This window comes from Mixophyes fleayi, chromosome 4 (assembly GCF_038048845.1).
Source record: "Mixophyes fleayi isolate aMixFle1 chromosome 4, aMixFle1.hap1, whole genome shotgun sequence".
NCBI lineage: Eukaryota > Metazoa > Chordata > Amphibia > Anura > Limnodynastidae > Mixophyes > Mixophyes fleayi.
This window is the reverse complement of record NC_134405.1, coordinates 13,922,506-13,994,594: the sequence shown is the minus strand read 5'-3', so window position 1 is coordinate 13,994,594 and position 72,089 is coordinate 13,922,506. Positions and strand designations below refer to the sequence as shown.

Genomic DNA, 72,089 nt, shown 5'->3' with positions numbered 1-72,089 from the left:
GCCGGAGTAACACCCTTGGGACACCATGTCTGACCGTCTCTAGGTGCCCAGGAGACCAAGGTTAATGAGGAGAAGGTGAAGCAAGCTGTTTGCTGAGTAGTTCTGTCCAGGACAGTATATGGAGCAGCAGTGTGCTTGTTGCTGAGACTTATAGTGCCACTTAACCCAGCTGAGTGGGAAGCAAAAGAAGAAAAGGTTCAACGTGTGAGGTGTAATTATAATGCAGTCTGTATATTGCCTTTCCTGAGGATTTGGGGAAGCAAAGAGAGGCAGATTGTGCAATGTGACGTCTGTATATTGCCCTTCCGGAGGATTAGGGGGAGCAAAGAAAGGCAGATCGTCCACGTTGGAGAGAAAGGGGGGAAGGCAACCCCGCTGGTCAAATGCCACCCCTGCATATATTGCTGATATGTGACTTGGGGGAGATGTATTTGTTGGGAGGGGCCCACGAGAGCCACCTGTCTCTTTTTGACCCAGGAGGGAGGAGACATGGGCAGGCATGGGCAGGTGCTACATTGCTTTGGCATAAAGCCATATTTAAATGTACATTGAAAGAAAACAGGACACCTGTGACTCACATGTTTACATCCATTGGGGGTGTTGTGGGGTATGCAATGTGAAATGTGTTTTATATTGATACTGCCATTGTATTGCTATGTATGTATTCACTTTACACTGTGATTTTTCATGCAATAGTGATGTAGGAAAGTTTACATGTGTGTGGTCATATGTGAGTTAGGTGTGAGTGAGATTAGCTAGGCAGCCCCACTAGGTGTAGTTTAGGGTGCCCAGCTAATCGGGGGAGAATGTAACACCCCCCTAGTGGTGTTTTAGTTAAACCTTTACCTCAGTGAATAGAGGAGGGGTCACCTAGAGGGTAAGATAGAAGTTTCTGAAAAGTTACATAAACTGGTTACCATGGTGATAACCCAGCCCAGCCTGTGAGACTAAGTGAGAGGAAGGAGGGGCTGTCATTAAGGGGGGATAGGAACTGAGAAGGGAGACAGAAGAGGGGAGTTGTAGCTGGGGACCTGGGGTGGAAGCTCCCAGGCTCCCCCAGCATTGCCTGGAAGTCTGAGCATGGTGACTGAGCCAGGGCAAGGAATGTGTGCCCTGGATGAGGGGGAGAACTCCATGCCACTATAGAGAACCCAAGAGAGAGGGGGACACTTTGCATGGAAGAGGCCCTGGAGTGAGGGCTGCTACAAGAGGCATGGTAGCTGTTGTGTCAGATCCTGAGGCTGAGAGAACACAGAGTGACGTGTCAGAGCACAGGAGACATCATCCCCGCAGAGGAGGGGTGAGCTGCAGTTGAGAGGTACACAGAGTGTGTCAGAGCTGCATGGTGGAGAAGCTGCCTGCCTATTAGCATCCATGCATGTGCCCCTGCAGAAAGGGTGATCTGCAGTGAGTATGGAGTGTAAGAGACATGTAAATTATGTTATTTAACATCTGGATGACATTAAGAACTGTGCAGGAGGAGTGATAAGATATTTGCAACCATATTCGTATTGCTCATTAAGAACTGTGCTGGAGAGAGTAAGGAGATGTATATATTCTGCAACCATTATGATTATCGTGCTGGAGGAAGAGTGTAAATAAAAGTTCAGTTTGTTATAGAGATGGTCTGGCGCCCAAATTATTGTGACTTCTATTACACTGCACCAAAGTGACATTACCTGTGTCCCACTAACTACAAAGAAACACCTGCATGTGCAGGGACCCCCTGATCATTTACACCCATGCCCATCAGCTAGCCAGGGCTTGAGAAGGAGGTGCACTGTGTACCCTTTGCACCCCATACTACACACAGTGACAGGGGGTTACATAAATAATTAAAGTTCAATACATTACATAGTACTGGCATTCAATTTCATTTCCTCCTGTTGTACTGCCTGTAGAATTTGTTTGAGATTTATGAAACTGCTAAGTGCTGTTTTTGCACAAAGCTGCACAAGTGCGGGCACGTTCTTCCATTGCTGCCAATAGGAGAATGTGCAACTTTGCGCAAAGAAGGCACATTTCTGCTTCATAACTCTTGCCCTTGCCTAATTGGCGTTTTTAAAGTGGCAATGCCACTGCAGTATAATGCTATCTAAGGGTTATGGTCACGGGCCGGGTCCTGGTGTTGCCGCTTTAAAACCGTAAATGTCAGTGTCGCCTCTGTAGTCACAATTTATTTAAGCCGTGTCTAAAAAGCTTACCCCACCCCTGTAGACTGTATAAATTGATTTTGCAAATATTGTTTTATGTTTGCAGGAGAATAGGTTCCTGCAACAGGACAAGGACATTTTCAGAAAAAGTATTTGTACATGGTTTACCATGTATGTTGTTTATCACTGTTGTTAAACCTACAACAGACATTCCTTTGTTCTGTCCCTCAAGTCATGCAGCATTTCCATCTATTGTTACAGTTTGTGGAAGAAGGTAAATTGCTGTTTGAAAACTATAAAATGCAAATACAACATTATTACTATGATTAGGATTTTTTATTCTTTTAACTGGCATGCATGATTTTCCTGATGAACAAATTGATAAAAATAAAATGTATGGCCCCTCTTTCAAAATAAGAAAATGATAGTGCACAATTCAGAGTAAAGTAATCTCAAATAAATATTTGTTTTCTTGTTTCTAAAGCAATGATTTTTGTTCCCTACATGGTAGAAGGCAGACTTACAATGTCGGATTTTTAACTGGCTGGCTCTTGTCTTGTGGACTTGTATAAGCAGCTCAGTGCACCTTGTATTATGCCTTATGTTATACTTTTGCCTTCCAATCATGCCTAATGTCACTGTCTCATCTGTGTCTCTAAACACACCCATCTGATATCTCTACTGTCCTTACAGCTTCCTATTCCCTGGCTCATACTTTACATCTTTTCCTCCTCGTTTCTCTCCTTCTACCGCTGCACTCTCTCGCTTCACTCATCTTTCCTGCTCTCACCATTTCCTCAATTCACTTGTTAGCCCTTACCATGCTTGATTTCTGTATTACTTTTAACTGTCTATTCCACACCTTCTTTAGCTTTATCATGATTTGCTCCTTTCTCTTCTGTCCTCTCCCTCTATCCCCCTGCTAACCATGCCCAACCTTTCCATATTCTTCCTCCTCCTCACTCCTCCCTTCCCCCTCCCTATTTCACTCCTCTCTTCTGTGCCCCTGATCTGCCCCCTCCACCATCTTTCCCTCTCTCCTCGTTTTCCCCCACTCACACCCTTTCCCTCTTGTCCCTTTCGCTGCTCTTCTCTCAGCGTCAGTCTGCTCCTACCTACCACCCCCCTCTCTTTCCCCCCAGGTAATCTTCTCCCTCACGTCACTCCTACCTTCTGCCTCTCCCATTCATAAACCAGCTTATCTGCCCCATCTCCCCTCCTCCTCCACCTCTTTCTCCCCTGCTCCTCGTCTCCTGTCTGCTGACAAATCCCCTTATTTCTGCTTCTCGTCCAATTCCAACCCTCTCTCCCTGTCATGCCCCTCGCTCCATACCCTTGCAGTTGAGCAACCTCAACAATCTCATCCACATCTCTCCTTTTCCCTCTCTTCCTCTATCCTGTGGTCTCTGGAATGCCAGGTCAGTTTGTAACAAATTGACCTCTATCCATGATCTCTTTATCTTTAGATCCTTCAACCTGTTTGCCATCGCTGAAACCTGGCTATCCCCTGAGGAACTAACTCTCCTGCTGCTCTCTCTTTTGGGGGCTTGTCCTTCTCCCACACACCCAGACCTGGGGACCGGCGAGCTGGTGGCATCGGCATACTTCTCTCCTCCTGATGCTCTTTTCAGGTTCTTCTCCCTCTTTTTCCTCCTTTGAGGTTCACTATATCCGCCTATTCCACCCAGTCCACCCCCTTGTTGCTGTTATTTACCATCCTCCCAGTCCTGTCTTCCAATTACTCGATCACTTTGCCACCTGGCTCCCTCACTTTCTCTCCTCTGACCTTCCCTCATTCAACTTGGAGGACTAGAATATCCCTATAGACAATCCCTCAGACCCTGCTGCCTTCAAACTTCTCTCCCTCTCCTCCTCCCTTGGTCTCTCTCAATGGACCTCCTCTCCCTCCCACCGCAGTGGCCACTCCCTTGATCTGTTTTTTTCACACCTCGGTATTGTCTCCGACCTTATTTATTTACATTTTCCTCTCTCGGACCACCATCTCCTCTCTTATAGCATCTCTCCACCCCTCTCACCTTCCCCATCCCCCAAAGGTTACTCTCACTAGGCATAATCTTGACACAGTTGATCCTACCACTTTCTCCTCCTCCCTGGGCTTGACCCTCTCCCCCATCACCACTCTTTCTTGCCCCAATGAGGCTCACTTCCCAATCCTCTAACCCGTCGGCTTTGTGCCACCTTCAACTCCCTCCTCTCCCCCCCACGCTCTGCTGTCGACTTTGCTACCCACTTCACCTCCAAGATTGAGTCTATACGTCATGACATCTCCCAGCAGTCCCTTCTTATCCCACCCTCTCCCCGATTCCCTGCCCACTCTGTTCCCCTTCCCACTCTCCTCTGCGACTGCTATCTCATTTCTCCCCTCTTGCTAGCTCACCCTCCTTCTCTTCCTTCACTCTGGTATCTGAAGATGAAGTCCATACCCTTCTCTCTTCCTCACCCCCCCCCACTTGCCCACAGGACCCAATCCCCTCCCACCTATTCCACTTCCTCTCTCTTGAAGCCTACTCCCACCTTGCCCGCCTCCTCAACCTATCCCTCTCTGGTATATTTCTCTCTTTTAAATATGCTCTTGTCTCCCCCATACTCAAGAAACCGTCCCTTGATCCCGCCTCTCTCTCTAATTACTGCCCTATTTTGCCATTTCCTTTTGTCTCCAAACTCCTTGAAGGGGTTGTCTACAACTGTCTCACCTTCTTTCTCTCTTCTCACTCACTCCTTGACCTGCTCCAATCCAGTTTTCGCCCCCTCCACTCCATTGAAATTGCCCTCACTAAGGTCACTAATGACCTCCTCCTCGCTAAATCCAAAAGACACTACTCCCTTCTTATTCTTCTTGACCTCTCTGCTGCCTTCGATACCGTTGACCACGCACTCCTTTTGCAAACTCTCAATTCCATAGGCCTCTGTAACACTGTCCTCTCCTGGTTTTCCTCTTACTTCACCAACCGCTCCTTCTCAGTCTCTACACGACTCCACATCCCCGCCTCTTCCCTTACCTGTTGGCGTTCCTCAAGGTTCCGCTCTTGGCCCCCTGCTTTTCTCCCTCTACACCTCCTCCCTAGGTGTCCTCATCCGCTCGTTTGGCCTCCAGTACCACCTCTATGCTGATGATACCTAAATCTATCTTTCATCCCCTGACCTCTCCCCTTCCCTTCTGTCTCGTTTCTCCTGCTGTTTCTCGGCCATCTCATCATGGATGTCCCTGTTAAAACTTCCTTAAACTCAACATTTCCAAGACTAAGCTTATTGTCTTCCCCCCATCCAGGACTCTCCCACCTCCCCCCTCCATCTCTATTTCTGTTAATAACACTACCCTCGTTTCTGCCCCTCAAGTCTGATGCCTTTGGGTCATCCTTGATTCCTCCCTTTCTTTCAAGCTTCACATTCTATCCCTCTCAAAATCCTGTTACTTCCACCTTCGGAATATATCCAAGATACACCCCTTTTTCAGCAAACTACGAAAACCCTCGTTCACTCGCTTGTAATCTCTCACCTTGAATACTGTAACCTACTTCTCTGTGGCCTTCCTGATTCTCACCATGACTCTCTTAAGTCTATCCTCAATGCTGCTGCACACCTCATTTTTCTCTTCTGCCGCTCTATCTCTGCTGTCTCCCTCCGTCACTTCATTGGCTCCCCATGGCCTATAGAATTAAATTTAAACTCCTCACCCTCACCTTTAAAGCTCTTAGACAGTCCTTCCCTCCCTACATCTCCAATCTCATCTCTACTTACACTCCTACCTGCCCCCCTCCGCTCTGCCTGTGCCTCACTGATCACCTCTTCACACTCCCGTCTCCAGGACTTTGCCCGGGCTGCTCCCCAGCTGTGGAATGATCTTCCACGTTCCATCAGGTTAGCATCTACTCTCAAAAGCTTCAAGTGTGCCCTTAAGTCTCATTTCTGTATTCAAGTCTATCAGTCCTCCTCCTAACTCCCTTGTCCTGGCTCTCTCCCCCAGTTAGTACCACCCTATTTGTGTCTCCCCCTTTCCTTTAGGATGTAAGCTCTCATGAGCAGGGCCCTATTTCCTTGTGTGCTCCTTCTACTATTCCATCACCCTCTGTACCCCTTGGCCTGCTTCCATAGCCCTATTTTCTTAAACTTTGGCCTACTTCTTGCTGATTTCTACCATCACTTTCACTCATTATCTCAGTAATAATTTGATTTGCACTACTATGCTCCCTGTGTCTGGGTATATATTTTTGTTCATTTTTTGTTCTTTCTGTATCATGTTGTGTCATGGCTCATTGTTTTCTGTATGTCATGTACGGCGCTGCAGTCCCTTTGTGGCACCTTATAAATTAAAGATAATAATAATACACAAGAGCTTCCCCTTTAGCAACTCCCTTTCTCGAGGAACGATATATTCACCGATACTCAGTTGTCCCCAGGACTTAATCTTGTCTCATAATACCTTAACACGAGTAGGGGAACACCACGGAGGACTTGGTAATGAGATGTAAAGTAGAGATCTCTATGTCAACAAGGATGCAGTATACGCCTGGACCAGGTTAAGCAAATATAGTGAGTAGCAATAGGATGTGGTACCAACTTTCACCATAATAACAGCTTGACAGTGTAGAGTAGAGAATGGACATAAAGCCAGTTGTGGTTAGAGTGTAGATGGCGATGGAGAGCAACACACAGTGCAAGAGAAAGTGCATAGTCAAGGTTACATAAATCTGCAATGAGCATCACAACTGACACAGGAAAGTCCAATAGAGCAGATAGAGGGCACCATGATCCTGCGGCTGCAAAGTCGTATCACAGAAAATAGGCATAGTCAAACACCAGGCAAAAGGTTCAGTCCCGCAATCAATATACATACCAAGGCTGACATCCTAAGGTATGCAATACTGCAGCACCGAAAACAAAAAGAGCAATTACCTGATGATCCTAAGACTTACTTTCTATTTTAGCAATAGTCAATAATCTATAATATAAATGTCTAGTGGCGTGTGTTAGTCTGTCTGTGTGTGTGTGGAAAAAATAAAACCAAGCTGCAGCGCCACCTGCTGGGCGGAGTTATACACTGACCTACTAAATTCTTAGTGTGTGTGGAAAAAAAAAATCAGAAAGGGCTGAAATTTGGTATACTAAGATGTTTTTAATTTGTTAATTGTTAAAAGTGTTTATAAAGATTTAAAAATATATATATATATTTCTTGAAGGAGAAGTGACAGTTGGGAGTGGTTGGTGGTTGCCGGGGGTGACAGTGGGGAGTGGTTGGTGGTTGAGGCCTGGGCTATGGCCCAAATGCATGACAAGAACCTTTTTAACACCTTAAGTAGCTTGATTTGACTAGATTGCATGAGTATCATGCACGGGTTAACTTGTTTAAAATACATTTGTTCCCATTCCATTAATCCTCTAATTGTAATAAATATAGCAATTTATTTTTGCTTAACTTTCTAACAGATGTTTACAATTCACGAGGACTGAATAATTTAAATGTGCAATTTTGCTATAAATAAATTATTTATTTTTCTTAGGAACCTACAATACTAAAGGCTATGAATAATGCACGTAAATGGGTGAAAGAAAATAAACATACATAGGTAGGAGAAGTTTTTGAACCATCTATACTTTCAATGGCGAAGAGCCATACAGAATATTGCGTCACAAACTACCAAAAAGATATGAATTTTGGAAACGAGGGAGAAGACTGCCGGGAGCCATTTGCGTTCACATTTACAGAGCAAAATGATATTAAAAAGTTCCTTCAGGAGACAAAGGACAAACAAGGACTACTTGTTCATACCGCATTATGGGTGCTAAATAAATATTAAAATAAAGAAATCACTTATTAAAATAATTATTTTTATTTTATTTTGTAAATAGATATTCCTGTTTTTGAACAGATGTTTTGTACAAGGTTAAATATAATTTTTTTAAGCTGCATTTAATTTGTTACATACCACACCCGAATATTAAATTATAGTTTCTTCAAAGTTTATAACTATTGAGTGTATGCATGAGTCAATTCCATTAAATATAAATTCCCGTTCTTATATTTAAGTTATATTATGGTGTACAGCAGTGACAGACAATCTCATGTCTTTCAGAAGCAGCATTTCAGGCACATAAGCACTTCAAAAGGCCATAAGTTCTTGATGCAGAGAAGGCGTTTGATAGGCTGCATTGGCTCTATATGAAAGAAGTTTTACTCAAATTTAGTATTCAGTGTAATATATTACACTCTATATTAGCTCTATATCAGGGACCGTCTGTGAGAGTATTTAGTAATGGTTTCCTATCCTCCCCCTTCCCTATTACTAATGGAACAAGGGAGGGGTGTCCCCTTTCTCCCCTAATGTTTGTCATGGCAAAAGAACCTCTAGCACATACAATCAGACATGCTTCTCATTTCCCAGGCATTACCTTTCACTCTTATGCACACAAACTCTGCTTATTTGCAGATGACGTATTTTTATTTGTTACCCATCCGGAGACCTTGTTGTCAGCCTTGAAATGCATCTTAGACGATTACAGTTCGGCCTCCTTTTATAAATTGAATTTCACTAAATCCGAGGCCCTTCCTATTAATATACCACAATCCTCACTATCGTTCTTGCAAAAGAAGTTTCCATTTGTCTGGGTAAAGGATTCTCTGCCATATTTGGGTATACATATTCCTCCTACCTTATCTACAGTATTTGAAATTAACTTTGCCCCGATTTTTCTACATCTTTCCTCCCTAACCAAGAATTGGCTAAACTTTGAGGTCTCCTGGCTGGGTCGTATAGCGGTCTTTAAAATTATGTTATTACCCAAACTAATGTATATTTTTCGCACTATTCCCTATATTATACCTCAACGATTGATGGCCCGTTTTCATATGCTAATGATGTCATATGTGTGGCGGCAGAAACGCCCTTCTCTCCCATAAACGAATGACCTTATCTAAACAACGTGGGGGATTGATGCTTCCTAACTTAACTTACTACCAAGAGGCTTGCATATTGAGCCACCTGCAGGATTCGGTGATTCCTCATACCTCTAAGCCATGGGTGGGTATGGAGAGAGCCCTATGCCCTAGCTATCCTCTGCTGGACCTTCTCTGGACTCCCAGGTCCACCCGCCCTACTGCTATATACAAACTACGATCTATCTCAGATGCCATGCAGGTGTGGGATAGGATTATTGGGTTCCATACCGATTTTGCACTTCCATCTCGCAATCTCTCTCTTCAAGCAGTATGTCAACTCATCTCAGAATTAAACCTGGCCGGTTGGAGAGACAGGGGGATTTCTTCCTTGTCAGACTTATTTGCCCAGGGCCTTTTCCTTCCTTTTTCTCTCCTTCAAGACCGTTATAGACTGCCATCCTCGGAGACATATAGGTACCTGCAACTTAGACACTGGGTTAAAACTGTCTCTAAGACCCCCTACTCCCTCATCTCACTCCCATCGTCTGTTTTAGATAGACTGACAAAGGGTAGTAGTAGAGGCGGAATAACGTTCTGGTACCAATATATCTACTCCCTGATTCCCCCTACCAAAACCCTGCACAAACCCGGTGGGGAACGGATGTGAATTTAACTTTTACTGAGCAACAATGGGAAAAAGTTTATGTAACCTATCATTGTATGTCAAAATGCATTAACCACACTGAGATGCAGGTCAAACTTATCAACAGGCTGTACCTTCCCCCGGAGCGGTTACACAAGTTCTGGCCAAGTCAATCAAAGTTCTGCTGGCGCCATTGTGACCAAGTAGCCGATATTTTTCATGTTTTCTGGGCATGCCCGGTGCTTCAGCCGCTCTGGAGCGAGGTATTTGCCTTGATCTCAACTGTTTTAAACACCCCTGTTGCTCCTGACCCAGCTCTAGCTCTTCTTCATGTATACCCGACCTCCATTCCAAAGCAGATTATCTTCTGGGTCACATATTGATAGCCAATAGAGCGACAATTGCACAAAATTTGAAGTCTCATGTTTCTCCAACCATTACCCAAATCATCTCTAAGATACAGTATAGCTTTGAGATGGAAACAACAGATGTGCCCTACTCCTCATCTGCATCAGCCCCCATCATGAGATGATTTAGGTGGCACGAGTACATCACAGAAGGACCTGGGGATCCTCAGGATACCCTTGATTACCCACTAGCCCAATCTCCAGCTGCTCTTATAGAATCCCCCAGCCTACCGAACAGTCCTTATCTCCTGGTAACCCTCCCATGATGGAAGCGTCTTCAGACTGTCAAAATGAAGACTAATATGTCTTGTTGTTGATACTGTGAGTCTTATTTCAACTGAGTAACTTTCCCCCTGCGTGGGGAATCCTTGTGTTTTTCCCTTTGTATGTCTTTTCTCCCTTCCCTTTTTTTTTTCTGTACCCCATATACTTTTGAAAATGTTGAATAAAAATATTGATGCAAAAAAACAGGCCATAAGTTGACATATATCCTTTATATGTAGTGGGGGGGGCAGATATGCTTTTGTTACAATGACAGCAAAAGGGTTAATATATAGTAAAACACAAGGAGTGATGTGCGAAGTTAAGAACGAGTGACCCATGAGCTGATGTAAGAGATGTCAACCGATGAGTGGAAAAGGCGAGATAAAGAGACCTGGACACAAGTCAATCAGAACTGCACGTTAGAGGCAGATTCAAATATGAGACAGATTTCATACTTTGTCTCAAACAGGTTAGATGTCCATTTAACCAAGATAAAAACATTGATAAAGAGAATGGCGGTATTTTCAACAATTTGCATCTGTGCCCACTTTGTCACCTGATTGCATGCCTAAAAGAGTGTTGGTCCAGGCAGAAGACAGGTGGTTTATATGTAACTGACCACCCTGTGTTGATTCCCACTGTCAAATTGGTGGCCCAACGGCATTTAACCCTTGCAAAACTGCAGCTACTTATTCAAAATGATAAAATATGGTAACTTTGCCCCCTGATTTCATGTCCAAAACATTGTTGGGTCAGGCTAAATACTATTGTAGTTTGTATAAGGGACCCCCTTTAGTGTTAATCTGATGTGAAATCAGTGATCCAACTTGATTTAATCCTTTAAAAAAAGGCTTTTCTGAATAAGAAGCTGGAGCATAAATAAGAAGCTAACTTCAGCCTTGTTCTCCTCTATATAATAATAATAATAATATATGTATATAATACATAGTGTGTGCTAGGAGCTGTCTTATTCCTCCTCATATATCACTGTACAGACCCCTCTCCTCTATATAATAATAACATAATATAATATGGATATAATACACAGTGTGTGCTGGGAGCTGTCTTATTCCTCCTCATATATCACTGTACAGACCCCTCTCCTCTATATAATAATAACATAATATAATATGGATATAATACACAGTGTGTGCTGGGAGCTATCTTATTCCTCCTCATATATCACTGTACAGACCCCTCTCCTCTATATAATAATAATAACATAATATAATAGTGATATAATACACAGTGTGTGCTGGGAGATGTCTTATTCCTCCTCATATATGACTGTACAGACCCCTCTCCTCTATATAATAATAACATAATATAATATGGATATAATACACAGTGTGTGCTGGGAGCTGTCTTATTCCTCCTCATATATCACTGTACAGACCCCTCCCCTCTATATAATAATAACATAATATAATATGGATATAATACACAGTGTGTGCTGGGAGCTGCCTTATTCCTCCTCATATATCACTGTACAGACCCCTCTCCTCTATATAATAATAACATAATATAATATGGATATAATACACAGTGTGTCCTGGGAGCTGCCTTATTCCTCTTCATATATCACTGTACAGACCCCTCTCCTCTATATAATAATAACATAATATAATATGTATATAATACACAGTGTGTGCTGGGAGCTGTCTTATTCCTCCTCATATATCACTGTACAGACCCCTCTCCTCTATATAATAATAACATAATATAATATGTATATAATACACAGTGTGTGCTGGGAGCTGTCTTATTCCTCCTCATATATCACTGTACAGACCCCTCTCCTCTATATAATAATAACATAATATACAATACACAACCTCTCACAATGACACCTGCAGACTGTGACCACGCCCCCTCTGCAGCGTCCACTGGTTTAAGTACAGGATATGGTGAAAACCACTGTGCTGTCTGGGAGACTACAACAAAATGGCCGCCGCTCACCATAAGTGAGGACACTAATAATATAAAGTTATTTCCAATATTTATCAGACATTATTTGTATTTGGCTACAGAAATAAAGTACAGTATTTCCCCCTTTGCAGATCTACCCTGTGAGTACTACAGGAAAATGTCCGCCGTCCTCCTACACTGAGGACAAATATAATATATTATTTATACTATACTATCCTCTAGTGTTTCCTCTAGTTATCTAGCAGTGAGTTCGTAGCTTTGTCGGCTGTATTTAGATCATCTTCTGCTGGGGAGGTTATGAATGTAGAACCCCTGTCCCTATTACCACAGCTGCCCATTTACTTGTACTACAGATAGAATATCCGCTAATGGAAAATACTGTACTGTATATCGGTAGTGACATACACAGGATATATTGTACATAGCAGAGTCTGTGTCTGACTGGGAACAACTAAATCTCTAGAATTACATAATTTTATAAATTAGTGTCCTCACTTCAGCTGAGCGGTGGCCATTTTGTTGTAGTCTCCCATACACTGCGACGTTTCGTCATATCCTTTACATGCTATAGTGTCTTTGAAAGGGCGTGGTCACGTGCTTCAGGCGCCATTTTCTGAGGTAATGTTTTCTATCATAATGTTATGTTATTATTATTATATAGGGGAGAGGGGTCTGTACAGTGATATATGAGGAGGAATAAGACAGATCCCAGCGCACACTGTGTATTATATCCATATTATATTATTATTATATAGAGGAGAGAGGTCTGTACAGTGATATATGAGGAGGAATAAGACAGCTCCCAGCACACACTGTGTATTATATCCATATTATATTATGTTATTATTATATAGAGGAGAGGGGTCTGTACAGTGATATATGAGGAGGAATAAGACAGCTCCCAGCACACACTGTGTATTATATCCATATTATATTATGTTATTATTATATAGAGGAGAGGGGTCTGTACAGTGATATATGAGGAGGAATAAGACAGATCCCAGCGCACACTGTGTATTATATCCATATTATATTATTATTATATAGAGGAGAGGGGTCTGTACAGTGATATATGAGGAGGAATAAGACAGCTCCCAGCACACACTGTGTATTATATCCATATTATATTATGTTATTATTATATAGAGGAGAGGGGTCTGTACAGTGATATATGAGGATGAATAAGACGGCTCCCAGCACACACTGTGTATTATATACATATTATATTATGTTATTATTATATAGAGGGGAGGGGTCTGTACAGTGATATATGAGGAGGAATAGGACAGCTCCCAGCACACACTGTGTATTATATCCATATTATATTATGTTATTATTATATAGAGGAGAGGGGTCTGTACAGTGATATATGAGGAGGAATAAGACATCTCCCAGCACACACTGTGTATTATATCAATATTATATTATATTATGTTATTATTATATAGAGGAGAGGGGTCTGTACAGTGATATATGAGGAGGAATAAGACAGCTCCCAGCACACACTGTGTATTATATCCATATTATATTATGTTATTATTATATAGAGAAGAGGGGTCTGTACAGTGATATATGAGGAGGAATAAGACAGCTCCCAGCACACACTGTGTATTATATCCATATTATATTATTATTATATAGAGGAGAGGGGTCTGTACAGTGATATATGAGGAGGAATAAGACAGATCCCAGCACATACTGTGTATTATATCCATATTATATTATATTATTATTATATAGAGGAGAGGGGTCTGTACAGTGATATATGAGGAGGAATAAGACAGATCCCAGCACATACTGTGTATTATATACATATTATATTATGTTATTATTATTATATAGAGGAGAGGGGTCTGTACAGTGATATATGAGGAGGAATAAGACAGCTCCCAGCACACACTGTGTATTATATCCATATTATATTATGTTATTATTATATAGAGGAGAGGGGTCTGTACAGTGATATATGAGGAGGAATAAGACAGCTCCCAGCACATACTGCGTATTATATACATATTATGTTATTATTATATAGAGGAGAGGGGTCTGTACAGTGATATATGAGGAGGAATAAGACAGATCCCAGCACATACTGTGTATTATATACATTATTATTATTATTATTAATATTTATTTATAAGGCGCTACAAGGCATCCGCAGCACCGTACAGAGACAAACAAAATCACAATACGATGGGAGACAGCACAGTACAGTAAACACAGCAACTCAGTACGCTCAATGCACAGCTAGAGAGGGCAGGGAAGGGGAGGGAGGATCCGAAAATGACGGGGCCCAAGAAGGGGGGCGCGGAAGACAGGGAGACCCCCAGGGGGGAGGAGGAAGCGAAAGTGGACGTGGGGTGGAGGACCTTTGAGGAGGAGGGCTAAGTAGCTGGAGAGCAGAGTTAGAAGTGGTGGAAACAGGAGGAGAGATGGCCCTGCTCAGAGGAGCGTACAAGGGGAGGGGTGGACAGACAGAGAGACGCAGGGGAGAGAGGGAGAGTAGGAGGACAGAGGCAGAAGATAAGGTAGGAAGTTAAGTGGGAGACAGAAAGGCTTTAAGAAAAAGGTGGGTTTTTAGGGCCCGTTTGAAGCTGGACAGATTAGGGGAAGTTCTGATGGAGGGAGGGAGCTTGTTCCAGTGGAGGGGGGCAGCGCGGGCGAAGTCTTGGATACGCGCGTGGGAGGAGGTTATAAGGGGGGAAGAGAGGCGACGGTCAGAGGCAGAACGGAGAGGGCGGGATGGAGCATGAATAGAGAGGAGGGTGGAGATGTAGGGCGCAGTGGAGTTGGCGAGGGCCTTGTAGGTGAGTGTGAGGAGCTTAAAGAGGATTCTGAAGGGGAATGGGAGCCAGTGAAGGGCTAGGTAGAGGGGGGAGACAAAAGAGGAGCGGCGAGAGAGGAAAATAAGCCTAGCTGCAGCGTTAAGGACGGATCGAAGGGGATCGAGATGAGAGTGGGGGAGGCCAGTGAGGAGGAGGTTGCAGTAGTCCAGGCAGGAGATGATCAGAGAGTGGATAAGGCATTTGGTGGCATCTTGGGAGAGGAAGGGCCGGATACGAGCGATGTTGCGCAGCTGGAAGCGGCAGGATTTAGCAAGAGAGAGGATGTGGGGGCCAAATGAGAGAGAGGAGTCGAGGATGACACCAAGGCAGCGAAGTTGGGGGACAGGGGAGATAGAGGTGTTGTCGACAGTAATGGAGAGGTCAGAAGGGGATGGGGTATGAGAGGGAGGAAAAACTATGAGCTCAGTTTTGGCAAGGTTAAGTTTGAGGAATCGAGAGGACATCCAGGAGGAGATGGCAGAGAGGCAGGCGGACACCCTAGAGAGGAGGGAGGGAGAGAGATCAGGAGAGGAGAGGTATAGTTGAGTGTCGTCAGCGTAAAGGTGGTAGCTGAAGCCGAAGGAGCTGATGAGTTCACCCAGGGAGGAGGTGTATAGAGAGAAGAGTAAGGGTCCCAGAACAGAGCCCTGAGGGACCCCGACTGGAAGGGTTGATGGGAGGGAAGGGAGAGAGACCCAGAGGTGGTGACAGAGAAGGAACGGTGAGTAAGGTAAGAGGTGAACCAGGACAGGACTGGGCCGGAGAGGCCGAAAGACTGGAGGGTGTGAAGGAGGAGGGGGTGGTCAACGGTGTCAAAGGCTGCAGAGAGGTCAAGGAGGATGAGAAGGGAGAAGTGGCCCCTGGCTTTTGCAGAGAGGAGGTCATTGGTGACTTTAGCCAGGGCAGTTTCAGTGGAGGGGGCGGAAACCAGACTGGAGAGGATCAAGGAGGGAGTATTCAGAAAGGTAGGAGGTGAGACGGCTGCAGACGAGCCTCTCAAGAATTTTGGAGGCAAAAGGGAGAAGAGATATGGGGCGATAGTTCGAGAGAGAAGTGGGGTCGAGATTAGGTTTCTTAAGAATAGGGGATACAAGAGCATGTTTGAAGGAGATGGGGAAGATGCCAGTGGAGAGGGAGAGATTAAAGAGGTGAGCGAGGTGGGAGCAGGTGGTGGGGGAAAGGGAGCGAAGAAGGTGGGAGGGGATGGGATCCAGGGGGCAGGTAGTGGGGGGGGAGGATAAAATGAGAGAGTGGACTTCCTCGCCGGTGGTGGGACGGAAGGAGTGGAGGGGAAGGTGGTTGGGGGGGGGAGGACAGAAGAGTGGGAGGGGTGGAAGAGAGAGTGGAGGAGGAGATTTCAAGTCGGATGGCCTCGATTTTAGAGGAGAAGAAGGAGGCGAAATCAGAGGCAGTCAGGGAGGAGGAGGTGGGGGGAGGGGGCCAGGAGAGTGCTGAATGTGGCAAAGAGGCGGCGGGGGTTAGAGGACTGGGAAGAGATGAGGGATTTAAAGAAAGATTGTTTAGCGAGTGAGAGGGCAGAGCTGTAGGATGAAAGGATGAATTTAAAGTGGAGGAAGTCAGCCAGGGAGCGGGATTTTCTCCAGTGAAGTTCGGCGGAACGGGAGCATTTTTGGAGGAAGCGGGTAAATTTGGAGTGCCAGGGTTGGGGTTTGGAGCAGCGGGGGTGGACGGAGTGGGCAGGGGCGACCGCGTCCAGAGCGGAGGTGAGGGTGTGATTGTAGAGGGATACCGCCTGGTTGGGGCAGGCCTGGGAGGAAAGGGGAGAAAGGAGGGTATCGAGAGAGGAGGACAGAGAGGCAGGGTCAAGAGCATCGAGGTTGCGTATGGACAGAGTAGGTTTGGGCAGGGGGGGGAGCAGGAGAAGAGGAGAGAAGGAGAGGAGATGGTGGTCGGATAGAGGAAAGGGAGAGATGGAGAAGTCGGAGAGATTACATAGGTAGGAGAAGACAAGATTAAGGGAGTGACCAAGGCAGTGGGTAGAGGAGGAGGTCCATTGGGTGAGACCAAGGGAGGAAGAGAGGGTGAGCAGTTTGCTGGAAGCAGGGTAGGTGGGGTTGTCGATGGGGATATTAAAGTCACCGAGAATGATCGAGGGGAGATCGGAGAAGAGATAGTGAGGAAGCCAGCTAGCAAAGTTGTCAAGGAAGAGGGAGGTGGGGCCAGGGGGGCGGTAGATGACAGTGACGCGGAGATGGATGGGGTAGAAGAGGCGGATGGAGTGAGCTTCAAAAGAGGAGAAGGAGAGGGAGGGTTCAGGGAGAATGACACGAAAAGTACAGGTGGAGGAGAGGAGGAGACCAACTCCGCCGCCAGGGCGGGCACCAGGCCTGGCGGAGTGGGTGAAGGAGAGGCCACCATAGGAGAGGGCAGCGGGGGAAGTAGTATCAGAATCGGAGAGCCAGGTTTCAGTAACGGCAAGAAGGTTAAAGGAGTTGGATAGAAAGAGGTCGTGGATAGCAGTCAGCTTGTTGCGGACGGATCTGGCATTCCAGAGGGCACAGAAGAAAGGGGGAGAAGAGAGGGGGGAAATGGGGATGAGGTTAGCAAGATGAGCAGCGCACGGGGGATGGCGGGGAGGAACGGGAGAGGTAGGGCGGGGGGAGAGTATGGGTATGGAGTGAGAGCGGGGAGGCATAGTAGGGAGAGAGAGTAACAGAACAGTGAGATAGTAGGGACAGTGAAAAACAGGTAAGAACAAAGGCAGGAAGACAATGAAAAGGTGGAAGATAATAACGAATTAGGGCGTGGAGGGCATGGAACAACAGTACAGTGAGATAATAAGGACAATGAAAACAGGTAAGAATGATAGCAGAACAGTAAGATAATAAGGACAGCGGATAACAGGTAAGAATAAGCAGGGAGACAATAGCAAGATGGAGGACAATAACCAATTAGGGCGTGGAAGGCAAAGAATAATAGAAGGAGAGGTAATAAGGACAATGGAAATAGGCAAGAATAATAACAGGTAAAACTAGTTGCTGGTAAATATAAAATCAGGAAAAACAAGATAAAGGCATATAAATAGTAGAATAATAACAGGTAAAAAGTAGAAACTTGTAAATGTACAATCAGGAAAAACAAAATAATGGCATATAAAATAATGTTTTATATGCAGTTGATGCAGATACATATTATACATATTGATACATATTATATTATGTTATTATTATATAGAGGAGAGGGGTCTGTACAGTGATATATGAAGAGGAATAAGACAGCTCCCAGCACACACTGTGTATTATATCCATATTATATTATGTTATTATTATATAGAGGAGAGGGGTCTGTACAGTGATATATGAAGAGGAATAAGACAGCTCCCAGCACCCACTGTGTATTATATCCATATTATATTATGTTATTATTATATAGAGGAGAGGGGTCTGTACAGTGATATATGAGGAGGAATAAGACAGATCCCAGCACATACTGTGTATTATATACATATTATATTATGTTATTATTATATAGAGGAGAGGGGTCTGTACAGTGATATATGAGGAGGAATAAGACAGCTCCCAGCACACACTGTGTATTATATTCATATTATATTATGTTATTATTATATAGAGGAGAGGGGTCTGTACAGTGATATATGAGGAGGAATAAGACAGATCCCAGCACATACTGTGTATTATATACATATTATATTATGTTATTATTATATAGAGGAGAGGGGTCTGTACAGTGATATATGAGGAGGAATAAGACAGCTCCCAGCACACACTGTGTATTATATTCATATTATATTATGTTATTATTATATAGAGGAGAGGGGTCTGTACAGTGATATATGAGGAGGAATAAGACAGCTCCCAGCACACACTGTGTATTATATTCATATTATATTATATTATTATATAGAGGAGAGGGGTCTGTACAGTGATATATGAGGAGGAATAAGACAGCTCCCAGCACATACTGCGTATTATATACCTATTATGTTATTATTATATAGAGGAGAGGGGTCTGTACAGTGATATATGAGGAGGAATAAGACAGATCCCAGCACATACTGTGTATTATATACATATTATATTATGTTATTATTATATAGAGGAGAGGGGTCTGTACAGTGATATATGAGGAGGAATAAGACAGCTCCCAGCACACACTGTGTATTATATCCATATTATATTATGTTATTATTATATAGAGGAGAGGGGTCTGTACAGTGATATATGAGGAGGAATAAGGCAGCTCCCAGCACACACTGTGTATTATATACATATTATATTATGTTATTATTATATAGAGGATTGGGGTCTGTACAGTGATATATAAGGAGGGATAAGACATCTCCCAGCACACACTGTGTATTATATACATATTATATTATGTTATTATTATATAGAGGAGAGAGGTCTGTACAGTGATATATGAGGAGGAATAAGACAGCTCCCAGCACACACTGTGTATTATATCCATATTATATTATGTTATTATTATATAGAGGAGAGGGGTCTGTACAGTGATATATGAGGAGGAATAAGGCAGCTCCCAGCACACACTGTGTATTATATACATATTATATTATGTTATTATTATATAGAGGATTGGGGTCTGTACAGTGATATATAAGGAGGGATAAGACATCTCCCAGCACACACTGTGTATTATATACATATTATATTATGTTATTATTATATAGAGGAGAGGGGTCTGTACAGTGATATATGAGGATGAATAAGACGGCTCCCAGCACACACTGTGTATTATATACATATTATATTATGTTATTATTATATAGAGGGGAGGGGTCTGTACAGTGATATATGAGGAGGAATAAGACAGATCCCAGCACACACTGTGTATTATATACATATTCTATTATCTTATTATTATATAGAGGATTGGGGTCTGTACAGTGATATATGAGGAGGAATAAGACAGATCCCAGCACACACTGTGTGTTATATCCATATTATATTATGTTATTATTATATAGAGGAGAGGGGTCTGTACAGTGATATATGAGGAGGAATAAGACAGCTCCCAGCACATACTGTGTATTATATCCATATTATATTATGTTATTATTATATAGAGGAGAGGGGTCTGTACAGTGATATGAGGTGAAATAAAACAGCTTCCAGCACACACTGTGTATTATATCCATGTGATGTGATCAGTGCGTGTTTGGTTGTGAATAGACTGAAGATGTGATCGGTGTATGTTTGGTTGTGAATAGGTTGCGGGTATTATGTGCTTTCTATCTGTGTGCTTGTGAAGAACCAGTAGTTGATCTTATTAATGTACTTTTACTCTGCATTGTATTACTGTCAGGTGCATCTTATACTATAATTCCCTTTAACCGCGCTTAATATAATTCACATGTGAACTAAATTTGAAACCATAATATGAAAAAATAATGTTCTTTTAAAATTTTAGCAGCTTCACCTTTTGCTGTTCCACAACCTGCTGTGGAAAATACATTTATTTCTAGCATCTTGTACTGTATCTATATTTAAAATAAATTCAAATATAATATGTGAATAAGGTCCCTCTGTCCTTCACGTTCTCCCAGAATTACTGCATTATTTGAGGAGCAAGAGTAATAGTACAGCATGTATTATAGCATCCACAGTAACACTTATCTATCAGTACTTAGTTATTCATGTCACATGTCTAAAAATTCCTATTTCTCTTTCCTGCCATTGGGGGAAACTGCGAGACATTGGGGTGTAATAGTGGGTCTAGGAGTCTTGTCACTTTATCTACTAGTAGATCTTTGCACTCCTCCCCTACTATGACCCTCCTCTCCTCTGAACTCCTCAGTTATTTCAAAGTGACTTTATTCAGCGTGCGCCGGCCATACATAGTGGTCTGATTAGACCTCAGAGGCGGGCATCACACAGGAAGGGGTAGGAGGAGTTCCAGCGCTTCCTTCCTCCCAGGCATTTCCTGGCGCTGAATGGAGTCAGTCTACACGTGGAGACACGTGGAGACTCAGACAGCGCTGCCCTGCTCTTCCACTCTGCCTCTCCTCTGCTAGAGAACAAACAGCTGCCTGCTACAAAGAGAAAGCAATTATACAGGCTTGTTATAGTTGTTTATTTGCTTTTTGAAGGGGGTTGTTTATGTTGGAAGTGATTTATATGACATTATATTTTCACAGACAGCACTGTTTATGGTAATTGGAAGAGGTACTTTCATTGTATAGGACTACCTAGTAGAAGGGGCTTGGTAGTTCCTCTTTTCTGTATATTCACCACTTGTCTATATTTATTTAAACACAAGGTTTTATTAGCTTATAGGGTAAATCTGTGGCTTCTGTGACGTATTATACCTGTGCCAAATGTATGACAAAACTTTCTGTTGGACAGACGGACCGGGACGCCCACTGCGCGGCTTGTACCGCTGACGCTCAGGCGCGGAATAGCTCAGCCCGGGAGGTGTCTGCAGCAGTGGAGGAACCGCCTTGGCTTCGATCCTTTTCAACGGCTGTGGAAAGGCTAGCTAGCGTCATGCTACGTGTTGCAGAGGTAGGTGAAAACACTACCCCACTCACTCTTGCAAGCAGTCAGTCTGACGAGAACACAGCCTCACACTCAAATGAATCAGCTAGAGAGGATAGATTGTTATCTATCTCTCACAGGGGTAAAAGAATTATCTCTGATACAGTTCAGGATAATGACCCCTCCTAGGCGGAGGAAGGAGAGTTAGAGTTAGACCTAGAGGGGGTAGGTCGCTATAACTCTGTTTTGGCCTCTTCTCAGAGTGTAGATAGTCTCATTCTAGGCATCAGGCATACCTTGGGGTTTGCTGAGCCTGAGCCCACGGCTCCCGCAGGGGTCTCTCTGTTCAAAAGGACCAAGGCGCAGTTATCGACTTTCCCCCATTCTCCTGAGATGTTAGAGATAGTTTCTGAAGCTTGTCAGAAACCGAATAGACAATTTATAATGCCGGGGAAATTTAGGTCCCTTTACCTCCTGCCTCCTGAGGATGCGGTTAGATGGGAGTAGTTGGCTAGGGTGGACACTCCTGTGGCCCATCTAGCATCATCTTCTGCCATTCTTAGTCAAGAGCGTATAGCTCTTAAGGATCAGACTGATAAGAAGTGTGATTTAGCTCTCTGTTCAGCATACACAGCTATTTTCAGCCTGTTTAGATCAAATATTGCTGTTGCTTGGGCTAACAAGGCCGTGCAGCTTTGGATTGAGAAGCTGATTAGGGGTTTAGAGGACAGTTCTCCTCGCTCAGAACTTTTAACGTTAGCAGAGCATGTGCTAGAGACGTCGGAGTATGTAGGGAATGCAGCCATGGATGCTGTTTCTGTCAATGCTAAGGCCTCCGCACTAATTGTAGCGGCCCGCCGTAGTCTCTGGTTAGGATCGTGGTCGGTGGATGCTGACTCTAAAAGAGCGTTTTTACCCTTTGATGGAATAACTCTGTTTGGAGCTGAGCTAGAAAGGTTTATTTGCGAGACCACGGGGGGAAAGAGCACTGCTCTTCCTACAGTAGGCAACAGACCCCGCCAGGGCAGATTTCGGTCCTTTCAGAGTTTTGCCCGAGGTGGGGAAACCCCGTAAAGGGGCCAATACATGGCTTCTAGAGGAACGTCCAGCAGGGGATGAGGGGGCAGAGGCGCAGCTAGGCGAGGCGCGCGCTCTGCAGTCAAGTCCTCCACTTGACTATTCTCCTCAGGGGGAGACACAGGTGGGAGCACGTCTTCTTCAGTTCAGGGATCAATGGTGGGCGTCCACAACAGATCTCTGAATTCGAGGAATTGTCTCCCGGGGCTATGTCATAGACCTAGCTCATCCCCCCTTCCTCTCTACCCACTCAGGCACAAGGCTCTTCAGAAGGCCATACAAAGACTTCTGGGAGCTCAGGTTATTGTACGGGTTCCTCCCCGAGAAAGGTGTCAAGGTTTCTATTCAAACCTTTTCCTTGTACCAAAGCCAGACGCTTCCTTCAAGCCCATTCTGAATCTTCAGTTGTTAAACAAACAACTGAGGATTCAGAAATTCCGTATGGAGTCCCTGCGCTCAGTGATTGCAGGAATGGAAGAGGGGGAATATCTGGCTTCCATAGACATCAAGGATGCCTATCTACATGTCCCGATATGGGAGGGACACCAGTCCCTGCTACGTTTTGCGGTAGGAGAGGATCATTTTCAGTTCAGGGCTCTCCCTTTCGGTCTGGCTACTGCACCCAGGGTTTTTACTAAGGTAATGGCCGTCATGGCGGGTCTCTTGCATCAGAAGGGAATAACAATAATTCCCTATCTGGACCACCTTCTTTTGAAGGCCCCATCAGCAGCTCTCCTATCTCAACACACAGAGACAGCTATGCAGTTTCTCAGAGTCACGGCTGGGTGTTGAACATTCCAAAATCTTCATTAGTCCCTGCACAACGGATGCGGTTTCTGGGTCTGATATTCGATACTCAAGTCCAGAGGTTGTTTCTTCCGAGGGACAAATCCCTAGCTCTTCAAAGGAAGACCAGAGCCCTGCTAGCGAAGAGGATGGTCTCTATCCTCAGTTGCATGAAACTACTAGGGACTATGGTTTTGGTATTCAAAGCCGTTCCATTTGCACAGTTTCATTCCCGTCCGCTTCAATCGGAGATCCTGCACAAGTGGCCAGGATCTCAGAAACATTTGGACAGGCAAATCATTCGACTTTCCAGGTCCACAAGACTGTCCCTTGCCTGGTGGATATCCAGGACAAACCTGGAGAGGGGCCAATCCCTTCAGACCTGGTCTTGGACTCTGGTCACAACGGACGCGAGTCTGTCAATCTGGGGAGGGGTGACAGGTCACCTAAGACTTCAGGGTCTGTGGTCCCCTCAGGAGATCTCTCTTCCTATAAATATTCTAGTGCTCCGAGCGGTATACAATATGCTGATAGGAGCCCAAAGATTTCTCAAGGGAAAGCCTCTTCAGATACAGTCGGACAACGCCACAACGGTGGCTTACATAAATCACCAGGGAGGAACTCGCAGCGCGGCTGCGATAGGCGAAACGCATATTGACTTGGGCAGAGCATCAGGTTCCCAAGATTTCAGCCATCCACATTCTAGTGGTACAGAATTGGGAAGCTGACTTCCTCAGCAGGCATACCTTTCACCCGGGGAATGGGCCCTAAACAAACAGGTATTCTCCCTTCTTGTGGATCGCTGGGGCTGTCCGGAGATCGACCTGATGGCGTCCAGACTGAACCATCAGGTCCCGCGCTACGGCGCAAGAGCTCGAGACCCAGAGGCCAAATTAATAGATGCCATGACTTCCCCATGGAACTTTCGGTTGGTGTACATATTCCCTCCCATCCCCATGCTTGCTCGGGTCCTAAAGAAGTTAAAAAGAGAGCGGGTTTCCGCTATTCTAATAGCCCCGTATTGGCCACGCAGAGCTTGGTTCTCAGATCTCCTAGGGCTGGCAGCAGCTCCTCCATTCCACCTACCCTTGCGGCCAGACCTTCTGGTGCATGGTCCGTTTCTCTATCAAGGTTTGGATCTTCTGGCTTTGACGGCCTGGCTATTGAATTCTTAATTCTCAAATCTAAGGGGTTCTCTCAGCAGGTAATAGCTACCTTGGTCAGGGCCAGAAAGCCGCCTTCTTACGCCATTTACTATAGGGTTTTGAAAACATATATTCAGTGGTGCGAGTCTAAGGGACTACACACTTCAAAATTTAATCTGGCCCTTTTTTAGATTTCTTGCAGGAGGATCTGCAAAAGGGCCTTCGCTTAGGTTCGCTCAAGGGTCAGGTTTCTCCTCTTTTGGTGTACTTTCAGCGAAAGATTGCAGATTATTCAGAGGTTAAATCTTTTCTGCAGGGGGTTCTAAATTTACAACCCCTGTTTTGTCATCTAGTAGAACCCTGGGACCTCAACCTGGTTCTCGGAGCCCTCTCTAGGCCTGCGTTCGAGCCTGTACAGTCTATAGATTTCAGGTTTTCTCTTGGCTCTTGCCTCAGCTCGCAGAGTGTCTGAACTTGGGGCACTTCGCTGTGACCCTCCTTTCCTCATTTTCCATTCGGACAGAGCGGTTCTTCATACTAAACCCTCTTTTTGTTCAAAGGTGGTACCCAGATTCCACTTGAACCAGGAGATTGTGGTTCCAGCATTTAAACGGTGTAGCTGAGACTCTCAGGAGGAGTCCCTTCAGTGTCTGGACATGGTTCGGGCACTACAATTTTATATAGACCGTTTGGCTTCGGTTAGAAAGACCAGAGACCTGTTTGTTCTCTATGACGCCCATAAGCGGCGGTGGCCAGCCTCTAGGCAGTCTATTGTCCGCTGGATTACATCCACTATTTGGGAAGCCTACATGGTAGCCTCGCAGCCTGTCCCGGAAAACTTAAAGGCACATTCTACCATGGCAGTGGGTACCTCCAGGGCGGCTAGGCACAGGGCGTATGCAGAGCAGTTGTGTAGAGCGCCGACATGGTCTTCTGTCAACACCTTCACCAAATTTTATAGACTACAGGGCTTGCAAGCTTTGGTCGCAGGATTATGTGCACAGCTTGTCAAGAGCAATCCCTCCCTTGAGGAAGCTTTGGTATATCGCCAATGTCTCGCAGTGTCCCCCAATGGCAGGAAAGAGAAAATAAGATTTTTACTCACCGTAAAATCGCTGCATTACCATTTGCCTCCACATCAAATTTACTTGCAGAAAAGAGCCAACAGGTCCATCAGACCTGTCTTTTGTGTGTGTAATTAATTTTGTTCCTTACGTCTAACAATAGCAATATGTCTGTCACATGCATTCTTAAATTCTTTTACTTTTTAAGTCCCAGCCAAAGCTGCTGGTAGACTGTTCCATGAATCTATCATCCTTTCTTTTAAAAAGTTCTTTCTTATTTTACTTTTCAGTCGTCTTCATTCCTTGTTCTAGAAATACCCTTATTTATAAATGTGCTTTGTTCTTGATCTCTATTAATGCTTCTCTAACGTATCACCTCTGTCCCTTCTCTCCTATAAGCATATATGGTCAGCCCTTGTAGTCTTTCCGTAGTGTTGCTGTGCCCCCTGCAGTATATCTTCTTTTAATATTTATGTTATTAATGATTATTTGGAGATAGAGCCTCCAGAACTGTACAGAATACTCAAAAGTGAGGTTTTTCCAGTGACTTATAAAGTGACAATATAACATCGGTATTCCTGTTACCAATATATCTTCCAGTACAACCAAGTATTTAAGTAATATTGCTGCTGGCTCTTCCCTTTGCTGACTACACTGTTTTATATCATGATATCACTAAGACTCCAAGGTCCCTTTCTGTTGTTGTTGTTGTTGACATTACATTGCATTCATTCTGTATTCTGTTTTGGGATTTTTGTGCCAGATATTTATGATACTACATTTTGATGTATTCAATTTAAGGTTCCAAAGTTTTCCCCTCTTTTCTCTAAATCACTACAGTATTTGATTTGCCCCTTCTGGGATAGCAGGCCTGTCATATATCGGTAACATCTGTAAAATATTTACATACTTTACTGTTATATTTCCCTCAGCAGTGGTCTCCCCAGGACCTATTTCCCGGGTGCTTTTTCTTTACTTACCTCCCGGCTCTAGGAGTCCAAAGACCAACATATGAGTCTCACTGCGCCTGATTTACAGTGACAGGCACCAGAGATCCCTCCCACTCTGTCAGTTTGACGTTGTGTATTGGAAGGCAGGAACACTTCTGTGCAGAGTCATAGAATGCAGACGTGCACAGTGTGTTACCGTGCAGTGTGTAGTGTTCTCAGAACATCTCCTTAGTTGTCCAGCACCATTGTTTGTACTATTATTATAGTACATCACTGCAGCTGTGTGATCACTGCAGCCAGCAGATTGTGTCAGACCACTGACCACCAGTCAGATCAGTCCTGGCAGTTAATCCAGGCAGGCAGAGAGACTTGCTAGCTGGGCATAAAAAAAATATTTATAAAAACAATATATGTTATGTGTCCAGTCTAGCCAACAAGCAGTTACCTATAATGAGTAAATCAGAAAACAACACTATTAAGTTTAGAGTACGAAAACAACAACATAGCCAGCAATTTCCGACAAGGACATTTCGAAGGCTGGAACATCTAGTGAAACACAGTCTGTTTCAAATTAAAAAAACAGCCTCTAAACACCACTTATCAGGTGTAAACAGTGACTGGTTTCAAACATTTTATTGGTTTGTGGTAAAATATAATGTAATGATCTGTTCCCTGTGTATAAAATACAGAAAGAGATCGCCCACAAACAAGGAAATGATTTGGGTACACACGACTTTGAAAAGAAAAGTTTAATTAACCATGAAGAAAATAAGTTATATTCGTGTCCAAATATAATTAAAACTGGGTTAGGACAATTTGAACAATCAATTTAATTTTTAAGTTTTTAAGTTTAACTTGCAGAGAGATGCTGTTGTGGGAGCTTTAAGATCTATGTATTGTTTGGCAAAAACTGAATTGCCACATACTATATTCTAGGAAAAATTGCTTGAGCATTGCAAGGCTATGGGTTGTACATACTTCGTGAAGTGAACAACATGACAGCACAGCTAAAAGTTTAGTAAAATAACTTTAATAACAACTGGACCTGTAAGAAGAAGAGAAGAATTAATATATAAAATGTTAATTTTGAGTTCAAAACGCTATAAGGCTAAACATTTCTCATTATTATTATTGGGAAGTATTACACTGCCCTGGCCCAGATACTTCTTAATACCACCCGGCTTCAACATTTTCTGGAGAGATTGCTGCCTCAGATCTCTAGTCCCTTGTGGGGAGAGCTAAATACCCCCACGAGAACACCCCATGTTCCTTCATAACAGCCTCCTACACATTATCTGTTTGGTGATACCTACTATCTCTAATTGTCCCTTCTACTGCTATGTCTATGCTAGGATTTGCTCTTGGTGTTTATTGTGGGAACTATGGTGGGAGTATGGATGAGGGATGACCTTACGAGGGTAGAGGTGGGATTATATACATAGTATAGCAAATAAGAGCAGACGTGAAAGTGGATAGTCTGCATATAAATACAAGCTACACCCCCTCTCTCCATCTGTTATTGGTTGACTGGTGTACAATATATCTAGACTCGGCTGTCTTCTGGTTGTGATTCCACAGTTGATACATTTCTACTATATTAAAATAGATTTTATGAAAAAAATGCTAGTTTTTAATTGTAACAATTGAAATTACTAGGAATAACGACATATTTCCAATTACTGTGTTCTTATTCTTAGGGGAAAATTCAATTGTTGGCGAAAATGCCAAAAATCTTGCGGCGCGCGCACTATTACCGTCATTACATAAATACCGTTATTTCGGTAGTTTTCTTGCTAAATTTCAGCTCGCGGCTCAGGGAGCCGCGAGCTGAAATCTGAGTAGAATTACTCTGTTTCTGCGGCGGAAAAAGTCAACAATTGAATATGCTCCTTAGGTTTATATTTGAGTTTATTCTCACTTATTTGCAAAGCTATTCAGCTGTTCGAGTGTAGTTAAAGAATAGGTGATCATCTACCTACTCTCTGGAGAGATGAGGTATTCTGGGAATGTTACAGTAAATATTGTATTTTTTGCACAATTAACCCATTAAAAAAATCTAAATGGTCAATTTACCCTTTTATTGATATCTCTGTCCTTACACCGGTTTACACAATAGTAACAAATACATCCGGTGAGCGTGTGACACCCAGGAGCTATGCCCTTGTGTCGGGAGGATTGAGCATGGCCCAGATCCCCATCACAGTGCCTCTACTGCACTCACAACAATGACCAGAAGATACTCATCATTTATTTATATAGTGCCAGCATATTCTGTAGCGCTGTACAGTTGGTAACAAATACAAAAGTGGAAGCTGCTCAAATCAATTTATAGGCCATAACAGGTGCTGAAAGGGTGGGGTTATCCTGCAAGGAACATACACACAACATTTTTTCCCCCAGCACACTGCTATAGCCAGCAACAGATCTGCCATTTCTACTGTAGATAAAAATGCAAAAGTCTTTGTTGCACACATTTGCAAATGTATGTTTAAGCCATCCGCCACGCCAAGGCACTTTTGCTAATAGGATGGTCCTACTCTAAACAATGAGAGTCCCTATATGTGGGCCATACATATGTGTTTTTAAATTGAGAGCTAACTTACCAAAGAGGTACCTCAGAAGCCTCCAAATAGCAATCCAATGTCAGCACTCCCCCTCAGCTACTGACACCAACATGCCTCTCAGACAAATACAAAAGTGGAAGCTGCTCAAATCAATTTATAGGCCATAACAGGTGCTGAAAGGGTGGGGTTATCCTGCAAGGAACATACACACAACATTCTTAGGGGAAAATTCAATTGTTGGCGAAAATGCCAAAAATCTTGCGGCGCGCGCACTATTACCGTCATTACATAAATACCGTTATTTCGGTAGTTTTCTTGCTAAATTTCAGCTCACGGCTCAGGGAGCCGCGAGCTGAAATCTGAGTAGAATTACTCTGTTTCTGCGGCGGAAAAAGTCAACAATTGAATATGCTCCTTAGGTTTATATTTGAGTTTATTCTCACTTATTTGCAAAGCTATTCAGCTGTTCGAGTGTAGTTAAAGAATAGGTGATCATCTACCTACTCTCTGGAGAGATGAGGTATTCTGGGAATGTTACAGTAAATATTGTATTTTTTGCACAATTAACCCATTAAAAAAATCTAAATGGTCAATTTACCCTTTTATTGATATCTCTGTCCTTACACCGGTTTACACAATAGTAACAAATACATCCGGTGAGCGTGTGACACCCAGGAGCTATGCCCTTGTGTCGGGAGGATTGAGCATGGCCCAGATCCCCATCACAGTGCCTCTACTGCACTCACAACAATGACCAGAAGATACTCATCATTTATTTATATAGTGCCAGCATATTCTGTAGCGCTGTACAGTTGGTAACAAACACAGTAATAAAACAATGCAGGGTAATAGTGTCAAAGAGACAGGTGAGAGGGCCCTGCTCACAAGCTTATAATCTGTTGGAAGATCCTGGAACTAACCAGCAAGATCATCCAGCTGGTGACCGAAAAGGTGATTGTTGGGAGTAGGATAATATACAGTAACACTAGGGGATGTTTTTGGATGATGACTATATCATTGTGTGTTTGTCAGGTTCCTATAAGGTGTCAGGATATTACTGTCTATTTCTTCATGCAGGAGAATTTAAAAGGAAACAAGGACATGATGATGGAGAATGACCAGCTACTCACATCTCTAGGTAAGAGGTGACTGTCATTTATTGTAAAGGACAGAGCGGTTTTGAGGGACATCTAGAAAGACACATTATCTGATCATCATCTATAAACAATGCATTCAGTGTTATGATTCCTAGTGAATTCAGGACGCTGAAATAGCAGTAGAAAAACCAAGTGTTTTTATTTAGGCAAAATATGTAAACAAGGATTCAGTTCATGGATTAGGCTGATTTCAGGTAGCAGAATTAACAGGTATACTCCAATACAAAAGTATGAGCAGGTGTAATGAATGACAAGAATAGTCTACAGAAGTAACAGGTTCCAAGCAATGATTTAAATGGCAAATGAAGTTCAAAATGTAGATTGTTACCCAATTGCCAGGAGGCACCAGATTAGGGACGCCGGGATCGGGACTCCAGTTAGAAAGTAGGAAGTCCAGGGAGGCAGGACTAGCTGAGTCCAGTCACCTGGCAGGGTTCAGGGTCACAAGCGATCAAGCATAATCCGGTAATCAGGCAGAGGGTCACAACGAGAGATCAGACAGCAATGAAGCACACTGGAACAGGGTATAAACAGGAGACAAGCAACAGCCAGGTATAAACGATGAACTGCACAGAACCCAGACTAAGACAGGTATATGAAGCAGTGGATCAGGTGCTGGCACTAATCAGGAAAGGAGATTAACTCCTACAGGCAAGGTGTAAAGTTCAGGGGCAGAACAGCAGCACCTCTGGTGGAATTGAGATACTGCTGCCATATACAAAGTATAGGCTTAGTCGTAACATTCAGTCACTGTGTGTCTTTTACAGATGGTTCCAGTAACAGAAGTACCTCAGAGAGATGTCCATGTCCTCTTTATTCACAGGATTGTACAAATGAAAATCACGGTATCCTGCAGGAGTATCAGGTAGATGAAATTTAGGGTATCGCCAGGATTTCAAAGTGACTTTTCACTATATGAGCTGTAGAGCAGCTGTGAGGGTCTTATACTTATTGCTATTATGTTTAATCTCAATAAGTGAGAGTAGACATTATGAAAGTGTTATTGTTATTATTTTTTGGGGTTCTATAGGGTGATGTCCTGACTGATATTAAGATCGAAGATATAAAGGAAGAAGAGAAGTGTGTGAGGGTTGATCAGCAGTGTAAGGAGGAGGAAATCCCTACAGATATCAGCACAGGTGAGTAATAAACACTTATTGCAGAAAAGAATTGCACATTCTTTTTGTTCATTCACTACAAAGAAAGAGGATCTGCCCAGATGGGGAGTCAGAAACCATAAGCTACTTGTGACTGAATCACTTATAAATAAGTTATGGTATAAATTTATTTAAAGAAAATAGCACAGGGCGCTTATTTATATAATTCCCAATGCACTTATTTTTGATATTTGTGTATATTTTGATATAGGAAATCTTTATTTCTGAGAACAGGGGAGAATTATTTTTTTTCCTGTTTTAACCTTGCTAGAGGAAATGCATACATTTCTGATGTATATATCTGATATAATAAGCCTTTGTTTAGAAAGTCTTTTGTATATCCTGTTGTAAGGAAATGCCTTGTTTGGGGTTTGCAACTTTTCTTGGGAAATGGGAATTCTATTCTTTGTGATTCAATTATGGATCAGTGGGATGAGACACCTTTTGAGATTACCTATAATCCTCACCATGTATAGCCACCTGTGAAATAATACATGTGTGACAACTTCAGATTTTTTTATCCATGGGAGAACACGCCAGATGATGAATGGATGAGATACAAAGAGAGGTTGTACCACCAGAATACACTGAGGTGTTTCATACTGTAGGAAAAATGCTGAGGGTACAGCTTAGTACACAAATTGTGGGGTTTGGTAACGTGCAACGGAGTACAAAGGGTTTTTAGGGACTTCCTGGGCAGCGTGTAGTGGGTTCTGGGGTACACTGATATGTTGGCACTGTTTCAATAACAGGTAGTGTGCAATAAGTTACATGTGTATGCTGGCACTTGTTGAATAGCACGTAGCATATAATGGGGTATGTGACCTGAAGAAGGATGAAGGAATGTTCTTCCTGCACGGTGTATCAGAGTTTCTTTCTCACTGTCAGTAACCAACTATTAATGATCCACTGGCATCACCTGCCACCAGACACTTACCGACTTGCGAATGCCTACTGCGCAATAGTTGTAGGAGAATTCAGCTGCCACCACTAGGCTTCTTTGACGGACCTGGAACCGCTTACTTCTGGGTAGCTGTTATAGCTGCTGCAGCGCCTCTTTGCTGTGGGCTGGCTGGTACCTCTAGACTGCTTACTATGAATTAGGACTGCTGGGTAGCAGGCAGAGCGTTGACACAGAGATGCTCGGTTCAATACAGGACAGCCAGGGAACGGATTAGGGTGTAAGCTCTTATCTGTTGGTCACAGGATACAGCAAGCAATAGGCGTCAGGCAGTATGTTCAAGCTATGGTGCTTATTTGCTCAAGGGGTCCTTCCAAGGACCATTACACACTAGTTGGAGGTACTAGTGCTCATCCAGAAGTACAGATGATATAATACAGTTAAAATACAAAATACAGCTCTCCTATGCTTTTTTTTGACACACATGTTGTCAGGGGGTAACCCAGCCCCCTTCCCAGCTGGCACCACAAAGTCTGAGATATTGCATCAGATATATAGCATCAGGATGTAATATATTATCTAGTCTTGGATGTAACAAAATTCACATCAATCTGTGATTTCCTAAATTACTTGTTGGTTGCATTATTCATGAAATTCATTTATCTTTTTAACAAGACAGGATAAAAAGTAATGCCCGCCTGCTGTGTATTCAGACTAAAAAAGTGTTGGTCACTCACAGATGATAAAGGCTTAATTACCATGGGATTTCCTTTCTTACAAAAACAAGTTTCCTCCAACATATGCCTACTGCATCAGAAATCAATACATTTCTAAAATAAAAATCAGTGCATTTGTAATGATATACATTGATGCTCTGCACCACTAATTCAAATAAATTTATACAATAAGTTATTTATACATGATCCTACAACAGGGTAAACAGAGATGTTGGCACTGTTTAATCAGTATGTAAAGTGCAATAAACAAATGGATACAACTTATTATATCGCCGTAACCCTGTAGAACAGAGATAGACAGTAAGTGCAGTGGTAGTGGAGTAGACCTAAACAGATCACAAAGTTTAGCTGGTGGGACTGGCGCAACCAAATACACTGGTGCGGAGTCTAAGACCCCTACCTGACTTCAGTGCTCAGTGAGGATCCAGGTCGTGGCCCAGTGCAGTCATTTCCCTCTGAAAACAACCAGAGTACTTAGCTGGTATGAGGACTCTTATGAAAACACCACATATGTGGGTATGGGTGTGCTACTCTTGGGGAGACTAGACACAGGAGTTCAAGAAACATGAAGGGATGCTATACTTCCTAGTATAGCCATGAGGCAGGAGTATCAATGTTGGACACAATTGATACTCAGGCACTTGAGTTGTGCACAGAGCAGATTCTTATAGTGACTGGTTGATTGGTAATTCCCCGCATGTTTCATCAGTGTTCATTCCCATTGGAACATATGTTCAGATAATACCAGTGATCTGTTAAGTGACAATAAGAAACTTACTAGCAGTAAAATCAAACAAGCATTAAGTGATCAAATAGATTATACTTGGCTATAAACAGTGATCAGTCAGAGAGCCCCGTTGTCTCATTTCATTTCAGACACCTGATTTTTTTAGAGAAGACTTCTAGATATCAATTAATTTTCTTGTGATTCCAGTGTGAGGCTGGTCTTTCTTTGTTTAACTCATGTTTATATAGAAGTTATATTACAGATGGCTACCTTGACCGTGACCATATAAGGTAATAATAAAAATTTATGATTTGCTTAACAGCATAGCCAGCAATGCTTACATCATTCAAGTAGAAACAATAGTATACATTGAAGTTATATAGCCACATAAAAAGCACAATCCTCACAATATACAGTAATGGAGGTTAGTGACAAGACCTGAGAGAGGAGTTATGTCATCTCTAGCCTGGGCCCAGCCGGGTTCTGTTAAGGATTCTAATTTGGAATCCCAGCAATCAGTGGTCTGCTGAGTGTTGGAGGCTGTCAGTGATGTCTAAGACTGCTGGTACTGACAACCTGAATGTCTGATCCTCAGTGTGTACATACTAACACTGCAATACTAAAGCAAAATAAAAAGTCTGCATGTTCCTTTGGCTGGGTCTATACAATGTGCATAGTAATGTGGTTGTGTTATCTTGTAAGCCAATGTTTTATCTGTTCAAAAAATACTCATATATGTTGTTTTAGTACATTTAGAATCGTAATTAAGTATAGTTTGTTTGTAAATTTAAACTAATTAACTTGAGCTGACTAATAGTATGAGGAATATAATATGTTCCTCATGTAAAGACAAGATATCCATCTCTATACATATTTTTCCAGCAGATGGATGCAGAAGCAGGAGTACCTCGGAGGGACATCTCATTTTGTCTCCAGATTGTAAAACAGAAGATCACATCATACGAGATTCTCCAGGAGAAAACGGCATTAATCAAAATATACATCCAGTACTTTACAATGCGGATATATCATCTGATCCCTCTAATAATGACGTATGCTCTCCAGATAACTCTGATATTGCTGCACATAGTGCAGCCCATTTAGGAGATGAAATGTGTTTCACTTCTGATTGTGGTACATTTTTTATACATCAGTCAAACTGTGTTAGACATCAGAGAACTCATACAGGTGAGAAACCATTCTCATGTACAGAGTGTGGGAAATGTTTTACACGCAAATCACTTCTTGTTACACATCACAGAATTCACACTGGTGAAAAACCATTTTCATGTGCAGAGTGTGGGAAATGTTTTATACAAAAAACAAATCTTGTTGCTCATGAGAGAACTCACACAGGCGAGAAACCATTTCCATGCTCTGAGTGTGGGAAATGTTTTGCACATAAATTAACTCTTGTTGCGCATGAAAGAATTCACACAGGTGAGAAACCATTTTCATGTTCTGAGTGTGGTAAATATTTTACACGCAGGTCATCTCTTGTGGCACATCAGAGTATTCACACAGGTGAGAAACAATTTCCATGTTCTGTGTGTGGGAAATGTTTTGCACATAAATTAACTCTTGTTGCGCATGAGAGAATTCACACAGGTGAGAAACCATTTTCATGTTCTGAGTGTGGGGAAGGTTTTACACGCAAATCATATCTTGTGACACATCAGAGTATTCACACAGGTGTGAAACAATTTCCATGTTCTGTGTGTGGGAAATGTTTTCCACATAAAATATCTCTTGTGACACATCAGAGAAATCACACAAGTGAGAAACCATTTTCTTGTGCAGAATGTGGGAAATGTTTTTCAAAAAAATCACAATGTACTACTCATCAGAGAGTTCACACAGGTGAGAAACCATTTCCATGTTCTGAGTGTGGGAAATGTTTTACACATAAAATATCTCTTGTGACACATCAGAGAAATCACACAGGTGAGAAACCATTTTCATGTTCCGAGTGTGGGGATCGTTTTACATCTAAAATATCTCTTGTGACACATCTGAGAATTCACACAGGAGAGAAACCATTTCCATGTTCTGAGTGTGTGAAATGTTTTACACGCAAATCAAATCTTGTTAGACATCAGAGAAATCACACAGGTGAGAAACCATTTTCATGTGCAGAGTGTGGGAAATGTTATGCAAGTAAATCATATCTTGTTACACATCAGAGAATTCACACTGGTGAGAAACCATTTTCATGTGTAGAGTGTGGGAAATGTTTTTCAAATAAATCGCAACATACTACTCATTTGAGAATTCACATTGGTGAGAAACAATGTTCATGTCCTGAGTGTGGGAAATGTTTTACACAAAAATCACATCTTGTTAGACATCTGAAAAGTCATACAAGTGAACAGTGATTTTCATGAGCTAATAGACCTGAAACAGGTTTGCAAAAATAATCTTAAATATCTTAAAAGTGTTAAAGTATTTATAAGGACTTCAGATATCAAAATATCTTCTAACAATAACTTATGATATAAGTGTGTTATTGCATAGCTATTAAAATAGATACAATGTATTTTAAGGCATTTGTATCAGAAATAAATATAAATGTATATGTATCAACTTGTATTAGACTTAAGGATGTTACTACATAAAATTAAGCTGACATTCATGGCTTCAACAATTTGTTATCAAGATTGCGGGTTCTAACTATTAAGCTGAGTTATAATCTTACAGTAGCAAGGATGACTGCTTTAACTATCTCTGTGTAGACATTCTGATATGGGCAAAGGAAAATAGCTTTCATTATGCTAATACTCTAATGAAGGAAGACGTCCCATTCTTTGAATTGGAAAAGGAATCAACTAATGGAGATCGAGCTTTGTTATGTAACAAATGCCTCTTCCAATTCTAATAGTCCACATTTTCCTTTAAGAGACAATATCTTATGTTTTCTAAGAAATAGAGATGTACGTGTTCTAATATCATGAATATGTAATTAGCTATGTAATCCATTAATATCCAATGTGAAGAATTGTTTTGGACTGAAGCCAGCAGAGATGCATGGTCTCATTTTGTAAGATGGCTGTCTTGCTTGCTGTTATTATATATTTTCTATTTTGAAGTAAACATTCATTACTTCAGACTTCTTTTTTGGACATTCAGTTATTTCAACCTTATTAAAAGTCATTGAATTTAGTAATGTAAATGAAAAAAACAGGCATGCATACATTTACAGAGTGTATGTTTAAAAGTATATTGAGTTATGTAGGACAATTTAAAGTGTCATTCACACAGTATATTAACATTTTCTAATTTAATTGTCATTCACATATATAGGTGAAATATGTGCAACCACCATAAGACTGGAAAAGATCCCTCATGTGTGGAACTTACTGCAGTTTATGCCATTATATATCCTAAGTAACGTAATCATGGCAATGGGCTGGAGATATAATGTGGGGTCTGGGGCACTGTTGCATTATGTTTGATCACACTCTAACTCGGGTCGGCAACCTCATATGAGCTGTATCCAGTGTATTGTCCAGTACCTCATGTGAGTGCTTTTATTACATTTTATTAAATTTTTTATATGCATACCAAAATATCTTCCTTTTTTTCAATCTTATGCAATTTCGCCATCTGGATGAGGTTGTGACTGTGAAGTCATTGGTGTTGCACATGTTTTAATTTTCTCCAGAAGTGGGATACTTCAGGATATATGGTACGCAGACTTACATGTTTTTCTGTGTTGCACTTATATGGGTGTCATATAAATTGGTAATATTGGGATACCAATCCCACACACCCCATAGGATTGTGGGGTTATTGGTGATACTGCCCCTACCAAAAATACTACAGAGTTATACTATGTTTGCTCTTTCCGCATTTTTGTACTGATCGGTGGAGTTCTGGAGGACTACAAGTACAGCAAAGACCACTCCACTATTTCCCAAAAAGACTCAACGCTTTTTTCCTCACGGTACGCATGTTATTGCTCTATCCCATGTTGCATATTTAATATACCACTGAAAGGCGCCCTGCTTGTATTTCTGTTGCATATATATATATATATATATATATATATGTATATATATATATATATATAATATATGTGAGGGAGAAGTTGCTCTTGGAGGATGTTTTGGTACCGTTCTTTATTCATGGCTGTGTTCTTAGTCAGAATTGTGAGTGAGCCCACTCCCTTGGCTGAGAAGCAACCTCACACATGAATGGTCTCAGGATGCTTTACTGTTGGCATGACACAGGACTGATGGTAGTGCTGATCTTTCCTTCTCCAGACAAGTGTTTTTTCCAGATGCCTCAAACAATCTAAAGGGGATTCATCAGAGAAAATTACTTTACCTCAGGCCTCAGCAGTCCAATCCCTGTACCTTTTGCAGAATATCATTCTGTCCCTGATGTTTTTCCTGGAGAGAAGTGGCTTTTTTGCTGGCCTTCTTGACACCAGGCCATCCTTCAAAAGTATTTGCCTCCTTGTGCGTGCAGATGCACTCACACCTGTCTGCTGCTATTCCTGAGCAAGCTTTGCACTGGTGGTGCCTCGATCCCGCAGCTGAATCAACTTTAGGAGACAGTCCTGGGACTTGCTGGACGTTCTTGGGCACCCTAAAGCCTTCTTCACAACTATTGAACCTCTCCCCTTGAAGTTCTTGATGAACTGTTAACTGGTTGATTTAGGTGCAATTTTACTAGCAGCAATATCCTTGCCTGTGAAGCCCTTTTGTACAAAGCAATGTTAACTGCACGTGTTTTCTTGTAGGTAACCATAGTTAACAGAGTATTTCAAGCACCACCCTCCTTTTAAAGCTTCCAGTCTGTTATTCTAAATCAGCATGACAGAGTGATCTTCAGCCTTGTACTTGTTAACACTCACACCTGTGTTAACGAGAAAATCACTGACCTGATGCCAGCTAGTCCTTTTGTGGCAGGGCTGAAATACAGTGGAAATGTTGTTTTTGGGATAAAGTTTTGTCAAAGATATTTTTGGATGAAGTCAATTTTTGTACCATAAAAATATATACATTGTTTTAGCTTATTTTAGTACATCATTTATATTTGATGTAGTTTTATTATGTCTATTGGATCCTTGCGTGTGAGCTGATGAGAGCAGGAATGAAGGAGTTAATTCAAACAGCAGATGTTTCTAATCAGAGTTGGTGAACAAAGAATTTGCAAGATTTTCTATAAAATTTCCACTGTATCCAGGAGAGTCTAAAGGAGCAAGACACACCTATATGCCGTCTCAGCCAATTGTAATATGACATTTGTAAATTGTAATACAACCTACTTTTGTTACTAGAAAAAGAACTGTCTGGTCTGTGGACGGGCAGAATTTCAGAGATTGAAATTTGGACTGATAATATTATCACAGCGCAAGCTTTTATTTTGTAAATAAACAATTATATCATTTGTTTATTCTTAAAGTTTCTTTTCTTGAAGAAATTCAATTATAACTTTAACAGTTCATTGTCATGGCAAAGAGGGACTTTGAAATTAATTGCAATTCATCTGATCACTCTTCATGACATTCTGGAAATTACCATAAAAAAAACTGAGGCAGTAGACTTTGTGAAAAATAATATTTGTGTCATTCTCAAATCTTTTGCCCATGACTGTAGGCCTTAATAAATCGCAATTGTAAACATTTGAGACGGCATATTGGTGTGTCTTGCTCCTTTAGGCTCTCCTGGATACAGTGGAGATTTTGAAGAATCTGAGACCTGTGGTACAGCTAGGGGAAATAGGTTTCTAAGCATGCTAAAAGACCATTACATGTCCCAATTAGTAGAGGAACCAACTAGGAGCCGGACTATTCTGGACTTGGTAATAACAAATAAGGTAGACTTAATATCAAATATTCAAGTAAGGGAACACTTGGGAAACAGTGATCATAATACTTTCATGGGAACTTTTTACCCCAAGGACTATACACAGGACACACGGTCACACCCTAAGGTTAGAGGAGAGGAAGTTTCACAACCAACAAAGGAAGGGGTTCTTTACAGTAAGAGCAGTCAAGATATGGAATTCACTGCCAGGGAAGGTTGTGATGGCAGATTTAATAGATATGTTTAAGAAAGGGTTATCCAGGGATATCGTTAATTAAAATGAAGGATAGTAGTGGATATAGGGAAAAAATAGGACTGCAATATTGGCTTATTTTTCCCAGTTGAAACAGATTGGCGGTTGCTTAATCTGGATCAATTTCAAATATAAGTGAGGGATCACAGCAGATCCAAAATAGGTTGAACTTTATGAACTGATATCTGTTTTTCAACCTCATCAACTATGTAACATATAAAGATCAATAGAGTTGAATGTACACTGATCAGCCACAACATTAAAATCACCTGCCTAATATTGTGTCAAATTTTTACCTCTGAAACAGCTCTGACCCATCTAGGCATGGACTCCACAAGACCTCTGAAGGTGTCCTGTTGTATCTGGCACCAAGACATTAGCAGCAGATCCGTTAAGTTCAGTAAGTTGAGTGGTGGGCTACCATGACTTGTATTTGCTTTTCCAGCACATCCCATAGATGCTCAATCGAATTGAGATCATCTGGCCATCCACATGATGTAAAAGAAAACATGAGATCATCAGACCAGGCCACCTTCATCTATTGCTCCATGGTCCAGTTCTGGCATTCACGTTGCCATTGAAGGCACTTTCGGTGGTGGACAGTGATCAGCATGGGAACTCTGACTGATCTGTGGCTACGCAGCAAGCTGCAATGCACTGTGTGGTCTGACACCTTTCTATAATAGCCATTATTAACTTTTCAGCAATTTTTGCAACAGTAGTTCTTCTATGCGACTGGACTAAATGGACTAGCCTTCGCTCCACATGTGCATCAAAGAGTTTTGGATGCATGTGACCCTCTCAGCAGTTGTCCTTCCTTGGACCACTTTTTTGTAGATACTAAACACTGCATACCGGGAACACCCCACAAACCCTGCCCTTTTGGAGATGTTCTGATCCAGTCTCCTAGCTATCATAATCTGGCCTTTGTCAAAGTCGCTCAGATCCTTATGCTTGACCATTTTTCCTTCTAACACATTGTGAAAACCCACGCTGTAGACTCGAGCATATAAGATTTAAAAACATTTGCGTTCCATTGCCTCTTTCTGCCTACTAAACTATTCTCATTGGGCTGTGTTAGTTTATTGTACTTTTGTTCACATGCGTGTGCTAAAATATGCGATTATATTTCCTGTGTATATTTTAGGTTATTGATTGTGTGTTATAAGGGTTAGACAATGTGTTTAAGAAAGAGTTAGACAAATTTTTAGCGGAAAAGTGTATCCAGGAATACGACCGTTAATTAAAATGAAGGATAGAGGATATAGGGTAAACATAGGACTGCAATATTGAGTCTGGGGGGATTTTCCCAATTGAAACAGATTGGCGGTTGCTTACTCTGGATCAATTTCAAATATAGTTCAGGATCGCAGGAGATCCAAAAAAGGTTGAACTTGATGGACTGGTGTCTTTTTTCAACCTCATCAACTATGTTACTATATTTATTCTTAAATGTCGCCAGGTAGAAGAGTTAATCAAAGATAAGACAGGACAAGGGGTCTGGGCTAAACGAGATTAAATAAACTCCATATCATCCACTCTTGTCCTTTAGTTAACAAGGACATGGCATGATAGTACTTTGACCCAGACTACTGCCACCAATCACCAGCCCTAATACACTCCCCTATTAGCTTCATGACCGTGGGAATAATCAGTGTTATATAAACTGAGTTTTTGAGTTCTGTGAGGGTATCTTATGAACTACACTTCCGTCACGTGCCTAAGCTGTGCTTCTAGGGAATTACTCAGCCTGTTTTGCCATCTGTTGAATAAACCACGGTTTGGTTGCAACAATTTTCCTAAGTTATTTTTGAACAAACCCACCCAGACATACCGTCCCCGGACACATCGAGTGCAAGAACTGACTGTTCACCTGCTGTCTAATATATCCCACCCCTTGACAGGTGACATTGCAACAAGATAATTAATGTTACTCACTTGTCAGTGGTTTTAATGTTGCGGCTGATCGGTGTAGTCCCAAATAACGTGTAAACAAAGTCAACTTTAAAGAGCCATAGAAAAAGGATTGAGGCTGTCAAAAGACAAAGGGAAAAACTAATAAACAAAGGAGTAAGGGTAAGGGAGTAGTGAGGACGGAAAGAGGACCTGAAAAGGTAGTTCGGTAGGGGATTTCCTATGAGGAAGGTGGAGAGATATGCTCTCAAACCAAGGGAAAAACTCAGGATCAGCTTATTAGGTTTGATTTGGTAGTGTAGGGGGAGGTGTCAATCTAACATTCTCTTGGATCACTGAGGCTTCATCCTTTACATGTGGCTTTTGTAACAATCAGATTTAATTTCCATTCATTACAGCCATATGGCTCAAAATTCTGTGTGTTTGTCATTTGCTGTTGGTATTATGTCTTCTATGGCAAATAGTTGATTCTTGTATACCAGTCTTTTAGTGAAGTTGGAGAGGAGGATTTCCAGTGGTTAGGTCATTGCCCTTTTGAATTTATTTAAGTGTAATATAGACTTTATAGATGCAGACAGGGATTTTAGTCATCATCAGAAGAAAGAAAACCCCCAGAACCTCACACTTCAAAATTTATATGAATCACTTCTGACCAGAAAGGTGTTTTTTTGAGGCATTTCCACCTGACTTTCCTCAACTAAGACACCTGTTGAGATTGCATCCATGCTTAGGAAAAATCTTCCACCAATCTTTGTCCCTTATAATTACATTCAAGACCCTTTCCCATGTTTTTATATAATGAGGTAAAGAAATGAATACAGTTTTTGACTAATAGCTTATATACTGTTGACAGTCTGAGAGGGGTTTTGGGGTACTACACATAACTTCTCAAAGAGAGTGAATGCTCTTTTAGCTGGGTAGATAATATTGAACTTGAAAGTATCTTCAGAATTCTGAATGTTCGATTTCCCATTTAGCTTGTAGGTCTGAAAACTGACACAGACACCAGCTTACTGACCGTAAAGATTCTGCCTCAGTCAGTAATAATTAATCCTCAGAGGAAAAACTGAGTTCTCCAAGAAAAAAAATAATGGGGAGCTATGGGATGAAAGCTATTGTAAGGATCTCACTTTTTTTCTAGCAGGTTATGGTGGAAGCTATTATTGCATGAGGGAATGAGGATATATGTGGTAACCAAGGTGCTATTTCTGATGTGGACTGTAAGCATTGTTCCTCTACTGAAACCAATTACTGCATGTGTCTCGAAATGCCTCACTCCTGAATTATGTTTAGTATTGTAGCATGGTAGTAAGTTATCAGGTAGTAACTTAGTCAACACCCCCTAGATGCTTTTGACCTAAATAGGATATCCTGTCTAACATTGGCTGAGTGAGAATTGTATAAGGTAAAAACTTGTGGAGGGCTATAGGACCTATTTCCATGGGTCTTAACAAGCCAGTTATAAAATCCCAATCCACTTGTTGAAGGCCATTTTATCATCAGTAGAGGAAAAAATTGTTTGGCTATTGCTCTGGGTAGTGAAATGTACCAGATGAATCACCTTATTTGTGTTGACTCTGGCTTCACGCCATAGAATGAACCCCACCTGGTCTCCGTGTATTATCTGAGGGAGCATAGTTATAAGGAAATTAGCGATTAACTTGGCATAAATTCTTACATTAATGTTTGGAAGCGAGATTGGCCTATAGCTCAGACACAAGGAATGGTTCTTTCCCTATTTCTGTAAAACTGTTATATGGTCTCTAGTAATTGTTTCAAGATCTTTGTTTTCTCCAAGATTAAATGTCTGTAAAAGAGGAGCAAGCCTCTCCAACTGGCCCAGGTTTTTGTCTGAAGGGGATGAAACTACTGCTTGCTCAACGTCTTGTAATGTGAAAGATTGCTCTAATAAATCTTTGTCCCCGGCGTAGAGCCGTGTAAAGTCAATCAATTGTAAGTAGTTGGCGATCTCATCCTGTATACACCCCAACCCATCCTATGATGAGAATTTTGTTATGTCATAAAGATTGGAGTAGTATAATCGAAACTTCTTAGCTCTATCATCCGGTTCAAAACATGTGCTGCCCATCTTATCTTTAATCGAGTGGATAAATGTGGCGATCATTCTACCTGTCTTATACCCCATTTGAAGAAGCGTTGCTAAATGGTATGTTAGTATTCAATAATTTATTCAAGGCTGTATTTGCCGCCACCAATTCAAAATATATGGAGAACTTGTGGCCAGATTCCAATTGCTTTATCGCTTGAAGAAGCGCATTCTTGTGTACCTCCCCGTTTCTTCAGGAAGGACCCCAACTGAACTCATAGAAGAAATATCTTGCCTTACTATTGTTTTAGATAAAGATGGAGGGTGGATTGCACTCCCTTGTTAGAGAGTGTAGAGAGAATGGCTGCCTGGGGGGCCAAAGAATAAAGGGAATGTCCCAACCCTTTAGATAATGCACTAGAACACAAAACAGGTGGTCCCCTTGGCGCACAAATAAAGTGCAGAGAATAGTGATTGAAAATGTAGAACCCTGGTATTTATTCCTGGTGGGTTTAGATAAATCCCATAAAATCATACAGTGTGAATATCAGATAAGGTTGCAACCTGCAGATATATCTCATACATACAGTAAAGGAGAACAGATATTCGTAAACATATAGAACAAATCAATGCAGTTGTATCAACATGGTATAGATTTCTCTTAGGTAGATAAGAGGTCTGCTAGGTAATTTAACAGATTTTTAGGTAGGCAGAATGCCGATAGTCTGCCTTTAGGCTTTAGAGAAGTCCCAAGTAGGTGATGTCTCAAAGTCTTGTTCCCTTGTAGTATATAGCCAAAGGCTAAAAGTTTGGTATGCAATATCCACTTACATAGTCTCTGCATACAGTGGGTTACATCTGCCAATTCCTGTGATGAGAAGTCAATAGGGCACCAATGAGCTTACTGAATTTTTATCAGAATAGTGGAGGGCTAAGGACTTACCCCATGGGATCGTCAACCAAGTTCTCAACTCCTAGTCTCCGCCTGGATGCTGATCTAGCATCGAGGGGTAAATGTGGATCTGGAGCCAGAGAGTTGCAGCCGCCACGTCCGTCAGTTCACACATGCGCATGCGGGATGAATGAGATGACAGTACGCTGCTTTTCCTCTAAACTCTTCAACCCACATCAGTGGGACTTTGGAGCAGAGGGGCAGCTTGTCTCCTACGCGTTTCGCTGAGGCTTCATCAGGGATGTATGCAAATAGAAGAGGAGGTGATAATTTAAAGGGGATCCCGGGGGATGTCCACGCCATCATTGGTTAGTCCTTATAGCCTCTGGTTGGTCCCGTAGATGATTGACAGGTTTCAGGGCCAATAGAGCAGATGTATTCACGTGGGTAAGATACCATTCATTTGATAGAGGCAGCTTTTCCAGGATTTGGCTATCAGACACCTAGCAGCCGCCAAAACGTGCAAAGCCAATTTCGCAGAGCGGACATCAGCATCTTGTATAGGATAGCAAAGGAGGAAGGACCAAGGATCCTTCTGGATAGGGAATGGAAGAAGGGAGGAAAGGAGAGTAGGTACTTTATTCCATAAGGAGGAGATGATAGGGCAAGACCACCAGATATGAAAGAAGGTACCTCTATGTCCGCATTCCTGCCAACAGGCCGGGGAGGCAGTTGGGTACATTTTAGCTAGTCTGTCAGACGTAAGATACCATCTGTAGAGAATCTTGTATGCATTCTCTTTAATTAGAGTGGCGATGGAACTAGAGGCTACATTCGATCTGATGGTCTCCCAACAGTCCTCCTCCGGGGGGGGGGGGGGGTCCCAGATCCCTCTCCCACTCTCTCTTGTGGCTACTCCCGGAGACCAATAATTTGTCTAGAAGTAGATTATAGATTGAGGATATCATGCCTCTCCGAAGCGGTAAGGAGAGACAGAGGGTCTCAAAGGAGGATATCAATGGAGGTGAGTCGCCCGACAGGAGAGAGAGGACGAAATGTCTGATTTGTAAGTATTGGTAGAATGGCGGGTATAGTGTGGGAAATTTGAAGCGGAGAGCATCAAAGGATATAAATCCTGCTTGATCTAGAAGGTCCCCAGCAAATCGGATACCCGCGCCGGTCCATGTTAGAAAGAAGGACCGGAGTCCACCGGGGGGGAAGGCAGGGTTGTACCATAAGGGCGTGATATTCAAAGAAGTTGAGGGAACAGAGAGATGACTTTTGCAGATCTCCCAGTTCCGGGCGGCAAATAGTAGGGTAGGGAATCGCTTGATCCGTGCAAGCCTAGAATGTTTAGGCAGGCCCCAAATACTAGATAGGTTTGGTAGAGAGAGGTAAGCTGCCTCCATATCCGCCCATGCGTGTGAGGCAGGAGGAGCAAAGGAGGTGACAATGGAACTGAAATGGGCTGCCCAGTAATATGCTTTCAGATCCGGAAAGCCCCTACCTCCGCATTTTGTAGGTTTCTTAAGCTGGGTTAGTCATACCCTGGGAGTCCTACCACGCCAGACAAATTTAACTAAGTGTCGCTGCATAGCAATTAATTCAGAGATGGGAACCCTAACAGGGAGTGTCTGGAATAGATAAAGGAGTGGAGGGAGAATAGACATTTTAACGGCGATGACCCTGCCCAGCCACAAGATAATTAGGGGCTTTCAAGAGAAGATGTCAGATTTAAGTTTGAGGAAGAGAGCCGGGTAATTCTCCTGGTACAGGGACTCATAGGTGGTGGTGATGTAGATCCCCAGGTATTTTAACTTTTTCTTTTGCCACCTAAAATGAAATTGGGAGGTGATGTCGTGACAATCACGGGGAGGGAGATAAAGTAAGTGAGTGCCTCACATTTAGTGATATTAATTTTATAGCCGGAGAGATCTCCGTATTGGGACATGATGGAGAATAAGTTGGGCAAGGATATTCTTGGCTGCAGAAGTGTCAAAAGCACATCATCGGCAAAAAGAGAAATCTTGCTCTCCAGGTCCCCCGTGTGCACACCCCTCACATCAGGTGATGCTCGGATCGTGGCCGCCAAGGGTTCGTTGACAAGGGCAAAAATAAGGGGGGAAAGGGGACATCCCTGGCGTGTGCCATTGTTGATCGTTATGTAGTCCGAAGAAGAGCCATTGACCATAACCCTAGCAGAGGGAGAGGAATATAAGGCTTGCACTCCCGCCAGGAAATCTCCAGTTCAGGCCAAAATGCTGCAGTGTATGGGTCATGAACTGCTAGGAGATCCTGTCGAAGGCTTTTTCAGCGTCTAGCTCCAAGATAATCAAGGGGGTTTTTCCTAGCATTGAGTATATGGATAAGATCAACGGCTCTCCTCATATTGTCCCTAGCTTGCCTGCTGGGAAAAAAAGCCTACCTGATCGTAGTGATTTAGGGAAGGGAGTACAGAATTAAGTCGGTTGGCGAGAATTTTGGCGCAGAGCTTAACATCATTATTAAGTAGGGATATCGGGCGGTAGCTAGCGCAATTATGGATGTTCTTTCCCTCCTTATAAATCAGGGATATCCTCACTTCCAAGGACTCCCTGGGTCAATGGGCTCCCTTTAGGATGGAATTGAAGAGGGTACACAAACGGGGGACTAACTGGACCCAAACCTTATATAATAAGCCGCCGAGAAACCATCGGGTCCAGGTGCCTTGCCGGCTTTCTGCGCCTTTACCACCTGCTCAACTTCCTCTGAGGTAATACACTCACTAAGACTGGTAGCCGCCTGACGAGATAATTTAGGGAGATGGGCATTAGCCAAAAATTGTTCTATACAATCTTTTTGCTTCTGGTGGGCTGTTTCCCTACAAGGTTGTGGAAGATTATATAATTTTAGATAATATTTTTGGAAAGCAGCACGAATCAATTTTGGGTCATACACCAACACACCGGAAGAGTCCCTAATGGCCAGGAGGTTACGAGCTGAAATTTTGGTACGGAGTCAAGTGGCTAAAATTTTGTCTGCCTTGGCTCCCTTTTCGTAGTAACGTTGATTTAACCATTTCAAATTATTGGCCACTTGATGTGACAGCAAGAGGTTAAGATCACCTCATATTTTAATAATCTGTTGAAGGATTGTGGGATCTGGGTTGGCCTTATGCTGTGTTTCTAATTGTTGTAGGGAGTTAGTGAGCTGAATCGTTTTAGCGAGTCTCTCTTTCCTGGCACTAGAGGCCAGGGCTAAAAGATGTCCTCTAATAACAGCCTTATGGGCATTCCATAGAGTTGTGGGTGAGATGTCTGAGGATTCATTAGTTTAGAAGTATTCGACTAAAAGGGAGTTCAGATGAGCCACCGTGTTACTATCATGAAGCAGAGATTCGTTAATCCTCCACGTAAAGGAGGAGGGTCGCAGAGCCAGTGAGGAGAGGTCAGAAGAAATCGGGGCATGGTCCAACCAGGTGATTGGGTGAATGTGCGAATTAAGGAGTTTAAGGGTGAGGTCATGGCTGAGCAGGATCATGTCGATTCTGGAGTATGTGTTATGCACAGGGGAATAGAAGGAGTAGTCTTGGGCTAAGGGATCAGAAATACGCCACGAATCATACAGATTATGCAACTTTAAAAAATCTTGTAGGGCCTTAGAGTTCAGCCTGTCTCTCCTGTCGGGTAGGGTAGTCGGGAAAGTGGATCTATCTAAGGAAGAAGTAAGGACCGCATTAAAATCCCCCACAACAATCAGTTCCCCCTACGAACCCGAGATAGTAACGTACCTAGACGTTTAAAGAATTTGTGCTGGTCTTGGTTAGGGGCGTAAATATTGACCAAAGTGCAGGGCAGATTGTTCAAATTACCTACCAGGATGAGAAATCTACCCTCCTTGTCGCTATGTGTATCCTGTAATTCAAAATTAAGGTGGCGTGCAAATAGAATAGCCACCCAGCGTCTCTTCTGTGTATAGTCACATGCATGAAAAGTGAGAGGGAAGCATTTAGACTTTAGTTTTGGGTGTAAATGCTAGACAAAGTGAGTTTCCTGAAGGAAAATTAGATCTACCTTGAGGGCCTGCAGGGATGTGAAGAGTTTGCCTCGTTTTTGGGGGGAGTTAAGTCCCTTTATGTTGTAGGATAAAAGACGGAGAGTCATGAGAAAGTTAGGGGTGGTGTATTAAATGAGAGACACAGAAGCTGAATGATTTGGAGCATATGGTCTGAGGAGATAGAAAAATATGACGACCCTGGTGGGACAGGTGTGGGAGGGATGGTGAAGGACAGAGGAGGAAAGACTGGGTGTGGTGCATAGCACCCGCCTATGAAGCTGGTAGGGAAAAGGGTGCGATACTCTCGGTATCTGGGGACCAGCTGAGAGCAGAGAGCTCTGAGGGGAATGTGACTAGCCAGCATAAATCCGGTGATGTGAGGAAGGGCGCTGACAGGGGGAGGGAGGAGACGCAGCATGTCTCCAGTGGGCTCAGGGGGGAGAGGGTGCGTGTCCAGAGCATTTCTGTGTGAGATGAAAACAAAACAACAGGAATATATGACAGTGCATCTAGTAGACATACCAAAAGGGTTCCAAATTTCAAATGTAACAGAGATAAGAAGAAAAGAAAAGCGCATGGCCTTAAGTAAAAATAGAGACCAATAACATAGCACCGAATGCAGTGGAGAAATAAAAACAAAACTAAAACATCAATAATAATAGATACAAACAGGCCTGTATGTTGGTGAAGCAGGAGTAACTGGAAGGCCTAAAGAGGCAGCGTACTTGAAGGGCCGCATTCTCAGTGTACAACCTATAAAATGGGACAGGAAGAAGAGAGAAACAGCCACACTACAACATCTAAACAATGCAACATGGAACCAAAACTTTGGTAAGTCAACGACAGAACAGAGCGGGCCCGTTGCATTTCTCCTATGCCTGCTCATGGGGTAATCCAATGGACTACAGGAGTCTAAAGGGACCCGCTGTTATGTAGAGTTGCCTTCTCTGGTAAGGAAACAGAAAGACTCAGCTTTAACTAGGAGCTCTTTGAGGTCGAGGGGCAGCTGAGGTAGTTTATGATCCAGATGATTGCGAGGCTCCAGGGGTAGGCCCTGGGGCAATGCCCAGTCACTGGAGAAGTGCCTGAGCTTCAGGTAGGGATCTTGCAGAAATCTGGCGTTCTTCATGCCAGAGGAAGAGATGGAAAGGGAAGCCCCATCTGTACCGAATATTACTGGCTCTCAGGATCTGCGTCACTGGGGCCATCTCCCTGCGCCTGGCAAGAGTAACCGGCGAGAGATCCTGAAAGATCTGTAGAGTATGACCTTCATACATGAGGTTGGGCAGCTTTCTGGCGCCTTGCAGGATCATCTCCTTTGCCGTGAAGAAATGGAGGCGCAGAATAACATCTCTGGGTTAGTTTTGATCAGATAACCTTGGCTTTAGTGCCCTATGGGCTCTATCCAATAGCAAATGTTCCTCCAGGACCTCAGGGGCAAGCTTAGAGAAGAGCTTCTTGAGGTATAAGTCGAGTTGCAGAGGCTCGACTGACTCAGGTATGCCCTTGATACGTAGATTATTCCGTCTGGCCCGGTTATCCATGTCCTTATGGTGCTCCTGAATTGAAGTTAGGTCGTTACGGATAAGTCGGATGTCTTCCTCCATTCCAGTCTGGGATGTCACCACCGGCTCCAAAGGGGGGGTCCTTCCCGGCAGATTACCGCGGAGTGTAGTGCTTGCAGAACCTCGGCGGGGATTAGGATGATTGGTGTTGTGAGCGGGCTGATCTGATCTCCCGATGTTTCTGGAGTCAATACCGAACTGCAGCTGGTGCGAACTCGGTCCAATATAGCCCAAATCTTCCAGTTCGGAGCCAAAATATCAGGAGCTCCTGTATTCCACGTCCACCAAAGATGGCCACCAAGCCACGCTCCCAGGATAGTGATTTTTGATGGTCACCAGATTAAGCCCACGATAGTCAATGCAGGGGCGAATAGAGCCGTCTTTTTTCTTTACAAAAAAGAAGCCAGCCCCAGATGGGGAGACAGAAGGTCTAATAAAGCCTCTTTGGAGGTTCTCCTTGACATAAACGGACATGGCTTCAGTCTCTGGTTGAGAGAGAGGATAAACTCGACCTCTAGGTGGAATTTTGACAGGTATTAATTCTATGGGTCAATCCCATGGACGATGAGGTGGAAAGGTCTCTGCACGAACTTTATCAAAGACATCAGCAAATGATTGATATTGAGAAGGTAACATAGAAGAATCTGACTGTGTAATGACCTTGGAAGAACGGAGTGGTCTCACTTTGGGTAAACATTCTGAATGGCACTGAGAACCCCAGGATAGAATCTCAGACGTACTCCAGTCTAGTTGTGATGAGTGGAGTTAAGGCCATGGGATGCCCAGGATGGCTGGAGATGTGGTAAAAGGCAATATTAGGAAAGAGATACTTTCAGAATATAATGCTCCTATATTGAGAAGAAGAGGCTTGGTCCGGGTACGAATTACACCTTTGGAAAGCTGAGATCCGTCAATGGCTGTAATGACGACAGGAGTTTCTAAAGGAACAGATGGAATAGACCATTGGGTCACTAAACCTTGCGAAATAAAGTTCCCAGCAGCACCAGAATCGATTAAAGCTTGGGTAGAGTGTCTCTTAGAGTCACACAGCAGAGAAACAGGAATGGTACGAGCAGCAGAAGAGGAGGTTTTCTCAAGCCCCAAACTGACCTCCCCAGAACAGATCAGGGTTTGGCGTTTCCTGGCCTCTTGTAACAAGAATTTAGGAAGTGACCAGAGTCACCACAATAGATGCATAACTTGTCTCGTCGTCTGCGTCACATTCCTCAGGGGTCAGCTGAGATCTCCCAATTTGCATGGGCTTATCAATTATAGAGAAATGTGAGACAGGATGTGGCACGGGCCTATGGATTAGGCGACAAGCTACCTCCTTTTCCACTGTTCTCTCTCTGAAGCGTAAGTCCACTTTATTACATAATGATATGATGGCATCCAAGGTAGTAGGAAGTTCATGGGAGGCTAATGCGTCTTTTATGCGGTCAGATAACTCCTGCCAGAAAGCAGCCACCAATGATTCATCGTTCCAAGACAATTCAGAGGATAATGTGCGGAATTCAATGACATATTGTGCCACTGAGTGATTCCCTTGGCGTAAACGAAGTATAGCTATGGAGGCAGAAGAGAGTCGACCAGGTTCATCGAAAATCCGAAGGAACGTCAACAGAAAGGATGCATAATTAGAGAGAAGCGGATCATCCCTCTCCCACAGTGGGGTAGCCCAGGCTAAGGCTTGGCCATTTAGTAAGGAGACCACATATGCCACTTTGGATCTATCAGAGGGAAAATTTTGCGGTTGAAGCTCAAACTAAATTGAACACTGATTGAGAAAGCCACAACACAATTTTGGGTCACCATCAAACTTGGCCGGAGTAGGTAACCTGAGCGTAGAGGAAGTCACAAGGGAGGCCTGATGTCCTGAAAGTTGCTCAGGAGGAGAGACTGGCACCGCGCTGGTTGATTTGTTTGAAGCGAGTCCAGACGACCAGCGAGTGTCTGAAGACATTGTAACAACTGGTGCTGTGTATTATCCTGCTGTTCTACTCGAGCAACTAGATGCTGTAGCATATCCTTCGCAGAAGGCTCCATCGGGGGATCAGACATTAGGGCCTGTTCTTACTGTCACGGCTCTGAAAGATTTTAGTAGATCCCTTGCCTCTACTAGAGGGAACTTTGCCCAGACTAGTATAGTAGCTGGATGGTGGAGGTAGAACACAGTGATATTCACAGGTTTAAAAGTTCACGACTCATAAGTATCACTGATAATAATAACACAGGAGATGATAGTAGTGCTGCAAAGTAGTGTATTGACTGATGGTACAACAGGAATGAGAGTATATATATATATATATATATATATATTTATATATATATATATATATATATATATATATATATAGGCAGAGATGAACACACGGCAGTTGGTCAGATTGCAGAGACAAGTCACATATGCTACTTCATAGTTGGTAACCCTTGGCAACAGCATGAGATGAATAATACAACAGTTCAACGCAGAGGTGACTAATAAGAATACTTGGATCCAATAGAAAAACACACAGCAGATGAATGTGAATCACTGGTACAGCTAAAGTCCAAACAGAGTAGTATATAGAACTTGGCTGATCCGTGAATAGAGATGATTCAACATAGCAGGTAGTTACTGGTATCGCGGTGATTCTTATCTAGCAGAGTAGTAAGCGTTAAACAACATCCAAGCACTTGGATGAACACAGACACATGCAGCAGAATGTTGCCTAGAAGTAGCAGCGAAGTGAGGAGTATCTGAACCGTGCGTTGAACTACAGGTAACATGTATTCCAGTCGTAGATGCAAAGGTAAGTTCACTGTAGTATGAGGCAGCTGAACAGAGGCATGCAACTTGAGCTGAAGTAATAGCCACAGGCACAGCAAGCAGTTCACAATAATAGTCCAGCAAACGGGTTAACAGCAGAGTGAGGATAAACCGTGCCAGACGTGGAACTACAGGTGACAGGTAACTTGATAGTAGCTCTATCAGCGAGATGTAGCGATATAGCCAGCCAGATAGAGGTTAACTTGAGACAACAGATTAGGCACAGGTGTAGCAAACAACTCACGATAGTAGTCAGCGTGCAGATGAACAGCGGAGAGGAATTTCAGCTTGCAGATGAACAGCGGAGAGGAGTTTCAGCTGAGCCGACCAGGAATCAAAGAAGACAGGTAACTTCAGCAGCAAGTATAGCCCAGAGAGCAGGTAACGGACAAACGGAAGGTCAAGGTATACAACCAGATCCCAATGCAGCGTGAGTAACACGAAGAAACAGGCAATGAGTCCATAATCATGGGAGGTTAAAATAGAGCTCCAGGACCAATGAGATTCGGGAGGAGGTCCAGATCAAAGTAGCAAGGAACACCTGTGTGAAAGTAATGTCTCTGAAGCAGAAGCAAGCACAATCATGGTTCTTAAAGGGAAAGTCACAGCGCCGGCACCTAGCTATGGGACCGGCATGTGACACCACAATAGAAAAGATGTTGCCAAATAGTCTCTCCAGGAAATCCAATATGTGTAATTGGGAAACTCTGTGTCTCGTACTTTAAGGTAACCACAATAGGAGAGGATATTACTAAATTGTTGGAGAAACAAATCCCTTACTTCCGATGTGGTCAAAAGAATAACTGATGAATGCCAAATGCACAGCTGTGCTGACAATCGTAGCGCTCTTGTTATCGATCTGGATAAAACTTTTATGGGCAATGTACTCGATGAACTGATGAATAGGACACTGAGTGTCCTATAATGGAAGTTAGCACACTGCAAGATAAACCGCCCAGATTGCTGAAAGATAAGTCACTGGCAGACAATGTGACCGAATATCAGTCTTCGGAACGCTGAGTGTCCGGCTAGACTGCTTCCAATTCCGAATACACGGTTGATGTCAATCCAGTGTCCCAGTCCTCATTAGTATGAATGGTAGGGTATCATTCTTACAGAGAATGACAGCTATATGGAGTAAAGTCAATCCAATATCCTTATTTTATCCAAGTGTGTTTCCAAGGGCATGAATGCCTATTATACGAACGCGTTTCGTCAGAACACGGTGCTAACTTTTTCAAAGATGGTGAGCTAACACTTCTAATCCTTTTAAAGTTCTGTTGTAATCATGATTGGATAATGTTTTCCAATTGATTCAAAACTGGTGAACTTAATTAGGTTAAAAAAAATAAATATTTCAACACTTCACTTTATTTATGCAAAAATTTCAATAATATATAAATCAAAAGTCACATTACATTGAAAAACTTGAAAACTTATAATATAAATATTTTCAAGGCAATAATATCTATCTCAATTAATATACATAAACAATTCTCCATAATAAATATAATATATATTTAATATATTTATATATAAATATTAATAATTCACCATAAGTGAGGACACTAATAATATAAAGTTATTTCCAATATTTATCAGACATTATTTGTATTTGGTTACAGAAATGAAGTACAGTATTTTCCCCTTTGCAGATCATCCCTGTGAGTACTACAGGAAAATGTCCGCCGTCCTCCTACACTGAGGACAATTATCGTCATATATTATTTATGATTCACTATCCTCTATTGTTTCCTCTAGTTATCTAGCAGTAAGTTCGTAGCTTTGTCGGCTGTATGTAGATCATCTGCTGCTGGCGAGGTTATGAATGTAGAACCCCTGTCCCTATTACCACAGCTGCCCATTTACTTGTACTACAGATAGAATATCCGCTAATGGAAAATACTGTACTGTATATGGGAGGTGAAATACACAGGATTTATTGTACATAGGAGATTCTGTGTCTGACTGGGAACAATTTAATCACTAGCATTACATTGAGTTATATATTAGTATCCTCACTTCAGCTGAGCGGCGGCCATTTTGTTGTAGTCTCCCATACACTGCGATGTTTCGTCATATCCTTTACATGGCTATAGAAGGGGCGTGGTCACGTGCTTCAGGCGCCAATTTCTGAGGTAATGTTTTCTATCAATATTATATTATATTATTATTATATAGAGGAGAGGGGTCTGTACAGTGATATATGAGGAGGAATAAGACAGCTCCCAGCACATACTGTATATTATATCCATATTATATTATGTTATTATTATATAGAGGAGAGAGGTCTGTACAGTGATATATGAGGAGGAATAAGACAGCTCCCAGCACACACTGTATTATATCCATATTATATTATGTTATTATTATATAGAGGAGAGGGGTCTGTACAGTGATATATGAGGAGGAATAAGACAGATCCCAGCACACACTGTGTATTATATCCATATTATATTATGTTATTATTATATAGAGGAGAGGGGTCTGTACAGTGATATATGAGGAGGAATAAGACATCTCCCAGCACACACTGTATTATATCCATATTATATTATATTATTATTATATAGAGGAGAGGGGTCTGTACAGTGATATATGAGGAGGAATAAGACAGCTCCCAGCACACACTGTGTATTATATCCATATTATATTATGTTATTATTATATAGAGGAGAGGGGTCTGTACAGTGATATATGAGGAGGAATAAGACAGATCCCAGCACACACTATGTATTATATCCATATTATATTATGTTATTATTATATAGAGGGGAGGGGTCTGTACAGTGATATATGAGGAGGAATAAGACAGATCCCAGCACACACTGTGTATTATATACATATTATATTATGTTATTATTATATAGAGGAGAGGGGTCTGTACAGTGATATATGAGGAGGAATAAGACAGCTCCCAGCACACAGTATGTATTATATTCATATTATATTATGTTATTATTATATAGAGGAGAGGGGTCTGTACAGTGATATATGAGGAGGAATAGGACAGCTCCTAGCACACACTGTGTATTATATCTATATTATATTATTATATAGAGGAGAGGGGTCTGTACAGTGATATATGAGGAGGAATAAGATAGCACCCAGCACACACTGTGTATTATATCCATATATTATATAGAGAAGAGGGGTCTGTACAGTGATTATGAGGAGGAATAAGACAGCTCCCAGCACACACTATGTATTATATCCATATTATATTATGTTATTATTATATAGAGGAGAGGGGTCTGTACAGTGATATATGAGGAGGAATAGGACAGCTCCTAGCACACACTGTGTATTATATCCATATTATATTATATTATTATTATATAGAGGAGAGGGGTCTGTACAGTGATTATGAGGAGGAATAAGACAGCTCCCAGCACACACTATGTATTATATCCATATTATATTATGTTATTATTATATAGAGGAGAGGGGTCTGTACAGTGATATATGAGGAGGAATAGGACAGCTCCTAGCACACACTGTGTATTATATCTATATTATATTATTATATAGAGGAGAGGGGTCTGTACAGTGATATATGAGGAGGAATAAGATAGCACCCAGCACACACTGTGTATTATATCCATATATTATATAGAGAAGAGGGGTCTGTACAGTGATTATGAGGAGGAATAAGACAGCTCCCAGCACACACTGTGTATTATATGGAAGATTATTATTATTATTATATAGAGCAGAGGGGTCTGTACATTTTTGTTATAATGAGGAATAAGACCTCTTCCAACACACACTGTATTAGTAAAACATTGATGAGAAGTACCGACTCCATAACACTTGAGGAACGGACGCTGTGATTTACATCAGAGTAATGGAGCGTTACTGGACGGAAGTTATTGTGACAGGTTTTGAATGATTCAGTATCAATACAATCAGTACAATCCTTCTGCAATCTGCCACCACAGGTTACACACACACACAATTTTTCACTTTGCATTTCCTTTTTCCCTGCACAAGCTCCACAGAGGTCCTGTAAACACACAGAAGAGGAACTAAGTAACCTATACTAAGAATAATAGAGACTCCTTACTAAGGGGCGGGCTCTTGGTCCATAGTGCACTATCCAAATGACTGCTAAATCCTGCAGGATCCAACAGCAAGCAAAACACTGAACCTCATATATAATGGGCTGCAGCTGCTTACATACGGTTCCTACTCTCGACAGGTGAGCCTGCACAGAGAACATCGCTGTCAGCAGCCCGGCAGCATACTGCGCGCGTGCCCATGTCCCCTGGGCGTGCGTGTGTCCTCCGTGCACAACCACGGGGAGTCTCATAAGAATTTATCAGAGAACTCCCGTCCAACTGCCCGGCTGGAACTGCACACAGCAGTCCGCACAGAGGAAAAGCCAGAAACCTCAGCAGGTAAGCCCTCTCGAATAAAATAAAACAACAAAAACTCACTACACTACCTGTCCTACACACTGCTGAGACAGGAAGAAAAGACACTAACTTCTATAGGGGCCGGGTGGGACAAAATTCTTCCTGTCTACACAAGCTGATTAGGGATTAACCCATTGTAAGGGCTGCCATGGAGTAGGCAAAGGAAAAATATTTATAAAAACAATATGTGTGTGTCCAGTCTAGCTAACAAGCAGTTACCTATAATGAGTAAATCAGAAAACAACACTATTAAGTTTAGAGTACGAAAACAATAACATAGCCAACAGCAATTTCTGACAAGGACATTGCGGAGGCTGGAACATCTCGTGAAATACAGTCTGTTTCAAATGAAAAAAAACTGCCTCTAAACACCACTTATCAGGTGTAAACAGTGACTGGTTTCAAACATTTTATTGGCTTGTGGTAAAATATAATGGAATGATCTGTTCCATGTGTATAAAATACAGAAAGAGATCGCCCACAAACAAGGAAATGATTTGGGTACACACGACTTTGAAAAGAAAAGTTTAATTAACCATGAAGAAAGTAATTTCTACACTGATTCGTGTCCAAATATAATTAAAACATTTCAAGAAACTGGGTTAGGACAATTTGAACAATCGATTTCAATTTTTAAGTTTAACTTGCAGAGAGATACTTTTGTGGGAGCTTTAAGATCTATGTATTGTTTGGCAAAAACTGAACTACCACATACTACATTCTAGGAAATATTGCTTGAGCATTGCATGGCTATGGGTTGTACATACCTTGTGAAGTGAACAACATGACAACACAGCTAAAAGTTTAATAAAATAACTTTAATAACAACTGGACCTGTAAGAAGAAGAGAAGAATTAATATATAAAATGTTAATTTTGAGTTCAAATCGCTATAAGGCTAAACATTTCTCATTATTATTATTGGGAAGTATTACACTGCCCTGGCCCGGATACTTCTTAATACCACCCGGCTTCAACATTTTCTGGAGAGATTGCTGCCTCAGATCTCTAGTCCCTTGTGGGGAGAGCTAAATACCCCCACGAGAACACCCCATAAAAGCCTCCTACACATTATCTGTTTTGTGATATCTACTATTTCTAATTGTCTCTTCAACTTCTCTATCTATGCTAGGATTTGCTCTTGTGGGAACTATGGTGGGACTACAGATGAGAGATGACCTTACAAGGGTAGAGTGGGGATTATATGCACAGTATAGCGGCAGATAAGAGCAGAGGTGAAAGTGGATAGTCTGCATATAAATACAAGCTACACCCCCTCTCTCCATCTGTTATTGGTTGACTGTGGTGTACAATATATCTAGACTCGGCTGTCTTCTGGTTGTGATTCCACTTTTGATACATTTCTATTATATTAATATAGATTTTATGAAAAAATGCTAGTTTTTAATTGTAACAATTTAAATTACAAGGAATAACAACATATTTACAATTACTGTGTTCTTATTCTTAGGTTTATATTTGAGTTTATTCTCCCTTATTTGCAAAGCTGTTCAAGTGTAGTTAAAGAATAGGTGATCATCTACCTACTCTCTGGAGAGATGAGGTATTCTGGGAATGTTACAGTAAATATTGTATTTTTTGCACAATTAACCCATAAAAAAAAATCTAAATGGTCAATTTACCTTTTTATTGATATCTCTGTCCGTACACCGGTTTGCACAATAGTAACAAATAGATTTGGTGAGCGTGTGACACCCAGGAGCTATGCCTGTGTGTCAGTAGGATTGAGCAGGTCCCAGATCCCCATCACAGTGTCTCCACTGCACTCACAACAATGACCAGGAGATCATCATCATTTATTTATATAGTGCCAGCATATTCCGTAGCGCTGTACAGTTGGCAACAAACACAGTACTAAAACAATACTGGGTAATACTGACAGACAGAGAGGTGAGAGGGTCCTGCTCGCAAGCTTACAATCTGTTGGAAGATCCTGGAACTAACCAGCAAGTTCATCCAGCTGGTGACCGGAAAGGTGATTGTTGGGAGTAGTAATATACAGTAACACTAGGGGATTTGGATGATGATAATATCGGGCCTGATTCATTAAGGATCTTAAATGAAGAGGATCCTTATTTCAGTCTCCTGGACAAAACCATGTTACAATGCAAGGGGTGCAAATGAGTGTTCTGTTTTGCACATAAGTTAAATACTGACTGTTCTTTCATGTAACACACAAATACTTGATAGCTTATTTGTACACTGAAATTTAAAGTTGATATGTGTGTGTTACATGAAAAAACAGTCAGTATTTAACTTATGTGCAAAACAGAACACTCATTTGCACCCCTTGCCTTGTAACATGGTTTTGTCCAGGAGACTGAAATAAGGATCCTTTTCATTTAAGATCCTTAATGAATCAGGCCCATCATTGTGTGTTTGTCAGGTTCCTATAAGGTGTCAGGATATTACTGTCTATTTCTTCATGCAGGAGAATTTAGAAGGAAACGAGGACATGATGATGGAGAATGACCAGCTACTCACATCACTGGGTAAGGAGTGAATGTCATTTATTGTAAAGGACAGAGTAGTTTTGAGGGACACATAGAAAGACACATTATCTGATCATCTATAAACAATGTATTCAGTGTTATGATTCCTAGTGAATTCAGGATGCTGAAATAGCAATAGAAAAACCAAGTGTCTTTATTTAGGCAAAATATGTAAACAAGGATTCAGTTCATGGATTAGGCTGATTTCAGGTAGCAGAGTTAACAGGTATACTCCAATACACAAGTATGAGCAGGTGTGATGAATGACAAGAATAGTCCACAGAAGTAACAGGTTCCAAGCAATGATTTAAATGGCAAATGAAGTTCAAAATGTAGGAACAAGTAGATTAAGTTACCCAATTGCCAGGAGGCACGAGGCACCAGATTAGGGAGGCCGGGATCGGGATTCCAGTTAGCCAAAGACATTAGGAAGTCCAGGGAAGCAGGACTAGCTGAGTCCAGTCACCAGGCAGAGTTCAGGGTCACAAGCGATCAAGCATAATTCGGTAAACAGGGAGTGGTCAGGGCAAACAATCAGAGTCCGGTAATCAGGCAAAGGGTCACAACGAGAGATCAGACAGCAATGAAGCACACTGGAACAGGGTATAAACAGGAGACAATCAACAGCCAGGTATAAACGATGAACTGCACAGAACCCAGACTGAGGCAGGTATATGAAGCAGTGGATCAGGTGCTGGCACTAATCAGGAAAAGAGATTAACTCCTACAGGCAAGGTGTAAAGTTCAGGGGCAGAAAAGCAGCACCTCTGGTGGAATTGAGATACTGCTGCCATATACAAAGTATAGGCTTAGTCGTAACATTCAGTCACTGTGTGTCTTTTACAGATGGTTCCAGTAACAGAAGTACCCCAGAGAGATGTCCAAGTCATCTTTATTCACAGGATTGTACAAATGAAAATCACAGTATCCTGCAGGAGTATCAGGTAGATGGAATTGAGGGTCTCAAAGTGACTTTTCACTATATGAGCTGTAGAGCAGCTGTGAGGGTCTTATACTTATTGCTATTATGTTTAATCTCAATAAGTGAGAGTAGACATTATGAAAGTGTTATTTTTATTGTTTTTTGGGGGTTCTATAGGGTGATGTCCTGACGGATATTAAGATGGAAGATATAAAGGAAGAAGAAGAGAAGTGTGTGAGGGTTGATCAGCAGTGTAAGGAGGAGGAAATCCCTACAGATATCAGCACTGGTGAGTAATAAACACTTATTGCAGAAAAGAATTGCACATTCTTTTTGTTCAGTCACTACAAAGAAAGAGGATCTGCCCAGATGGGGAGTCAGAAACCATAAGCTACTTGTGACTGGATCACTTATAAATAAGTTATGGTATAAATTTATTTAAAGGAAATAGCACAGGGCGCTTATTTATATAATTCCCAATGCACTTATTTTTGATATTTGTGTATATTTTGATAAAGGAAATCTTTATTTCTGAGACCAGGGGAAAAAATTAGTTTTAACCTTGCTAGAGGCAATGCATTATTTCTGATGTATATATCTGATATAATAAGCCTTTGTTTAGAAAGTCTTTTGTATATCTTGTAAGGAAATGCCTTGATTGGGGTTTGCAACTTTTCTTGGTGAATGGGAATTCTTTTCTTTGTGATTCAATTATGGATCAGTGGGATGAGACACCTTTTGAGATTACCTATAATCCTCCCTATGTATTGCCACCTGTGAAATAATACATGTGTGAGAACTTCGGAATTTTTTATCCATGAGAGAACACGCCAGATGATGTGTGGATGCGATACAAAGAGAGGTTGTACCACCAGAATACACTGAGGAGTTTCATACTGTTGGAAAAATGCTGAGGGTACAGCTTAGTACACAAATTGTGGGGTTTGGTAACGTGCAACGGAGCACAAATCGTTTTTAGGGACTTCCTGGGCAGCGTGTAGTGGGTTCTGGGGTACACGGATATGTTGGCACTGTTTCAACAACAGGTAGTGTGCAATAAGTTACATGTGTATGTTGCCACTTGTTGAATAGCACGTAGCATATAATGGGGTATGTGACCTGAAGAAGGATGAAGGAATGTTCTTCCTGCACGGTGTATCAGGGTTTCTTATCCACTGGCATCACCTGCCACCAGACACTTACCGACTTGCGAATGCCCACTGCACAGTAGTTGTAGGAGAATTCAGCTGCCACCACTAGGCTTCTTTAACGGCACCTGGAACCGCTTACTTCTGGGTAGCTGGTATAGCTGCTGCAATGCCTCTTTGCTGTGGGCTGGCTGGTACCTCCAGACCACTTACTATGAATCAGGACTGCTGGGTAGCAGGCAAAGCATTGACACACAGATGCTCGGTTCAAAACAGGACAGCCAGGGAACGGATTAGGGTATAAGCTCTTATCTATTGGTCACAGGATACAGCAAGCAATAGGCGTCAGGCAGTATCTTCAATCTATGATGCTTATTTGCTCAAGGGGTCCTTCCAAGGACCATTACGCACTAGTTAGAGGTACTAGTGCTCATCCAGAAGTACAGATGATATAATACAGTTAAAATACAAAATACAGCTTTTCTACACTGTTTTTGACACACATGTTGGCAGGGGGTAACCCAGCCCCCTTCCCAGCTGGCACCACAAAGTCTGAGATATTACATCAGATATATAGCATCAGGATGTAATATATTCTCTAGTCTTGGATGTAACAAAATTCACATCAATCTGTGATTTCCTAAATTACTTGTTGGTTGCATTATTCATGAAGTTCATTAGTCTTTTTAACAAGACAGGATAAAAAGTAACGACCGCCTGCTTTGTATTCAGACTAAAAAAGCATTGGTCACTCACAGATGATAAAGGCTTAATTAGCATGGGATTTCCTTTCTTATAAAAACAAGTTTCTTCCAACATATGCCTACTGCATCAGAAATCAATACATTTCTAAAACAAAAATCAGTGCATTTGCAATGATATACATTGGTGCTCTGTGCCACTAATTGAAATAAATTTATACAATAAGTTATTTATAAGTGATCCAGCAACAGGGTGCACAGAGATGTTGGCACTGTTTAATCAGCATGTAAAGTGCAATAAGCAAATGGATACAACTTAATATATTGCTGTGACCCTGTAGAACAGAGATAGACAGTAAGTGCAGTGGTAGTGGAGTAGACATACACAGATCACAATGACTAGCTAGTAAGACTGGCACAACCAAATACACTGGCGTGGAGAAAGACCCCTACCTGACTTCAGTGCTCAGTGAGGACCCAGGTCGCGGTCCAGTGCATTTCCCTCCGTGATTGGTACGAAGGCGAGACAGAACTTCTTTGACATGATCTCGATGAGGAGTGATGTTCCGGGAAAAGACCAGGATATCATCAAGGTAGACAACTACAGATAGATACACAAGATCCCTGAAGATTTCATTGATGAATTCTTGAAAAAGCGCAGGGGCATTACAAAACCCAAAGGGCATCACAAGGTACTCATAATGCCCACCTCTCGTATTAAAAGCGGTTTTCCACTCGTCGCCTTGACGAATACGGATAAGATTATAGGCACCTCTAAGATCTAGTTTGGTGAAAATCTGAGCTCCACGAATCCGATCAAAAAGTTGTGATATGAGAGGTAACGGGTAACGGTTCTTCACCGTAATAGCATTGAACTTCCGGTAGTCAATACAGGGTCTAAGGGTTCCGTCTTTCTTTTGACAAAAAAGAACCTGGCACCTGTCGGTGAGGAAGACTTGCGGATAAAACCACGTTCAAGATTCTCAGCGACGTATTCAGACATGGCTTGAGTCTCTGGGAGAGATAGGGGAAAGACTCTGTCCCTAGAGATGCACTTGTTGGGTACGAGGTCAATGGGGCAATCCCAGGGTCGATGAGGAGGCAGGGACTCGGCTGCAGCTTTGCTGAATACAGCTATAAACTCGGCATAGACCTCAGGAAGAGCAGGTTGCGGAGTAGAGGCTAGACAAAAAATGGAGGACCTAGGAGGATGTACAGCAGTCAAACAATGTTGTTTGCAGATAGATCCCCACGAAATAACTTGGGCACGAGACCAATCGAACTGTGGATCGTGAGCTTTAAGCCTGGGAAGGCCCAAAATAACAGGATTGAGGAAGGATCAGGAAACTTATCCACTCTGAGTGAAGCGCTCCAACCACCAGCTGTAAGGGACTGGTAATGCGATCGATGGAACCGTTGATGATGCGATTACCATCAATTGCGGTCAATTCCAGAGGCTGTGGCAATGGAAGGATGGAGAGATGAAGCTTGGAAGCCAACTCAGCGAAAATAAAGTTCCCAGCGGAACCAGAGTCCACAAAAGCTTTCAATTGCTGGGGGCCATCTGTAGAAAATAGCGTAATGGGCATCAGAAATTCAGAATCTCTCAAGGAGTAGGGAGTGAGGAACTTGGATCCTAGGACGACCCCCATGTCATCGCCTAGGATTGGGCGTTTCCCGACCTCTTGGAGCATGAGTAGAGAAGGTGACCCGAGTCCCCACAATAAAGGCAGAGACGATTCTTGATGCGTCTGTTACGCTCCTCCTGGGAAAGACAAGAGCGGCCAATTTGCATAGGTTCCTCCAGAGGAAATGCTGGAGCTTGGAACGGGAGCGCCAGGCGAGGAAAAGGGTGCCGGGTCCGTTCACGTTCTTGAGTACGTACCCTTTGACGGATGTCCACCTTAACACACAAAGAGACCAAGTCGCCAAGATCAGACGGAAGCTCGCGGGAGGCCAGATCGTCCTTGATGCGGACGTTTAACCCCTGCCAAATGGTGGCTACCAGAGCCTTATTGTTCCAGCAGAGCTCTGAAGAAAGGATGCGAAACTGCACAGCATACTGCCCTGCAGTGACTGAACCTTGATGGAGAGCTAATAGGCCAGAAGCAGCAGAGGAAACACGGCCAGGCTCATCAAAAACCCTCCGAAAATTCTTAATAAAAGTGAAAGAATCTCGGAGTGTAGGATCATCCCGTTCCCAGAGGGAAGAAACCAAAGATAGGGCTTGACCAGAGGAGGGAAATTATATACACCACTTTGGTCCTCTCGGAGGCGAATTTTCCCGGGAAAAGTTCAAACTGAATACCGCACTGGTTAAGGAACCCACGACAATTCTTAGGATCACCATCATATTTCTCCGGTGGTGGGATACGTAGGTTTCTGGAACTGGCGGAGCTGGCAGTAGATGTTGTATCTGCGGAAGAAACCATTACTGCTAAGGCCGTCTTGCTTATTGGAATAGACTCCTGAAGGGTGTCTTAACAAGAAACAAACCCTTGTAGACATTGCAGGAGTTGTGCCTGATTGGAGTCTTGCTGATCCACCCTCTGGGCTAAGTGGAGCAGAAGGTCCCGAGCTGAGGGTTCGTCCTGTCCACTCATATGGCCAGAGTATACTGTCACGGAATTGCAGAGATGGCCGCTAACCGGTATTGGCACAATTGAACAGGGAGGTGCGGAGTCTAACATACTCCCAATATTCACCAGGGAGGTTTGGCTTAGCTGCAGAGGGTATGCAGGTCACGGTTCTCCAAGACAGTCACCGGTGTAGCGACAGTAGTAGACAGGCGTAGTCAGGCAATCCAGATCGGAGCCAACGGAGCGGTGCAGTACACAGGAAAGATCCAGAGAGAAGTCAGGTCAAGCCAAATAGTCAAACCAGCCGGGCAGCGAGGTACCAAAACGAAACACAGGAGAATAGTCACAGGAAGCCGAGTCAGAACCGAAGTACACAGGCTCAGAAGTACAGGAAACACTGGAGCAGGAGTGAACCAATACTCTGGCACTAGGCAGGTGTCAGAGGATGCTTTATATACCATTAGGTGCCTCCTGATTGGGTTAGGGAGATTTTGGCGATCAGACATGGAGACTGCTGACAGGAAGGCAGAGATAGCGTCACGCTGCTAGGCAACAGGACGCAGCTGCCGAGAAGGTGCAGGTGTCCATTTCCTGCACCAAGTGTCAGTGCGTAGACTGTGCCTGACAGTCCTATTGTCTCATTTCATTTCGGACACCTGATTTTTTTTAGAGAAGATTTCTAGATATCAGTTAATTTTCTTGTGATTCCAGTGTGAGGCTGCTCTTTCTTTGTTTAACTCATGTTTATATAGAAGTTATATTACAGATGGCTACCTTGACCGTGACCATATAAGGTAATAATAAAAATGTATGATTTGCTTAGCACAGCATAGCCAGCAATGGTTACATCATTCAAGGAGAAACAATAGTATACATTGAGGTTATATAGCCACATATAAAGCACATGTCTGTTTAAGCCTGACAATATTCAGTAGTGGAGGTTAGTGGCAAGACCTGAGAGAGGAGTTATGTCATCTCTAGCCTGAGACTGGACCCAGCCGGGTTCTGTTAAGGATTCTAATTTGGAATCCCAGCAATCAGTGGTCTGCTGAGTGTTGGAGGCTGCCAGTGATGTCTAAGACTGCTGGTACTGACAACCTGAATGTCTGATCCTCAGTGTGTACATACTAACACTGCAATACTAAAGCAAAATAAAAACTCTGCATGTTCCTTTGGCTGGGTCTGTGCAATGTGCATAGTAATGTGGTTGTGTTATCTTGTAAGTCAATGTTTTATCTGTTCAAAAAGACTCATATATGTTGTTTTAGTACAGTTATAATCATAATGAAGTATTTATTTATTTGCAAATTTAAATTAAACAACTGAACATCTTGAACTGACAAATAGTATGAACATTCTGGGGAATATAATGTGCTCCTCATGTAATGACAAGATATCCATCTCTATACATATTTTTCCAGCAGATGGATGCAGAAGCAGGAGTACCTCGGAGGGACATCTCATTTTGTCTCCAGATTGTAAAACAGAAGATCACATCATACAAGATTCTCCAGGAGAAAACGGCATTAATCAAAATATACATCCAGTACTTTACAATGCGGATATATCATCTGATCCCTCTAATAATGACGAATGTTCTCCAGATAACTCTGATATTGCTGCACATAGTACAGCTCCTATAGGTGATGAAATATGTTTCTCTTCTGATTGTGGCACATTTTTTATACATCAGTCAAACTGTGTTAGACATCAGAGACCTCATACAGGTGAAAAAACCTTTTCATGTTCTGAGTGTGACAAATGTTTTTCAAATAAGTCAAAAATAAGAATTCACACAGGTAAGAAACCATTCTCATGTGCAGAGTGTGGAAAATGTTTTAAATGCAAATCACTTCTTATTACACACCTGAGAATTCACACTGGTGAGAAACCATTTTCATGTGCAGAGTGCGGGAAACGTTTTATACAAAAATCAAATCTTGTTGTTCATGAGAGAATTCACACAGGTGAGAAACAATTTCCATGTTCTGTGTGTGGGAAGTGTTTTGCACATAAATTAACTCTTGTTGCGCATGAGAAAATTCACACAGGTGAGAAACCATTTCCATGTTCTGAGTGTGGGGAATGTTTTAGACGCAGGTCATCTCTTGTGGCACATCAGAGTATTCACACAGGTGAAAAACCATTTTCTTGTGCAGAGTGTGGAAAATGTTTTACACGCAAATCACTTCTTATTAGACATCAGAGCATTCACACTGGTGAGAAACCATTTTCATGTGCAGAGTGTGGGAAATATTTTATACAAAAATCAAATCTTGTTGCTCATGAGAGAATTCACACAGGCGAGAAACCATTTCCATGTTCTGAGTGTGGGAAATGTTTTGCACATAAATTTACTCTTGTTGCGCATGAGAGAATTCACACAGGTGAGAAACCATTTCCATGTTCTGAGTGTGGGAAATGTTTTGCACATAAATTAACTCTTGTTGCGCATGAGAGAATTCACACAGGTGAAAAACCATTTCCATGTTCTGAGTGTGGTAAATGTTTTACACGCAGGTCATCTCTTGTGGCACATCAGAGTATTCACACAGGTGAGAAACAATTTCCATGTTCTGTGTGTGGGAAGTGTTTTGCACATAAATTAACTCTTGTTGTGCATGAGAAAATTCACACAGGTGAGGGACCATTTCCATGTTCTGAGTGTGGAGAATGTTTTACACATAAATCATATCTTGTGACACATCAGAGAAATCACACAGGAGAGAAACCATTTTCTTGTGCAGAGTGTGGGAAATGTTTCTCAAAAAAATCACAATGTACCACTCATCAGAGAGTTCACACAGGTGAGAAACCATTTCCATGTTCTGAGTGTGGGAAATGTTTTACACATAAAATATCTCTTGTGACACATCAGAGAAATCACACAGGTGAGAAACCATTTTCATGTTCTGAGTGTGGGGATCGTTTTACATCTAAAATATCTCTTGTGACACACCAGAGAAGTCACACAGGTGAGAAACCATTTCCATGTTCTGAGTGTGTGAAATGTTTTACACGCAAATCAAATCTTGTTATACATCAGAGCACTCACACTGGTGAGAAACCATTTTCATGTGCAGAGTGTGGGAAATGTTTTTCAAATAAATCGCAACGTACTACTCATCTGAGAACTCACATTGGTGAGAAACAATGTTCATGTTCTGAGTGTGGGAAATGTTTTACACAAAAATCACATCTTGTTAGACATCTGAAAAGTCATACAAGTGAACAGTGATTTTCATGAGCTAATATACTTGCAAAAATACTCTTAAATATCTTTAAAAGTGTTAAAGTAATTATAAGCTTAGAAGTTATTTTGATATCTGAAATCAATAACTTATGATATAAGTGTGTTATTGCATAGCTATTAAAATAAATACACTGTATTATAAGGCGTTTGTATCAGAAATAAATTTAAATGTATATGTATCAACTTGTATTAGACTTAAGGATGTTACTACATAAAATTAAGCTGACATTCATGGCTTCAACAATTTGTTATCAAGATTGCGGGTTCTAACTATTATGCTGAGTTGTAATCTTAGAGTAGCAAGGATGACTGCTTTAACTATCTCTGTATAGACATTCTTATATGGGCAAAGGAAAAGAGCTTTCATTATGCTAATACTCTAATGAAGGAAGACGTCCCATTTGAATTGGAAAAGGAATCAACTAATGGAGATCGAGCTTTGTTATGTAACAAATGCCTCTTCCAATTCTCATAGTCCACGTTTTCCTTTAAGAGACAATATCTTATGTTTTCTAAGAAATAGAGATGTACGTGTTCTAATATCATGAATATGTAATTAGCTATGTAATCCATTAATATCCAGTGTGAAGAATGGAGTGTTAAGGTTTTGGACTGAAGCCAGCAGAGATGTATGCTCTCATATTGTAAGATGGCTGTTTTGCTTGCTGTTATTATATATTTTCTATTTTGAAGTAAACATTCATTACTTCAGACTTCTTTTTTGGACATTCAGTTATTTCAACCATACAAAAAAGTCATTAAATTTAGTAATGTAAATGAAAAAAACAGGCATGAATACATTTACAGAGTGTATGTTTAAAAGTATATTGAGTTATGTAGGACAATTTAAAGTGTCAGTCACACAGTATATTAACATTTTCTAATTTAATTGTCATTCACATATATAGGTGAAATATGTGCAACCAACATAAGACTGGAAAAGATCCCTCACGTGTGGAACTTACTGCAGTTTATGCCATTATATATCCTAAGTAACGTAATCATGGCAATGGGCTGGAGATATAATGTGGGATCTGGGGAACTGTTGCATTATGTTTGATCGTACTCTAACTCAGGGGTCGGCAACCTTTTTCTATCAGTGCGCGGGCAACAATCTCTTCAAGCCTAGGAGTGCCAGTTGTACACACAAACATATATATATATATATATATATATATATAATGAGGGAGAAGTTGCTCTTGGAGGATGTTTTGGTACCGGTCTTTATTCATGACTGTGTTCTTAGGCAAAATTGTGAGCGAACACACTCCCTTGGCTGAGAAGCAACCCCACACATGAATGGTCTCAGGATGGTTTTCACGTAGTATATCAGGTTCTGGGCGCTAGAGGTAAAGCATGTGTGGCAAAAAGGAGAGGTAATGTTATTTATTTAACATAATGTAAAAAATGGATGCTCCGGCCGGAGCCAATGTTGATATAACAAAGACAATATGTTGACAATATAAGATCAAACAAGTATATACATATATGGACAGATGGTGAAATAAGATCAGTCCGTGCACATAAATGTCCACTGGGTTTGTAAAGCCCGTGTTACAGATTGTCCAATTTGTCGATAGACAGATGCCCTTTCAGCCCTGTTGAAAGAGATGATGTATCTTTCATCTCTATCATCTCTGATACATCATCTCTTTCAACAACTTGTTTGATCTTATATTGTCTTTGTTATATCAACATTGGCTCCGGCCGGAGCATCCATTTTTTTTACATTATGTTAAATAAATAACATTACCTCTCCTTTTTGCCACACATGCTTTACCTCTAGCGCCCAGAACCTGATATACTACGTATCAACCCTTTTTGGGAGGGTAGGGATTCCCTCCTGTCCATTTGCAGGTTCTAATCTTTGGCTGCTTTATACATATTAAGATAGCGCAACCCACCCTCTTGTTCATCTCAGGATGGTTTTCTGTTGGCATGACACAGGACTGACGGTAGCGCTCACCTTTCCTTCTCCAGACAGTTGTTTTTCCAGATGCCTAAAACAATCTGAAAGGAGATTCATCAGAGAAAATGACTTTACCCCAGTGCTAAGCAGTCCAATCCCTGTACCTTTTGCAGAATATCTTTCTGTCCCTGATGTTTTATCCTGGAGAGAAGTGGCTTTTTTGCTGGCCTTCTTGACACCAGGCCATCCTCCAAAAGAATTTGCCTCACTGTGCGTGCAGATGCACTCACACCTGCCTGCTGCCATTCCTGAGCAAGCTCTGCACTGGTGGTGATAACTGCATGTGTTTTCTTGCAGGTAACCATGGTTAGCAGAGGATTTCAAGCACCACTCTCCTTTTAAAGCTTCCAGTCTGTTATTCTAAATCAGCATGACAGCGTGATCTTCAGCCTTGTCCTCGTTAACACTCTCACCTGTGTTAACGAGAAAATCACTGACCTGATGCCAGCTGGTCCTTTTGTGGCAGGGCTGAAATGCAGTGGAAATTTTGTTTTTGGGATAAAGTTTTGTCAAAGATATTTTTGGATAAAGTCAATTTTTGTACCATAAAAATATATACATTGTTTTAGCTTATTTTAGTACATCATTTATATTTGATGTAGTTTTATTATGTCTATTGGATCCTTGCGTGTGAGCTGATGAGAGCAGGAATGAAGGAGTTAATTCAAACAGCAGATGTTTCTAATCAGAGTTGGTGAACAAAGAATTTGCAAGATTTTCTCTAAAATTTCCACTGTATCCAGGAGAGCCTAAAGGAGCAGGACACACCTATATGCCGTCTCAGCCAATTGTAATATGACATTTGTAAATTGTAATACAACTACTTTTGTTACTAGAAAAAGAACTGTCTGGTCTGTAGACGGGCAGAATTTCAGAGATTGAAATATGGACTGATAATATTATCACAGCGCAAGCTTTTATTTTGTAAATAAACAATTATATCATTTGTTTATTCTTAAAGTTTCTTTTACTGAAGAAATTCAATTATTTAACAGTTCATTGTCATGGCAAAGAGGGACTTTTAAATTAATTACAATTCATCTGATCACTCTTCATAACATTCTGGAAATTGCCATAAAAAAAACAGGCAGTAGACTTTGTGAAAAATAATATTTGTGTCATTCTCAAAAATTTTGCCCATGACTGTAGGAGATTTTGGAGAATCTGAGACCTGCGGTACAGCTAGGGGAAATAAGTTTCTGAGCACGTTAAAAGACCACATGTCCCAATTAGTAGAGGAACCAACTAGGTGCCGGACTATACTGGACTTAGTAATAACGAATAAGGTAGACGTAATATCAAATATTCAAGTAAGGGAACACTTGGGAAACAGTGATCATAATATGTTCTCATTTGAAATTAGTTTCCAGAAGCAACTGTATAAGGGATCAACTAGGAC

The 72,089-nt window shown here is 42.0% G+C and overlaps 1 protein-coding gene across 1 annotated transcript; it reads left to right on the top strand.

The window, feature by feature from the left end:
* Positions 1–20,973: 20,973 nt before the first annotated feature.
* Positions 20,974–68,715, top strand: LOC142151063 (uncharacterized). The gene is given in 6 exon segments (XM_075206359.1): positions 20,974–21,622; positions 30,259–30,319; positions 31,106–31,203; positions 31,369–31,477; positions 34,743–36,224; positions 67,196–68,715. Coding segments are annotated over 6 exon segments (3,453 nt in total). The 5' UTR covers positions 20,974–21,439.
* The last annotated feature ends 3,374 nt before the right edge of the window (positions 68,716–72,089 follow it).